Consider the following 70654-nt stretch of genomic DNA (forward strand, 5'->3'; position numbering starts at 1 on the left):
CCTATATAAAAGAGAACCTAAAAGATGGCAAGTTTTGACACTTGGCATCCATTATGAGATGTTTCAACTATTTTTCTAGGATTAAAAAAAATTAAAAAGAAATTAGTATTACTACTTTAGGAAACTTGGGAGTGGCATTTTTGTTAAATGTTTTTTATCTAAAGGTAACCATGTAATAACTCATAAAATTAATTTTATTTTTGTTTTTTTTTTTAATTTATAATATATCTATCATTAATTATCCGTTCAAATTTAAATCCCACTACCTACCACTACACCAATCACATAGCAAATTATCTATCACCTCCCTCTTTATCCAATCACGTTGCTTGCTCCATTCTATTTATCCGTTTGAATTTGCTTCGAAATATGTTATTATTTGAATCCCAAGCACACAAGGCAATGGCACATGACCCATGAAATAATTATTTCAATTTCACTTTCCAAGGATTGAAATAATTATCCTTAAATATTTTTTCAAATTTCAAAAATGAGATCCCACATTCCCACTTAACCAAAGCATCAATCCTCTCACGGTCTCAATATTTTTTCCACAAGCTTCTCAAGCCAGAAGCAATCCTTTGCCTAGCTCCACCACGCCAAGGGATTCGCGTCTTTCTTCTCTGAAGTCTGACCCCCTCTCTCTCTCCGTCGCGTTTCATCGGTGCATCTGGGTTTCCAGAACAAGAGTGAGAGAAGAACACAAAGATGAGATATTGGACCGAAGGAGATCCAGAATTATCGTGGGCTGATTTCTGGGTAAACCTCTTCTCCCTTATCTTTCTGCTTGACCTACCGTGTTCTACTTTTCACATAATTTATTTCAATTTTTTTATATTTCACCAGGCTGAAAAAATTTGATTGTATTGGTTGATGTTGAAAAGAGATAAGTCCAAAAGAGATAGATGACATGCCCAAAGCAGTAATCTTTTTCTTTCAAAAGGTATAGCAAAAACTTGAATAGATTCTTGGTATTCTTCTTCTTTCATGTGTTATCAATTAGAAATTTATGGTACCTTATTTTCTTTTTTAGTTATGAGTGGGTGTGTTGTGATTCTTTCAGTTGAGCGTTGCTATAATTTTACTCATCATTGTCTGCTTCTTTTTCTTTTTCTTTGTGTTAAGGTTACTTATTTCACCTGTTTGCAAGGATTGTTAGAAATGATTCCCAGGGTTTGTTAGACTAGCTTCCATTTTAAGGTATATTTATCCCAAATTGTGAGCAAGTGATTTTTTTCCATGAGCCCATTGTGGATGCATCTCATAAACATGAAATTCCTGTAATATTTCAGTTCTATACCCGCTATTATGTGGAGACTCACTCAAGTAAGTAATTTCACTTTTGATTTTTGAAATTGGTTGTTCCTAAAAATTGTATCTTTTAGGCAGAGGAGGTGATCTCATCCAAATGTGAGAATTTTTCATGCAACCCAGGTACCTGCGTACTTTCACCCTTTCTTTTTAATGATTCATGTTTGACAGTCACTAATTTCTAACTATAACTTTAAATATCCAATGCAGGGCTGCTTGCAACAATTTTCTTTGCAGATAAGTTTTATGACCCTTTAATGAAGTTTAAAACATTATATGGTCAAGTATTTTGTTCATCATTTGCAGACCATTGATAACAGTTTTGAGTGCCTTGATGAATTTCTTTTCCATTGGCTCTAACAATTATGAATGATTTTTTTTCATGGAATTTGATTAGCAATTTTTGGCTGACGAACTCAATTTTTGAAGCTTTTCCATATTAACTTGAGTTTATAACATAACAGTTCATGATCGTTTTGCCTCTGTTTGTGTAGGCTCTGTGCGAATCACTTTCGATCTCTTCCTCTTCTCCTCTGAGATCTTCCACTGAATGCATGTTCCTGCGCTTGCATTTTGGTGAGTTCCCTATCTACCCCTTTTATCATAGTTTTTTCTCTTTCGGAAGAATTAGAGGGTGGTTCTTTGTGTTGTGGAAGCTTCAACTCTATCTCAGTTCTCAGAAGGAAAGGTATTCTAAGTTATTTTCATCGAGAACTTCAAATTCCCCATTTTTTTGCGATTATAAATATGAATGCTGTTTCAATTTCGTATTGATGTGGAACAAGTTTGTTTCCTCAAAGCAAAAGAAAATTTAACACAAGTATATTGGATTATTTCTTTCACAAGATATTGCAATTCTCGAGAGGTATAATGAATAGTTTTTCCTAGCAATTTATTTTGCTTTTTGGATAGTGGTTCTTTTACATTTTTATGGTATTTTTCATGTTTCTCTTTAAACCGCAGAGGTCCAAAAGATAGATAATAGATATCATATTTAATTATGAATCTGTTTTAGCTTTCCAAAGATGTGAGATGCTTGCAATGTTTGCAAATTCATTGTATAAGAATTTAGACTGAGAGATATATTGTGGATGATGATGTAGGCTAACTAAGTAACAAAACTTTTGTATTCCTTCTTTTCAGGAACGGGAAATAGAGCATAAATATTACTGATGCTTGAATTCTTGCCATCTCGTGAAGCCTCCTTGCTGGTTGTGTTGTTTAAGTGGGTGTTTGCTTTCATTTTGGAGTTTAAGCCAATTCTGTTTTGGCTGCCCTTTATCTCCGTTTTGTTATTCTTAGCAGGGTTGGTCTTTTACTTTTTTTGTACCTGTTATCCTTTTTATTTTCGACAAAAGAGAATAATATATTATTAATAGGAATAAAAGTCATTACAACACAGGTAAAGACCATCTTGTGATAAGCAAAGAGCTAAACTACAAAAGAGACAGCAAAGAGCTCTATTACTAAAGTGGCAAACACTGCCAAATAGGAAAAATAACTACTACAGCTAGAAAAATATCAAGACACAAGCTATGAAAAGAGATATATGATAACTAAAAGCTAATAACTAATAAAGCCCAAGAAGCAGCAGCACTGGGAGGCATCAACAAGGGAATGCACGTCAGGTTGCAATAGAGCGATGTAAATCTGGTCTGTGTTGTGATGAATTTTTGCTTTTACTGCACTGGAACTGGTTTTGTTGTACTGCTGTGCTTGCTTATTTTCAAGGCAAAATTGTTGCTGTACTGGTTGTGAAATCATTGAGGTGATGTCTGTGAAGCCGCCGGGTTATTGTTTTTAATCATACATGGCTAAAAACTATATAATTACTGCTTACTTTGATTCCTCATTTTGTACCTGTTATCGTTATGCTATATATATCTCTATATATATATATATTACTATATTTTTTCAATACAATACAAGCTTAGTTCTTAAATGTATGCTATATTAAAGGTAACATAAATTAGAAGGTAAAACTAGAGCTTCTACGGGGTACTAAAAGATTTTTTTTCTTCATAACTTTAAAACTTAGATTCTTTTTTCACGCTAGATTGGAATAAATTTACATGTATCTACTTCTTATTTGTAAGTTTCAATTTCACTATTCCTTCAAAACCTCCAATCGTTGCTCGCCACGTGTCTGTTGCTTTAACCATTTTTTTTTCAGCTAATCAAAACGCCGTCGTTTTCCTTTTTCCCTGTTCGTTCCCAACCGTGACGAACCCTAGATGGTTTTCGCGTGTTCTCTCCCTCTTTCTACCAACCCTAAACTACAACTGACAATCTTCTGATTTGTTCATCTGTTTTCATCTCTATTTTCAAGCTTTCTTTTTCTTCACTTTAATCTTAGCTGTGATGCCGTGTTTTCGTTCAAGTATTCATCCACTTTTCACCCACCCATCAATTGCGTCCTATCCGATTGATCTGATGATGGATTTCTTTGGCCGTCGTTTGTTGTTTGCTTGAAGATTTCTTTGCTGCCGTTTATGGTCTTACTGTTGAGGCGTCATACACTTCTTGCAAAACCCATATCGGAGAGTTTGGATGTATCACCAAAGCTTGATTCACTCACGAAAAGGTCAGTGTCAGTACAGAGTTTCAGTAATTATCTCTAACTCTATATCTCTATATCAGCAAAGGTCGATTCACTGACTTATGTTAGCTGTATTGTATTGTATAGTTATATTTATTTTTAATTTTTAATCATTATCAGCTTGAAAATTTGGCCTATAAATACCCCATGTTGTGAACTTCCCTTCATCCCACTTCCATTTCTCAATCCTTGCACTTTGAAATCCCCTTATTTTCACCATTTTCACCATTTTCACTATTTCACTACTGCACTATTTCACTACTCTGCAGATATGGATTCCATTCGAACCTTACGCCCTGGCAGAGTAGCATGGAGGATCAGAGCAAGGGTCATTCGGAAATGGGAGATTGCTCCTACTTCTGAACCTTCCAAACCATATGCTTTGCAACTTGTCCTGATTGATTCTGAAGTAATATACCCATTTTCTATTTTCTATTTTCGATTAACTTACCTGTATTACCTCTATTTTTATCAAAGTCATGATGTTTAGTAGATCTCATTTGATTTTCTTGTGATTTTTCAGGGTTCTAAAATAGAGGCAATTATAAAGAAGTACATGATGAGTAAATTCATAAGGGACATTGTTGAGGGCAATGTCTATAAGATTGTATATTTCACTGTTGTGGACAACAATTGTTCATATCGTGCTGCAGAACATGAGTTCAAGATTATGTTCAATAGCAAAACAAAGATTCAAATTGAGCAGTGTGATAGCATTCCTAAAGTTGGTTTAACATTGAAGGATACATCAGAAATTCAGAGTACCATGGGGGAGTCTGACTTCTTGCTTGGTAAGTTTGTTATGTTAATGACTGTTTGTTGTTGTTGTAGTTAATTTAATCATTTGCAGTTAATGACTTATTGATGCATCTTTTTAAGTAGTTGATATCTGATGTTAATATTTATGTTTTTAGATGTGATTGGTTTGGTTACTGCTGTTTCTGATGAGCAACAGTTCTCAAAATCTGGAAATGTGACTAGAAGGATTGAGTTGGAGATCACTGATCACAAGTATGGATTGAGTTAATATTAATCATTTATTGTTTCTGCAATTATAGCTGATATTAATTAATCTAATCTTTGATTTTGGGTCTGTTTGAATTTTTCTGCAGGGGAAAGATAAAGATGGCTTTATTTGGAAACTATGTTGATGTTGTTAAAGGGTTTCTTGCTGCTGATGGAGTTGGACTTGCTGTGATTGTTGTGCAGTTTGCCAAAGTTAAGACATACCGAGGTATAATATCTTATTTCAGTTTTAGATCATTATTTAGTTCAAGCTTTTATGCTTTAATGTTATCATACTTATTTATTTTGTTTTCCAATGTGTAGGAGAAGTTGTTATTCAAAATGTTATGCATGCTACCAAGTTATTGTGGAATGCTGAGATTCCAGAAGTTGCTGCCTTTCGTGATGGGTAATGTGATTTCATTGTTGATCCTACACTTTTCTTTTACTGTATTAGTCATATAGTTGTGAACTCATTTTATTTGTTCTATTGTTGTAAAGTTTGTCCTTACATGGTCTTGATGCTGATATCCCTATTGGCCAAATTGGTGGTGGATTCCACAACATGCCTGCCAATGAGGAGTTCATTACAATGTTTCCTAGGAAGAACATTATGGAGCTTCATGACACAGCTGAGGTGGTTTCCACAAATTTTGTCTAACCATTTTGTCTTTCTTTGCTGGGCAGTTTCATTAAAATAAATTCTTTCAATATAGGAGGGTTTGTTTTTAGTCCTAGCAGAAATTAGTGGCTTAGTTGATGGTGAAAAGTGGTGGTACACTTCATGTCGCTGCCGCAGATCTGTTACTGTTGAGGATGGAATTTATTTCTGTGCTGCTTGCTCCACTCATGTTATTGATGTTACTCCTAGGTTTGTAGATCATGGAATCAAGTCTTAGGCCTTCTTTTTTCCTTTTTGTTTTTACTGATAAATAAATAGTGATGGAAATTATTTCTTTTTGTGCAGGTTTCGCATAAAGATTGAGGTTTGTGATGGGGATGAGGTTGCTTCCTTTGCAATCTTTGACACTGATTGTGAGAACATTCTAAAGAAGAGTTGCAGGGAGTTAGTTCTAGGCTCAAAGGTTAAAAGTGGTTTTTAATTGCAGCACAATTTTTCATTCATTCTCTTGCGCAGCACAACTATGTTGTAATATAATTTTGTATCTTTGTCAATTTTTTCTAAATATACTTCAGGGAAAATCTGTTGAAGAATACCCTGATGCAATAAAGGAATTGATTGGGAAGGAAGCCATTTTCAAAGTTGAAAAGTCAAGTGATCATGGTATGAAGTATGATGATTCATACAAAGTGAAAAAGATTTGTGATGATTTGTCCATCATTCAGCTTTTCAAGGACAAGACAAAGATTCAAACACCAACTATGGTACCTTATGTATTGAAGTTATTGAAGCATACTATAGTTTTCTGTTATATATTGTTACCTGCATTGATTGATTTCCTTATTTAACTATACTAAATTGAACTCATTTTTATTTATATCTCATTTTTGCAGCTCATTACTCATCCATTTTCTTCCAAAACTGCATCTGATGACCAAGAATCTCCGTTCAGTGATAAATCTATTGGTTGTTCTAGCGAATTTTCTGCAGTTCCTGACAGTACTCTCTCTCTTGATGATCTTTCACAATTTACAGAGTCATCAGTTACTTCTGCAGCTTCCAAATTTGAAGATGATGGTGCAAGCATTTCCAAACCTGGAAAGAGGAAGAGGTTGGTGCAAGTAAAGACTGAGAAGTGAAGCTGCTTAGTTATTTATTATGGACATCTTTAGACTTATTTTGTGGCTGTGCTTTGATGCATATCAGATTATATTTTGTGTTTATGACTATTATGAACTACTTAGACTATGTTTGTTGACTAATTATCATAGTCTACCAATCATTTCTGTGGTTGGGTATTATGTAATATGAGAATATGAGATGTCCCTGTATTTGAATTCTGGAGTTCATGTTGTGTAATGTCCTAGACTCAAGTTGTTCTTAAGTTATTATAATATATATTAACTATGTTGTTATAGTGCTATTGTCATTTTTTGTTTCTTGAATGCTTGAGAATTCTTGCTGTTTTTTGGACAACAAAATTTCAGTTATATATGCATTATAAAAACTATGACATTTATGTGGAGTAAAATTTGGTCGATGAAAGTGTTTTTTAATATTTCAAACTGTTACAAGTTTGGAGTGTAGTCCTTGACCAGGATTAGTGTAGGCATGTGAATGCTGATAATTTTCAATTTCCAATACTTATTGCAGTCATAAATGAGTTCCACTACCAAAGCACCACTGTTTGAACCAGAATGTGTTCCACATTTCTTGACCAAGTTATTACTAAAAACTGTATCTGCAATTGCAGTCATAAATGTGTTCCACCTTTCTTAATCTCGATAATAAAAACCCATTAAAACTCTTCAAATCAAAGAGAATTTCCGTTTGAACTCATCCCTTATCCCATGAAAACTGTTCACCCTTGAATTAACTTATAACCATTGTCTAACAAATGTGAACAAATTTATTCCCTTGATTTAAGCTTATTTTTCCGCTTTTATATCAAATTTAAATGACTAATTATGTCTGCAATTGGTTGTCATGTCTATCTGCATAAATTTTGTTTCATTAGTGGCTGCATTAAAAGTGTTTTTCAAAGAACACGTTCCAATGACTTATCAGTTTCATAATTCAATGTCTTTAATGGTGCATTCAACTATTTTGCAGAGAACATATTCCAAAGTTTGACTATTAACAATCAGCAATCAATTTGTACAGCTATAAATCAGTTTCATTTATACACTATTTAGTTTGGTATTTTATTTTATAATAGAAATGGCCCAATTCTTACTCTATAAATAATTCTTCCACACCAAACGTGTTTTTCACTCTCCATAAGCTAGAATTTTGCAAACAAGCCTTGACTCTTTTTGCTCTGATCCTTTAACACCTAATGGAGCAAAATCCATTTTCAGGCCCTGAGGACAACAACAACTTCCTCAAACCCCTTTATCTGGATAGGGTACGAGTACTTTTTTTACAAATTAGTTGTCTAGACATATTGTTTTTTTTTGAATTAGTGTTTAATAACTTTTGAATCATTGCAGGAACATGTTGTTATTCCAAGGAGGTTTTTACGAGCCCATCCATATGTGCTTGAGGAGCAAACTGCTAATCTCACAGATCCTGTTGGTAATGTTTTCCAGACAAGAGTCATGGGTCATGGGAATGAGATTTGGTTTGAGGGTGGGTTTAATTTGATGCGTGAAACCCACCTCATCGAGGGGACTGTATACATCCACTTCACACACGTTCAGGAATCCTCATTCAATGTGCGTATATTTGATGTTAGTCAAGTGGAGGTTGATTATGCAAACCCCATACAACAACATCAGCAAGTGGAAGACCCACTTGCCTGGATTTCTGACCTTACAAGGCCTCTTTGTACTGGGAAGCAACCTTTGGTAATTTAAGTATTAAATTTTTTTTTCATGTTGGGAACCAATCTTTGGAAATTTAAGTATTATTTTCTTCCACTTTAAATTTATTATTACCCTTTGAAATTAATTTTTAGACTTTATTTTTTGTGTAGCCTATTCCTGCAGCAGTTCTGGATGAATATTTTCCCCATCATCCTGCGACAATCAACATTATCTTACCAAGTGGTATTATGGACGTATGGCATCTGATTTGGGATGGGAAGAGGACGCGACAATGCTGCATTGGACATGGATGGTATCAGTATTGTAGAGCTAAACGTCTTAGTTCAACAGCTCATTTGCAATTCTATAAGCGTCCTCAAGCGGATACATTTAAAATGGTTGTTAGTTGAACCTAAGATAGTTCGTTTAGTTTGTGTGTGAAATTTTATAATGGTTGTTTCAAGTGTGATTTTTTGTATCCTATGAACTGTGCCCTTTCTTGACCAGGTTTATGTATTCTTTTTTTTTTTTTTTAGGTTGAACTGATTATCCTCATGTATCAATCACAAGTATGTCATTCCAGTCTATCTGATCTATTGTCTATTTTAATTTTAATATTATTGGTCAAATCTTTATTGTGTTTCATATATTTCTTAATTGTTAACCAATGAAAAAAACTTATGAATTCATTTGTAAATATGAATCTACTATAAATTTAAATTCAAAATAAATTATGCAAAATTGTTGAACCTTATAATACAACAAGGAGAAGTTTCTAATTATTATAAATTTAATGAAAACAAATTATGTTATTTTGAATTAAATCTTTTATATCATGATTGAGAATCTTAAACATTCAATATCTGTTGTTGTGTTCCAATTTTAATACTCTCTCCGTTCCTAATTATAAGACCTAATACCAAAAATTGCGCTTATTAAGAAAACATTAGATGTGTCTAATTAGTGTGTTGGGTTTTTAAAAATGCTTACATTCTTACATATTTACCCTTTGTTATTTTCTCTGACTAATAAATGGTAGGTGGTAATTAAAACTTTGGAATTGAAAACACACCATTAATGTAAGGGTTATATATGGAAGAGTATAATACTTTTTGCTAGACTATTGTTAAAGGTCTTATATTTAGGAACTAGAAAATTTTAAAACTAGGTCTTATAATTATGAACGGAGGGAGTATTTTTGTAGTGTCTAAAAACTCATGTCTATTTGGATTTGATCCAATGTCTTACTAAACAGAATTGGCCCAATATAATTACATTTTTGGCCCAACGTAAATTCGTTGTGTTCAATTTTTTTAGCATGATTTCGTTGGTGATGTTTCATTTCACCTGCTTCTTATTGGTTTCAAACCTACACATGTCTATCACCCAATTGAGCATTATCCTATCTATTAGTATCAATGTTCTCTTACTTTCCATAAAGTTGAACTCTTCAAATTGAATCAAACCAAATCTCACTTTGTAACTATCATTTGTTCAGTGTTTGTACATTATTTTTAAAATCAAGTTTAGTGTTGCCGTGGTTTTCTTTCCTACTACTCTCCCTTAATGGTGTTTTGCAAGTGGATGTTGTCATCAAGATACCAATTGTTTCTTTTACTTGGGCATTTTATAGAGATGTTGGTTTGTCAGTGATTCTTCTCTTAGATATGCCATTCATAAGGTACATTTTTTTGCTTTTGATGAAGCTTATCATAGTTGTTAGCACACACTATTCATTTACTTAGTAATTCAAATATATTTCATTTTAGTGTTCCAGTATATTTTTGCCCAAGGCCACTGCAAAAAAAAATTCCAACAATCCCCAATCTTTCTTATCAAAATTCTTTAATTGCAAAATTGACATAATATTTTTTTAAGTTTATTTTAAAGAAAAGCATATTAATGTAAAATACTGACTATTTTACTCATTTTTTTATAAATTCATTTTTTAGCATTAGTTTATAAATAATGAAAAAAAAAATTCAGTGTCACAAAGTTTTTAAATTATTAGTTATTTGAATCTATACCTAATTTGAATCCAAATATATGATCTATGATTTTTTATACCATTTGACTTAACAAAACCTTTTCCCATAATATATTTGTTTTTGTTATTTTTAGAGAAAAAACATATAGTTTGTTTACACTCACTTCATCCATTACACGTATATAAAATATAATTTTGTAAATCTCTATTTTTTTTTGTGAATCTTTTTGTTCTCTATTTTATTTTGATATTTTTGTTGCCTGTTATTTTGAAACTTCTTTCTGCCAGTCCAGGGAACTTGACTTCATTTGAAATCAAATTGTTAATTGATTTTTTTATAAAAAAAAAAACAGAAGTAGTTGTTGAGATTACTTGTCCAACCTTTCACGTGTAATCATTTTTTCTACTCTTTACTTAACCGATCACTCAAATCTTTTTCTGATTTTAAACCTTTGTTGATAATGGTTTGTCACTTCCATCACCAATTTCATCTACTTTTCTGCACTTAAGGCATGGTCACATTGTACTGTAAAGTAATTCATAGTTAAAATATTATATTTACCACTCTATAAAAGCAAGTTTCAAGTTTTCAAAATACCTTCACCACAGATTGCTTTTGACTCTACTTCAGTGGCTTTTTCTAAGTGTTTTCACTCCCTTTTAATCACCATGAATCAATCTGCTCTGTTAACTTATGATAATCTCCCCCAAATTTCAAAGACTGATCGTCCATGGAAGCTGAAAGCTCGCGTGATTGCACTGTGGCATGTTCCTGAACACATGCTACCTTTGTCTCCTTCATCAATGGATATGGTTCTTATTGACAATGAGGTAAACTGCATGTTCATGTTTATCACGTGTGACACATAATGGTTTTCAAAAATGTTATCCTCAAGTGGTCATGTATGTTAAGAAATAACAAACTAGATCTTAAACTATGATTAAGTTGTTAACTGTTTGTTTCAAAAATAAGTTTGTAACTGATTTTTTTTTCTTCTGATTTTTAAATAATGATAGGGTGTCAAATTTGAAGCCTCTGTTAGCAAGTCACACCCTTTTCGCCCCAAGATCATTGAAGGTAGGGTGTATCAAATAGCTTTCTTTCGGATCATTGACAACATTGGCACAAAACGCTACACAAGCAATGAATACAGGCTCCTTTTCCATTCATGTACCAGAATGTATCCTGCTGTGGACGATAATATTCCTCAGAATGGATGGGATTTTTTCCACATGGATCATATCAATTACTATGGAAATACATTTGGGTATTTAGTGGGTAATACTTCTACTAAACTCAGAAATTTTCACTTCTCTATATTACAGTTGAATGTATGATTATGTGCTCACAGTTCTAATTTTTTTTTCTTTGCAATTTCCTATGTTTAGATGTAATTGGACTTTTAAATGCTGCTTCTTCTGAGAAATTTCTTATTAAGGACAAAAGGATATATAAGACTATGGATATTGAACTACTGGACCAAAGGTTAATTGTTTGTACAATCTACCACTTTTCCATTTTAATTTCTTATTTCTTGATATCATACTTCACTTTTATAACTGATGTTGTTATTAATTTTTTTTTGTAGTGGCATGACTAGATGTGTTTTGGTGGGTGATATTGTTGATATGATTTCTGAGTACCTATGTTCTGACTGGATTGTGAGACCTGTGGTTGGCTTGTGTTTTGTTGAAGTTAGACAGAATAATGGTAAACCTATTTTTAAATTCTATCAACTTTGCAAAAGTCATACTCATTATTTTTCCTTTCTCACAATGAATATGGTATTTGTAGAAAACATTTCTATACATGCTGTACCTCATGTGACTAAGATTCTTATCAATCACAAATTTGAAGAGGATTGGGTTCTTGCTGATAGGTACTGTTTTTATTTACTCTACATAGATATTAGTCAAATATTTGGACTTTTTATTCTTTGCTATAGTATTAGTCATTTCATTTATTTGATTTATTCCATTCTTCCATATTCTAACTTGATCTATATAGATTTGATGGTATTAACTCCAAAGTCCATGTTGAGTATATCCCCCAACTTGACGTGAAGGTTGATGTACATGCGGATATGCTTGACTTGCACCCCAAGAAAACAATCCCTCAACTTCTTGAAAGCAAAGAGGTGAATAAATGCTGCTGGAATACATTTTTGTTTTCTCTGTTTTTAGGTACTAACTTATTGATATGTTTTTTAGAAGGGTGTCTTTGTTGTTCATGCTTGGATTGTGGGTTTGCTAAAAGATTCTAAATGGTTCTATCCCTCATGTCGGTGTTATACCGAACTTGAACATGGAGATGATATTTATAGATGTAATCGTTGCTTTCGAACTATTGCGAAGTTTATGCATAGGTATCTTTATGTTAATGCCTTTTCTGTCATTTTTTTCATTTGTTAATTTCCAATGTCAACAACTATAATCCATATTGTTTTTAATAGGTACTCTTTCAAACTAGAAGTTTATGATGGTCTGGATAGTACGGTGTTTGTGCTAAATGATCGCGAGGCGATGGAGCTTATCAACATTCCATGTGAAGAACTAATGAATCCAAAAGAGGTTAACTAAATTTCAGTTTATTAAATAATCTAATAATGTAATAGAGATGTTTCATTATCTTATATCTATTCAGTTCTAACATCAACTGATCATTTTTTAAGGCTACACACTCTACTGATTATCCTCCTCAAGTTGAGGACAAATTAGTAGGCAAAGAGCTTTTATTTAAGATTCGATCTGGTATTGGAAGGACTTACAATCGTCAAGAAATTTATGAGGTTGTGAGGATATGTGATGATGCTGAAACAATTAATATGTTTATGGGTGACAAATTGTTTGCCACTCCCTTGAAGGTGAAATATACTCCTTCCTAATTCGCACTTATCTTTTTGTGCACTAATTTTTTTCTGTTTACTTATGAATTTCCTTGCACACATCAGGCCAAGTTTGTTCCTCCTTTCACTCAATTAGATGATGTTCATGACAATTCAAAGTTTGAGGAGAAGCATGTTGGGAAATTGAAGTATAAGAATGCTGTTGCTGTCAAGTGTAATGTGGGAAAAAAATCATCTGCAGTTGTTGGTCAGAGTTCCAACACTACTGTTTTCAATCACTCTTTGAAGAGGAAGTTACAGGCTGAATTTGATACATTTGTGTCTGAAATATCTGATGATCTTGAAGCAATTGAGGCTGTTTTAGAAAAGAGTGTCAATGAAAGGTATGGTGGCAAAACTAAAACTGAAAGTTCTGGTATGAAAATTGTTGATTCCTTTCTAAAGAAGTCTGAAGTTGCTGTTGTGATCAATAATAGTGCACATGTCAATAAGGCTACAACCAATCTGGCTGAAGATAAAAAAGCTGATATTGACCAAAAGCTGAAGTCCACTGAAATCATAGATCTTACACATGATGATGAAGAATTTGAGATTTCACCCACTCAAATTGGTACTATGACCCAGTCACTTGAGGTTTCTGATTTTACTAAGATGGAGAAGAATGGTGAAGTTACATCTAAAGAAGTAATTGACTTAACCAATGGTTTGGATGAAGTTCAGGTCACATCTAATGAGAATGCTGAAGACATGGAGGTGTGGGAAGTTGTTGACCTCTCTGCTTAAGATCATTCCCTTGATCAACTTTTTTTGTATCTTAATATTATCTCATGTTATTTAATTTGCTAGGACTCTTCTTAGTGTATTTATGTTTAGTCCCAAAACTCTAATCTTACACTGCACCATGTTATTTTTGTTGTATAACATGTGTATCAAAGTAGACTAGGAAGAGTCCCTGTATTGTTGTTAGTTGTTGTTGTATTATTGAGTTCTGCTAAATCTATGTAATGAAGATAATATTATGTTGTGCTCATCCTGTTATCCTCTCTTTACTGTCTACAGATTATATTTTTTTTTACCTATTTCAAATGACAAAGTTATGTATTAGATAGAGGTTTCTTCAGTGTGACTGGAATAGATGCAATCAGCAGCAGAAGAAGAAGGAAATAAGAATATATTGTTCACACAGTTATGGTACTATAACTTCAATTACAGGTTTTATTCTACTTACATTACTATACCTTAATTTTGCCTCTGAAAATATGAAATATGCGTTGAACTAGAATCTAAGAGTTTTAAAGCAGAAGAAAATTAAAATCTTGAAGAAATATGTGCAGACAAGTTTATTAAAACGGGGATGGATCCACAAACCAATCCATTAAGTTAGGCTGAAAATTAAAGTCAATATCTTCTGCTAAGTATAAGTTTATGAGGAAGGTGTTTTTTCCAAAACTGTTAAGCTATTTATAAGTAGAAGATCTTTTATAAAATTGTTTTTTATTTTATTCAACACACTTACAGATCAGTAGTTTGGCTTTCTTTCCCTATTATGTTTTTTTTTGTTCTTGAGCATCCAAATAAAATATTCAATGACATTAAAAGTCCAAGTAATGACAAGCTTCTCTCTATGGGGTTTACTGAGAAGTTATTTATTTTTTATGTTTGGACCGTTAATTTTTTTATTTATGTGAAACATATGTCAAAAGGACTAATTATGAGTTAAATTTTGCTAAACTATGTACATAAATAATTTTGCACATTAGTACTTTATTGTTGTGTTTTTTAATTTATAAATAAGATTAAGTATATTTGAAAGCACTTCGTATAAATTGGCATAATATCATTATACACCATTTTAGGATTTTTTTTTTTTGGTTACACCATTTTAGGATTTTGTTAGACCAAATACAATGGTTTGTTGAGAGGGGGGTTGAATTTTGTTGAGGGTTGAATATGAGGTGGAGGAGAGGGTGACCTCTTGCCTATTGTCTCATTTGAGACAGTTTCAAAACAGTCCCAAATGTAACCAATTAAAGCATGACACGTGTTAATTATATTTTTTTATTTTTTATTTTTAATAGTAGCTAGATATCAATCTTTTAACACCAACATTTTACTAAACTAAATTTTAGTCCCAATTAATCTACATTATTATACTTTCTTCTCAAGATATTATAAATTATGATTTAACCCATAACATCTATCAAATTATATTTTAAATCTTCAGCAATCAATATTTTATGTGGTATTTCAAAAACTATCACAAATCTTGACTTTGTAACCGTTAGTTCAAAAAAAAAAACTTAACAACCGTAAAAAACAATTCAACCACGTTAAAAAAAAGCAACTTTGTCCTTAACATCATCTCCGTTAGTTTACCGCCGCCTCTCGCCACCGCCGCTCGCTGCAGACCGCCGCCAGTGACGCTAGCCTTTCGCCTACAAATCCTCTTTTCACGGTCGAAATTATAATTTATTACATCTTGAGAAAAAAAGTATAATAATTAAAATTAGTTGGGACTAAAATTTAGTTTAGTAAAATGTTGGGGTTCAAAGATTGAATATCTTTTGACTATTAAAAATAAAAAATAAAAAATAGAAATAACACGTGTCATGCCTTTATTTGTTGATTTGGGACTGTTTTGAAACTGTCTCATGTGAGACAATACCAAAAAATTACCCGGAGGAGAGAAGTGTTGAGAGTTCTCAACAATGTTGAAAGGGGGTAACTGGTGCCACGTGGCGCGTGTTGGTTCGTTTTCTTGATTTTTATCATCTTAATGATTTTTGTAAATGAACTTACACTAATGCTTTATGTCCATAATTTTTGTTAAAAAGATTGTCAATGTTTCTATCCATATAAGAAATCTCTTTAGGTCCCAATAAATAAGAAATCTTGTTTTTTTTAAATTTGAATCCAATTTGATTCGTGCACCTTTATCAAGTTAGCATTCATCTTTTCTCTTTCTTAAAAATATTTCTCTTGATTTTTTTCCTTTTAAGTTTTATCAATACATATATGAATTTTGTATAAACAATTATATTTTAGTTTTATACAATCAATAAATTAAATTATGTTAATTTAGCTCTACTTATTATCAAAAAAACAATTTTGGTTTTACTTAAGCAAGCAAATATCTTTTGGTAATCTGTTAACACAAAAATTAAAAATAAAAAGCAAGAAAATAAAAACAGATTCAGTTTGAAAAAATAAATTTAAACTGATTACTGTTGTTGATATTTTCTACTTATACATTGTTTAATAAAAAAACTTTTTCGTTTCCCGAGTTCATCAAACACGCCTTCATCAATATGCATTCAACATCCTCAACCCTCTATCTTCTAATCTTGATTTATGCTCTATTATGTATATCATCTCATTAGTGAATCCTTAAATATCCTCCTTTGTCCGACCTCTCTGATTCAGAAAACACGTTTCATCCCACATTCAGTTCAGGTACGTTTCTCATTCCCTTTTTCTGATATGTTCTTACTCCTTGGTCCAATATACTAACATGCATGCTGAATGTTATGATCTTTTCTTCTTCCTCTCTTTAATTAAATGATTTACATGTATAGATTTTGATTGATATACCATTTGATGTTGTAATCATACAAGTTGCTCACTGTTTACCTTGATGCGTTTTCTGCACTTTTTCTTTGTTTTTTTTTATCTTCATATATTATGACCTGTTTGATTATTTTCTTTTGATTGTGATATTTGGTGTTTTCTTTGTCTAGATCCAATGTAAATAGTAGATTTATGTAGTTCAGTAATAACAAATCAGGTCTCCTGACTTTTCTATAACCACAGGAATCAAATTAGTGAGTTTTCTAGGTCTGTTAGGCTTCAGAGCATTTCAGTTTTCCATTACAACCTGGATCTTAAAAAAAAAACTAACAATAGCAAGTCATAACTTAAAGAGGCATGCAATTATAATGTGTTATTTGATTTCAGTTGATTACAGAACAATCTGATATATGGCAAATAATTTTCATGTCTATTATGTGTTGCAAATGTACTCTTATTTCTGCTCTGCTTATTTTTGTGTCCAATAGAAATCTTAATTTGCAATAGTCATTTTCATGATAGTTTTTTTAAAATCTTAATTTCTTATAGTTAAGAATGTAATTTTTGGTGATCAAACAACCTATCTCTTTTATATCCATACTTATGTAACTCACTAAATATTGTTTTTATTCATTCAGTTAGCTATTAACTGAATAGAACATGTATGCTTTTCGCTTGAGATCATCTCATACCAATCCAAGGATCTTCATCAGATCTCTCTATCCTGAAATGGTAATTATGTTTTATTACATCAAATTCCTCATTTATTTACATAAGTTTATCATTTTAGCAGTGTTTAGATTTTAATCCCAATATTTTGTGAATGTACAGACATATGTTGTTGTTCCAAGACGATTTCATGAAGCTGTAGGTGCTGAAATCAATGATGTTGTTCAACTTCAAGATCCTGTAGGAAACTCATTTGAGATGCCTTACTACTACAACCAAGGGGAGTTCCGAATTGGGGCTGGTCTGTTTTTGTTGCGTTCACTTCACCAAATTCAAACACCCGTCGTCATTCACTTTATCTATCATGGTGAGGCCAGAATTTTAATCCGCATTTATGACTTAGTAGGCCAGGAGATAAATTACAACCTTCCTCCTGAAGATCTACTTCAGATGAATCCTAACATTGGTGCTGCTGAAGAAAATGAAGTGACTAATATATCCAGTGATGATGAGTCCATTGGAGAAATTCAATCAGCACCGTGGATGGAGATGATTTGGCAAACTAATATAACTGCTGCACACATACATGACAATAAGACTGTGGTTTGTCTAATATCTCTTGCTATAATATAGTCTTATTATTATTTTTCTTAACATTACATTGATGTTTCTTTTGTAGACTATTGCAAGCAATATACAACAACTATTTTTCCCTCAGCTTCCGGCGGTCATAAATGTTCGTCTTCCTAATAACTCCATCATTCAGTGGCACATTACATGGCATCATCCACGTAATTCAAATGTATCTGCATCTTCCAGTGGTGGGAGGCAAGGTGAAATTGCTGCAGGCTGGTGTGACTTTTATAGGAATGATTTTATTAGGCTTGGAAATTCTGTACAAGTTCATAATATTGAGTTGTGGGAGTCATCTGAATCTGATACCTACATGGTATATGTGTTTACCATGTAATTTGTTAAGGGTTTGATCTATTGTCCTCAGTTATGTTTTGTTGAACCTGGAACCATTAGTTGTTTTTTGTTGTTTTATTAGTCATTTTGTTGGATACTATTCTAAGTTTGGTGTTTGTTATGTATCATCAGGACTTTCATATTTGAATTCAAGTTTGGACAACTTTATGCTTTTTATCTTTTATTGGAATTGACGTTTAAATAATTTTATTATTTTTAATACTTATTCAAACAGATTATGAATAATTTCAAAATAATTTATGAGTGTTTAAGATTAAGTGTTCTCAGTAACATGCACAACTATATTAGTTGTCCAAGTTTATATCTCTTTTTTTTATAGATTAAGAAAATTTAGTTAGATTTTCTGATACTATTTATATATATGTATGAAATAGTCCTGGGAAAAAAATATTGATTATATCTTGAGAGATACAAAATTGTACATCTTATAAGTGTAAACATTAGCAAAAAGAATTAGTGTTTCTCATATGCTATTGGAAAGTTCTATCTATTTCATAAAAATTATCATAAGAAAGAACTTATAATAGAGCATGTATGGATTATTATTTTTAATAAGTTTAGTTGATTTAATTTATGCCATCCTCTTTCATTAAAAATAATAAAAATGATGAAAGATTTTTAGATATTCTTTCGAAATTATTTATAATCTGTTTTAATAAATATTAAAAATGATGAAAGATTGTTAGGTGATACTTAAAGGCTTTTCAATCAATCAAAATGCTTTTTCAATCTATATCTTATTGTCATCTAAATCTACAATTTTGTTCATCAAAAGAAAAAAAGAGAGTCTGATGATATGCAGCACTGTTCATAGTAATATGTTTGCATATCTTTACTTTCTTATTGATTCTTAATCCTTTACCAACTATTTGACTATACCATGAAATGACCAGTTTTGAATGATAAGAATGTTGTGTGATTTCATGTCTTGATGGAAATGCATTTAATGCTAAGTTCATCAAAAGGAAAAAAGATCGATAGATGATATTCATCACTGTTCATAGTAATCTGTTTGCAGATCTTTACTTCACTTATTCATTCTTAATCCTTTACCAACTATTTGACTATACCATGAAATGACCTGCTTTGAATGATAAGAAAGTTGTTTGATTTCATGTGTTGATGGAAATGCATTTAATGCTAAAGAGATGTGTGCATGTTGCTTTACCAAATTTTAGCTGATCTTTTAGTGGAAAATACATTTCCAACGTATTATACAATTAGATTGAAAGTTTATCATGTACTTTCAACCCTCATGCCTTTCACGCTACATGCACTCAAGTAGGCAGTATCAACTACTTTTCTAATCATTCCCTTTCATTTAATGCCTATGTACTATATCACTGTATTCCAACTAAACCCATTCTTTGTCTTTTTTTTTTGTATAAAATATACTTATACATTGACTGATTTATACCACCTAATTTTCATACTATTTTATTTTGTTCCTAACGGATGAAATTTCCTTATGGATTGGCAGATCATCTTCTATATATTGGCCAGTCTCCAAGTCTTCAAATCTGAAGTTCTTTATCACTCATATACTTATACTCACAAACTTCATTCCTTCAGCATTAACTAGATGTCTACTCCTCTTCAAGGTATCAATCCCTCTTTGATTTCTCAGATACTAACTTATAATTTATGTGATTCTTTTTGGTACATAAAGAAATAGTTGAATATTAATGATCTAAAGACTTATTCAAATATAACACGTCTAATTTTTTTCAGTTAGAACTTTCATTTGATTGTTGGGTGGCCATTGAGTTTGATGAATTTTCTGTTCAGGATTAGATGAATATAGTATATTGAATTTCACACGATGTTAGCAATTGTCACTAAGTATTTTGCTAAACAGTCAAAATAGTTAGAAAGGTATTTGAAAGATATATTTAGGATGTACATAATGCTAATGAGGACATGTAGTAAGTAGCTAAATTTATATGAAATCCAAATTTTCATTCTCTACAGTTCCAGTGATAGAATTATAAGTTTTTATTTTATTTCAAATATACATGTTAGAAAATAAAACAATCATCATAACCACCGTTTTTTAAAAATTAATATAAGGAAAAATATGACAGGCAAAAGTCATAAGATGGCATAAACTAATAGTTATACAATTACTGTGCTCCCTTATTGTTACATTATTAGAACAGTTTATTATTTAGTGTTTGACATTCTTTGATTAATGAATAAATTTTGTATATTTATATTTAATTTACTATATGGTTCAAATCATTACATATTGATTAGAAGTAATATATTTTGTTTTTTTTTTCCAAAATTCAGATATCACTAACCAGATTCGGTTATCATCAAGTGATAAAGCTCAAGGCACAACAGGTTTCTAATTATTTTAATTCATTTTTAATAACTTACTAAGTCATATTTTTATGATAGTTGCAAATTCCAAAAAAAAAATCTCTCATAATGATGTTCTTATAATTTTTTAATTTTTCTAAATATCTAATCGTATTAGGAAATCCTAAAAAGAAGTACAAGCGTGGATGTACCCCAAAATATTGTAATATACGTCCTCATAAAAGGAGGACGCATAATAGTAAGTGATGGACTTTTAGTACATCATTTTCTTTATTTTCATTTGAATAATTCCATTACATACTTTAGTAATACTAATTGTTTTAGACTAATTTTTTTTCCAGTGTCAAGTTGGTCTATACCAGGTGAAAGCTCTACATCCAACTCATCTCAAATCAATACAAGTGGAAATACAGGTACTTTTTTATGCTAAACACTACATTTGCATTTAGTTATATTTACTAGGCTCAAATAAGCATTTAATTTAATTTACTCTACTCAATCAATTGATTTGATTCATTTTTATATATTCAACATTTTGTATGATATATTTATTGTACCTTGAATTTTTTTTTACAGTTTCCAACACTTGCCCATCTACTTTGACCGTTGCTTCTACCCAATTTGATACCAATTTTAATTTTGCTGAAATTGAAAAGCAATGTAAGTGTTAATGCTTTAATATACAAATTTATCAAGCAACTCTATTTTAATTTTCTCTTATATAATCATATATAATGCAGTATATGTTGATATTGGAAACATGGATATGGTTTGTAAGCATTGTGGTGCAACTGTATGGCTCCTAGAACGAGCTGAAAAGAGCAAATCTCGAGTTGATCCTTATTTCTCTATTTGTTGTGCACGAGGAAAAATATCCGTACCTTATTTGAAAGATGCACCAGAATTGTTGTTGAATTTGCTTACAAACAATGATCCGAGGAGTCGAAATTTCCTTGACAACATTCGAGCGTACAATAGTATGTTTGCATTTACCTCTATTGGAGGCAAAGTTGTTAGCAACATTAATGATGGTCATGGCCCTCCTCAATTCATTATTAGTGGTCAAAATTACCATCGTATAGGAAGTCTTCTTCCAAAAGAAGGTGATGCTCCCAAGTTTGCTCAATTATACATATATGACACAAAGAATGAAGTTGAGAATAGATTGAAACATTTCAGGTATAACATCTTTTTAAACTTAGTTTTAGATTCTTTCACATATGTTGTTTGTTCATTTCCCTTATTAATTATTATTTATTACTTACCTACAATAGGAGCGGTAATGGAAATAGTAGTATTGATCCGGAATTGGTTTCCAATTTGATTAAAATGGTTGATGACTTCAACCGTTTAGCTCAATTATTTAGAAAAGTACGTGATCATGTTGAACAAGGTGATGTGGAGAATGTTGCTTTGAGGTTATTTAGAAGTTGTTCGCTTGATCCCAAAACCTACAATCTTCCAAGTGTTGATGAGGTTGCCGCCTTAATAGTGGGTGATTTTGATAGCTCTGATTGTGGGCGTGATATTATTCTTCGCACTAGAGACGGTCAAATGCAAAGGATTTATGAAAACCATTCTTCATTCCTTCCACTACAGTATCCTATTTTATTCTCTCATGGTGAAAAAGGTTTCTCAGAGGATATTGATTTTGCAAATTCATTCAATGTTAATACAGATCCTAGACGTGATCATATTTCTTTGCGTGAATGGGTTGTTTTTAGACTCTTTGAAAGACAATTTGAGTGCAAAAGAATCTTTCTTTCTCGACGATTGTTCCAGCAATTTGTTGTTGATTGTTATTCAATGGTTGAGTCTCAGAGATTGTATTACATCCGCAACAACCAATCAACAATTAGAAGGCATTTTTTGGAAGGAATTGAGGAAGCCATGGCCCGTGGTGACACAGATTCATCCAAAATTGGTTCAAGAGTATATCTCCCTGCATCTTTTAAGGGCGGCAAGCGTTACATGTTCAATAATTGTCAGGATGCTATGGCTCTGTCTAGGGTATATGGGTACCCTGATTTGTTTCTAACAATGACATGCAATCCTAAATGGCCAGAAATTGAACGACATGTTCTCGAATATGGTTTAAATTCTTCAGATCGACCAGATTTGGCTTGCCGTGTTTTCCATATGAAATTAAATCAATTCATGGTTGATTGCAAGAAGGGCTATTTCTTTGGGAAAGCTGTTGCAGGTTTGTTTTATGTTTATGTTATATAATCTAATATTTGATATCGTTATATGCTATACACTTTTATAACCAAAGCATAATTTATTGTCATTACTTATTTTATTGTTTAGGAACGTATACTATTGAGTTTCAAAAAAGGGGTTTGCCTCATGCTCACATCTTATTGTGGCTTAGCATGGAGAATAAGTTACGTTCTCCTGCTATGATTGATTCTGTTATATGTGCTGAGTTGCCAGATCCTACACAGTACCCTGAATTGTTTGAATGTGTATCAAACTATATGGTCCATGGTCCATGTGGATTGAGTAATAGAGATTCTCCTTGCATGAAGAATGGTCAGTGCTCCAAATTCTTCCCCAAAAAATTTGTTTCAAAAACAACATTTGATAGTGATGGTTATCCGATATATCGAAGGAGGGATACAAAGGTGACCACTCTTAGGAAAGGAGTTCCTCTCGATAATAGATTTGTTGTTCCTTATAATCCTAAATTGTTGATGAAATACCGTGCACATATTAACATTGAGTACTGCAACAAATCCAACTCCATTAAATATTTATTTAAATACATTAATAAGGGAGTGGACAGGGTCACAATGTCAATGTCTGTGCAACAACCAAACAAGGATAAGTATGAAGATGTAGATGAGATTAAACAATATTATGATTACAGATACCTTTCTCCATGTGAAGCGCTATGGAGAATCTTTTCATTTGAAGTCCATGTCAAGTGGCCACCTGTTAAAAACCTCATCTACCACTTGCCCAAAAAACAAGTTATCCTATTTAAGGAGCAACAAGCTGTCAAGAATGTGCTTCAGAGAAACAAGCGGAAGAATAGCATGTTTACTGCTTGGATGGAGGCAAATGGGAAATATGCTCATGGAAAGGGGCTAACATATTCAGAATTTCCAGCAGCATTTGTATTTGATGAAAAAAAGAAAGAATGGCGACCAAGGAAACAAGGATTTAGCATTGGTCGAATGAACTTTGTTGCCCCAGGAAGTGGCGAGTTATATTACTTGCGACTTCTATTGAGTTATCAACGTGGCTGCTCAAGTTTTGAAGATTTGAAAACACATAAAAACCAGACCTATGAAACTTTTAGAGATACATGTGATGCAATGGGTTTGTTAAAAGATGATCGTGAATTCATAGATGCTATACACGATGTAGCTACCCGTTCATCTGGTGCATATGTCAGGAACTTATTTGTTACATATTTAATGGGAAACATACTAAGCAATCCTTTGAATGTATGGAATAAAACATGGCATGAACTTGCAGATGGAATTCTCTACAATCTACGGAAAGCTCACAACAAACCAGGTACACATCCTTTGAACTATAGAACTATTGATATAATCTCATGTAATTTAATATAGAACTATTGATATTTATGTTCCTTAGTATTATTTTCATATATTGAACATGTTTAATTTCTAAAGCTTTTAAATTATCTTTAGATTTGGTTATTGAAGAACATCGTCTTAAGGACCTATGTTTAATGGAGATTGAGAAAATTTTGATGGTTAATGGAAAATCTCTAAAGGATTTTTCTGGAATGCCTCATGTTGAAGCTAATACATTAACTGAGTATGGCAATGTATTGCTACTCAATGAGCTGAATTTTGATGTTGTTGAGATGAGCAACTTACACGATGAATGCTTTAGCAAGTTGAATGATGGCCAGTTGAAGATTTATCAAGAAATTATAACTGCTATCAATGCAAATAATGGTGGTTTTTTCTTTGTATATGGATATGGAGGAACCGGAAAAACTTTTCTATGGAAAACTTTGACCTATAAACTAAGATCTCAGAAACAGATTATACTAAATGTTGCATCAAGTGGAATAGCATCCCTTTTACTACCAGGTGGTCGAACAGCACATTCATTATTTTCAATTCCCCTTTGTTTGAACGAGGATTCATGTTGTGGGATACCTCAAGGAAGTCCAAAAGCTGAACTGTTACAACTTGCTAGCCTAATCATTTGGGATGAGGCCCCGATGGTTAGTCGCTATGCTTTTGAGGCCTTAGATAGGACTTTGCGGGACATCATGAGGTTCAAAATCCATAATAGTTCTGATAAACCATTCGGTGGAAAGGTTGTTGTGTTGGGAGGTGATTTTAGGCAAATTCTACCAGTTATTCCCAAAGGTAGGAGAGCCGAGATTGTTATGTCAACCATTAACTCTTCAAGGCTATGGAGATTTTGCAAAGTTCTTAATTTAACCCAAAACATGAGGTTGACAACTAGCACATGTGATGGGGATAATGAGGAAGTTAAACACTTTGCAAAATGGGTTTTAGATATGGGGGATGGTAAGTTGGGTGATTATAATGATGGCGAGTCTAATGTTCAAATTCCGAAAGATTTGTTAATATATCAATCTTCCAATCCTATTGCAGACATTGTTCATTTAATGTACCCTGACATTGTTCAAAATGTGGGTTGTGTCAAATACTACTCTGACAAAGCAATTCTTGCTCCCACTTTAGATGCTGTTGATTCAATTAATCAATATGCATTGTCATTATTTCCTGGAAATGAGAAAACATATCTTAGCTCAGATTCAGTATGGAGAGTTGATGAAGATGTTGGAATTGAAGCTGATTGGTTAACTACTGAATTTTTGAATGGTCTTAAATGTTGTAGTATGCCTGATCACAAGTTGGTTCTAAAAGAAGGTGCACCCATCATGCTCATGCGAAATCTTGACATTTCCACTGGTTTATGCAATGGTACAAGACTTATTGTTGACTACCTTGGTCCAAATGTAATTGGTGCTATTGTTCTTTCTGGCACACATATTGGAAAGGTTGTATACATTTCTAGGATGAATTTGATGCCATCTGATGAAAGCATGCCTGTGAAGTTTCAAAGAAGACAATTTCCTTTGATTGCATCCTTTGCAATGACAATAAATAAAAGTCAAGGGCAATCATTATCTCAAGTTGGTGTTTATCTACCAAAGCCTGTTTTTTCCCTTGGCCAGCTCTATGTTGCTATTTCTAGAGTTAAGAGCAGAGCTGGTTTGAAGATATTAATATGCAATGAAGATACAAGCCAACTAGATGTTACAAAAAACATTGTCTTCCAGGAAGTTTTCCAAAAGATTTACAACACATAGTTTGTATGATTTCCTAAATTTTGCCTGCTATGTTCAGTATTAACTTAATTGGCAACATTTGAACAACATATGATATATACTTTATGCGTACATTTTATTATGTGTTCAATATTTATGTTTTTAACGAAATATAAAAGGATCCATTCATTCTACATTAATTGTAAAGCTCGAACCAACTTTAATATTGCACAGTTCTCGATTAATGTCTATTAAACAAAGACACATTGAAACAAAGAAAATATAGTAATGAAATATATACCCTCTGGTCACTATTATAAGCAAAAGAAAGTTTTATAAATTTATTAGATTCATTCAATAAATGATGTATATAGTCATTAAAATGATCGCATACAATATTTATTGAATGAATCTAAAAGCAAACTTTTACTTATAATAATGACTGGAGCGTATAAATGTTAAAGTAATTCAAATGATATGTCTTGATAAATATATTAAACCATTGCTGTCTAAATGAAAATGACAAATACAAACATCTGAAAAGAAAAATGAGAGGACTCAATAATTAGAATTAACAGTAAATGTCGAAAAAAATTACCCGTGCATCGCACGGGAAAACGGGCTCTAACCTAGTAGTCTATTTATTTATGAATAAATTAACTCCTATTGGGAAGATTTATTTATGTTGCTGCTCGGTACTTCCATATTCTTTGAAAATAGTTCTATTCGAATCATATATAAAAAAATAGATAATATTTTTTAATGTCACTTTTTAAATACAAAAAATTGCAATTTGAGTGTCAAATTAGGGATCCCACGGGGAAAAACACTAACACTAAAATATTTCTGAGTTAAAATAAAAAAAATGTTACCAATATTATGGATTTTTTTTAAAATTTTTTTTGAAGTAAATATATATATAAAAATATGAAATTTTGATATCAAAAATATGAAATTTTGATATCAAAAATTTGTCACACGGGGGAGTGGAATAAATTAACAAATAATATAGTCTATATTTATTTGTGTAAGCTACATAAAGCTGATACAAGGATGAACATATTACATGAAAATTGTTTCAAGTTAAAATTAATAGAAAATATGTTTTTTATTTAATTTAGTACTTTTCCCAAACTTTTTAAATAATTTAACAGTAGATTTACAAAATCATTATAATTTGATTGTGAATATAAGGCTCCCACGGGGAATTAGAGAACAATAAACATATTTAGTATAAATTTATTAATTATATAGTAAAAAACTCCTACATGAGGAACAATTGAAGAACAATTTGCATGAAAATACTTTCAAGTTGAAACTAATAGAGAATGTTTTAATATAATTTTAATAATTTTTCATTCCCTTTAAAATAATTTAAAACATTATAATTTGATTGTGAATATAGGGCTCCCACGAGGAATTAGAGTAGAATAAACATATTTAGTCTATATTTATTAATTATATAGTAAAAAATTCCTACATGAGGAACAATTTGCATGAAAATACTTTCAAGTTGAAACTAATAGAGAATGTTTTAATATAATTTTAGTCATTTTTCATTCCCTTTAAAATAATTTAAAACATTATAATTTGATTGTGAATATAGGGCTACCACGGGGAATTAGAGTAGAATAAACATATTTAGTCTATATTTATTAATTATATCGTAAAAAGCTCCTACATGAAGAACATTTTGCATGAAAATACTATGAAGTTTTTTTTTTTCAATCTAAAAATACTATCAAGTTAGAATTAATATAAAATGTTTTATATAATTTTAGTAATTTCTCATACGTTTTTAAATAATTTAAGAGCAGATATACATAAGCATTATAATTTGATTGTGATTATAGGGCTCCCACGAGGAATCAGAGAAAAATAAACATATTTACTATATATTTATTAATTATATAATAAAAGTCTCCTACATGAGAACATTTTGCATGAAAATACTTTCAAGTTGAAACTAATAGAAAATGTTTCAATATAATTTTAGTAATACTTCCAGACTTTTAATTAATTTTAAGAGTAGATATACAAAACCATTGTAATTTGATTGTAAAAATATGGATTCTACGCGGAAGAACATTTATATTAAATATTTTCAATTTTGAAAATAACAAGCAATAGACTTTAATATAATTTTAGATTTTTTTCATAAGTTTAAAGTTAAATGTATATAAAAATATGAAATTTTGACGGGAATTAAAATAAATGAACATATATACCTTTTATTTATTTGTGTTTAAGTCACATATTAAATAGCTCATACAGGTAGGAAAAATTTACATGAAAATACTTTGAAGTTGGAATTAATAGAAAATATGGTTTAATTTAATTTTGTACTTTTTCCAAACTTTTAAATTAATTTATGAGTAGATGTACATAAACACTATAATTTGATTCTGAATATAGGGCTCCCACGGGGAATTAGAGAAAAATAAACATATTTAGTCTATACTTATTAAATATATAGTAGAAAATTCCTACATGAGGAACATTTTGCATGAAAATACTTTAAATTGAAACTAATAGAAAATGTTATAGTAAAATTTTAGTACTTAATCCATATTTTTAAATAATTTTAAGAGTAGATATACAAAACCATTTTAATTTGATTGTGAAAATATAGATCTCACGGGGAAGAACATTATATTAAATTATTTTCAAGTTGAAAATAAAAAAAGTGTAATTTTATAATTTTTTTCATAATTTAAAGGTATATAATATATATATATATATATATATATATAAGAAAATTTTGACGAGAATTGGAATAAATGAAGATATATAGTTTAATTTTTTTTATGTTTTAGTTACATATTAAAAAGCTCATACGAGGAGGAACATTTTTCATGAAAATACTTTCAAGTTGAAACTAATAGAAATATTTTTTTGTTATACTTTTAGTTCTTTTTTCAGACTTTTAAAGTAATTTTAAGAGTAGATATACAGATATACAAGGCTTTGCAATTTGATTGTGAAAATGAGGATCTCACAGGGAAGAACATTTACATTAAAATGTTTCCAAGTTAAAAATAATCAATATTAAATTTTAAGAAGTAAATACATATAAATATATAGTCACACGGGGATTGAAAATATATATTCTATATTTATTGGTGTTTAGGTTAAAAAGTTGATACGATGAGGAACATTTTGCATGAAAATACCTTCAAGTTGAAACTAATAGAAAATATTTTAATATGATTTTTATAATTTTCCTAGACTTTTTTTATATTGTTAGGAGTAGATATACAGAAGCATTACAATTTGATTTTGAAAATAGAATCCGACGGGGAAGAACGTTTACATTAAAATATTTCTAATTAAAAATAACAAAAAAATAAATTTTATTGTAATTTTATGGATTGAGTGGGAGAGGGGGAGAGGGAGGTGAAGAGGGAGAGAGAGTTAGGGAGAGGGGGGAGAGAGAGAGATCTAGGGAGAGGGAGAGAGAGGGAGAGGGAGAGAGAGAAAGAGAGAATGGAAGAGGGAGAGGGAGAGGGAGAGGGAGAGAGAGGTGAGAGAGAGAGAGAGAAATTCCCAAATTACATAAAAGCTTCTCCATCTTTTTCCGCCTATCCTCATTTGAAAGCATCTGTTTCAAATGCTCCGAATGAGCTATTTATTGCATTCTTTATATATTTTTTTTAATTATTTAGGGATTATGAAATCAAAAATATATAGTGTAAAAAAATGTAATTTAATGTGATTCATTTTTTCTATCACATTTTCCATATGTTATAAATTGTGTATAATTATTTAGAGATAGGAAAAAAACAATAAAAAAACAAAAATCATGTAATTTATTATATTCTTACATCATAAACACATTAATCCTCATTTATATATAAAAAAATTAATCCTTATATTAAAAACAGTTTTTAATATGTTCGGAAATATGCCACCGTGCAACGGCACAGGTAAATTTAATATGTAATCAATATTTTCTATCATCTTATTTTGAGATATGAAAAATAAAAATAAAAGGATAAAAACAAAAATCATACAATTATTGTATTATTATATCATAAACAAATTAAAAACACAATAAATTATATTTAGATTTTTTGTTAATTCATACAAAATAAATAATTCTATATATTAAAAGAAAATTATTGTATACTTGGAAATATGTCCCCCGTGCATCGGCACGGGTATACATACTAGTTATTTAAGATATTGCATCAGTGTTGACATGATACGATTGAGATTAAAATTAAAATATTTAAAATCAAAATAACCAAACGTAGTAATAATTTGAAAAGATTTAGTGCACTATGCGTTCATATTAATAGAGAAACCCTCTCCCTCTCATTCGAGCCTTGGGTGATGGAGTCTGAGTGGTCTGAATCCGATTTCGGCTTCGCTTTCAATAAGAGCAATTTCTCCGACAGGATTCTTCGAATTGAGATTATCACCGACCCCATTGTTGATGTCCCACCACCTCATTCAGATAGTGTCACCACCATTGATGACTGGACTCGCTACTGCGAGAGGAGACGCAAAAACGGTATTTTACTCTCCGTCTCTCTCGGTTCAATCTATTGGATTTTTTATGTTATTTTTCCTGTAGAGAAATTGGGCAGAGTTCTTGTGATTTCATTCATTTGCTTAGCTTGTTAATCCACATACACGTCTGCTTTGATCCTTCATTATTAAATAACAACAATAATCTTGTTTTGTTGATCATAAAGTTGTAACCTTTGTCACAAGTACATAAATCACTAGTATTTGATAAAAGTGTGAAACCCAATTTGTAATAAGGTGCTTGCTGTGGTACCTTAAGCCAGATTAAGGTGTGTGGTACCCAAAATGAGTCGGTTCAACAATAAAGACTCATGTATCGGTTAAAATTTTGATTGTGTTCTATCGTAGTAATACAGCGTTCCATTCTTAGGGACGTGAGATTTGAAAGTTGTGTTTTATGAGCTTTGTGCATCCATCAACCATGATCATTTTACACGCATCTCCATCACCATTATTCGTTTCCACCTCATACAATTTTTCATAAAAAAATGAATTTCATGAGATAAAGTTAATTGATAAGTAAAGTAAAATTTAAAGATGTTGTTTTTCCCTTGAATGACATGATAAAAATCTATAAAATTACTTAATGGGGTACCATACCCAAAAAAATTTGAGGGTACCACAGAATTTACCTTGTAATAAACCTGTTCTGTGCATGGACGGGTGTGTTTGTGTTTTCCTAAAGTGTGCTGCTTTGTGCATGTCACGATTGGTGAGAATTGCAAATGCTCCCCCTCCCCCCATCTGGAAAATAAATTACTATTAATCCATGGTATAATTTAAACAAGAGTACAATTTATTTGAGATATCATCAGTGTGATACAAAATTAAGTGTAGCATACTCTCCCTTCCCTTGTAGTGAGGAAACTGATAAGATCATGAACTTATCTGTTCTTTCTGCTCTATGAATACTATAGGTGATGAAGCTGCAAACAGCAATGATTCAAACTGGATCATGGATTGCTCTACAGCTACATATTATAGAGTTAAAACACTGCATATCAGTTCTCCTATTCTGGCTGCTAAAAGCCCTTTCTTCTATAAGCTTTTCTCAAATGGGATGAAGGAGTCAGAGCACAGACATGTCACCCTCAGGATTAATGCATCTGGTAACATTTTACATCCTTGCCTACTTATTATATGTTTGCCTCATCATTTTTTATTTTCATCAAATAGCTAGTCACCATGTCATACTTCTCTTGTCTTTTGCATTGCAGAAGAAGCTGCTTTCATGGAGCTACTGAATTTTATGTACAGGAATACCTTGAATATCACTACACCAGCTGCTTTACTGGACCTGCTTATGGCTGCTGATAAATTTGAAGTCTCTTCATGCATGAGACACTGTAGGCGGTTACCCATGACACTTGACTTTGCATTATTTTGCGCGGAGCTTCCTATGGCTTATGCAGTCCAACCACTGACTGATGCTGCAAAGCAGTATCTTGCTAGCCGATTCAAGGATGTAACTAAGTAAGTGTTTGCATTTTATTTAATTTCTGTTGCATCCTCTTAAATTCAAGCACTACAAATTTGATGGTTTTTCTCCTCTATCAAGTGGTATTTAATGATTCCTCTCCATCCTTCTAATAAGTTATTTCCATTATATTGCTCTTGTTTGAGACAAGAGAGACTTGAGGAACGAATCATGGATTCAAAGAAGGGACTGATGTGTGTTTGTGTGTGTGTGTGTGCTGCATCTAATGTTTTAATCTTGGTCACTTTTATTTTTCGTCAATCAACTTCATGTTACTTATAAACATTTGAGAGGATTTTTCTATTATGGCATTCCATGAAGTGTCATTTGGAAAACATCACGTTATTGATTCTAATTGACCATTCTTTTGAAAAAGTGCCGTTTCTTTTGCTGCCATTCCTCATTGTTTTCATTTCAATGTTATCTTCCTTCTTTTAAAGTTAATATAATCTTTTATTTGACCAGGTTCGATGAAGAGTTCATGGCCTTGCCTCTTCATGGAATAGAGGCAATCTTGGCTAGTGATGATCTCAAGGTTCAATCAGAAGATGTGCTATGTGGCTTTGTAATAAAGTGGGCTAGAAAACATTACAATAGATTAAAAGAAAGGCGAGAAGTTCTGGGTACACAGCTTGCGCGTTTAATTCGCTTCCCTTGTATGTCATTCATTGGGCTTAAGCAGGTCTTAACCGTTGATGACGTTGGACATAAGGATGTATCTAAGCTTGTAATTGAAGCCCTATCTTTCAAGTCGGGGTTACCGAAAGCTTCATTGTACTCTCCTTTTGTGGAGAGGGTATATACGTATCACCCTATCAAGGTGATAAAACTTGATATTCCCCGCCGACAACATAGTGTGGTGTACTGGGATCTGAAGCGGGAGGTGTGTGCCACTTTGTTACCATCTGGTCCCTTGGTGTGGTCTGAGAAATTCCGTTTCGGTGGACAACGGTATTTTTTAGTAGCAGAAAGCAACAAGGACACCCATTGCTTTGAGCTGTTTTTAGGAATGAGCAAAGGATCGGTAGGCTCTGCAAAGGTGAACTGTAAATTTTCTGCAAGGTGTAGGCCAAGAGAGGAGTTTGTTGATATGAAGAAAGCCCGTGATACATTTACTGGGGGAAAGTTTATTGGTCATAGAAACTTGTTTAATATGCCATGGACTTCGTTCATGGCTGAGGATTGTAAATTCTTCATTAACGGTGTTCTCCACCTCAAAGTTAGCCTTTCCATAAGAGATTGATGATCCCCTAAAATTTCATCCAACTAGTGCTTGTTGCTTATGTGATAAAGAAGCTGTGCTCGAATGAAATGACACAAGCTTGTTTAGGAATACAGAAGGAAATAGGCAGGCTGAGCCGTTGCTTAATAGTTTTTTTCAACTGATTTTTTACACAAACTATACAAGCTATATTATTTCCCCTTAAATTTTTTAGGCTTAAAGGGTCCAAAGGCCCCTGAAATTACAAAGGGAATCAGTTTCAGGACCTAGAAATTTTTTTCATCAAATTGGGTCCCTAAAATTTTTTTTTTTTAATTCAATTAAGGCCAAATGTTGCCACATATCAATTTTGTCCCAGTCAACAATACCACGTGGCTTTTTTATTTATTTTTAATTATAAAAATTAATTAAAAATTATTTTTAAATCCAAGTCAGTTAAATAAGCATAATTTTTTTTAATAAAATCCTAATCTTAACAATATCCTAAACTAATTAAAACTAAATAAATCTAACCTAATCTGAAGAACCACGAAGAAGGAGATAAGGAAGAGAAGGAAGAAGAAGGGAGATTGAGATGGTGGGCAGGGTCCGATCGGGGTGGAGGAGAAGGGAGTGGCGACGGTTGGAGGAGATGAAGGAGGGTTAGCGTGATGGTGGATAGGGTGCGCGGTGGTGGTGCGATTGGTGGATCTGGTGCGTGGTGGTGGGTGTGGTGTTTTGGGTGGGTCTGCGGTGGGTGAGTGTTCTTGGTTCTGGGTTTCGGTGGGTGAGGGTTTATGGGTTTCGATTGGGTTGCGATGGGTGGGGTTGGATGTGGGTTGTAGCGGTGGGGGTGGGGGTTGTGAGCGGTGGGGGCAGGGGTTGCAAGCGGCGGGGGTTGGATGGGGGTTGCGGCGGTGGAAGGAAAAGGTGATGCTTGATATGCCCCTAAGCTAGGGGAGATCCAACATGACGTTTGTTCTGTAATTGACTTCATGTGCTAAAACAGAGCAAAATTCATAGGTGAAGAAGGATAAAATGGTTGAGTTGCAATGGGTGGTTTTGGTTTCTCGATCACTCCTTCTCCTTACATCGCCTGGTGGTGGATTTGGGGTTTTGGTTTCGAGTGGGGGTGGGGGTGGAGGTTTCAGTTGCAGATGGGGGTGGGGATGGGGTTTCGGTTGCAGGTGGAGTTGGGGGTTGGGTGGAGTTTTGGTTTGGCCGTTTGGGGGTGGGGGTTGGAGGTTGAGGTTTGGGGATGGTGTTGGAGGTGGATATTGAGGTTGCAGGTGGGGTGGATGTTGCTGGGTTTAGAAGATGAAGGTGTTGGATGTTGAAGATGAGAATGATGAAGATGATGGTGTTGAAGATTAGATTTTTAAATTAGGTTTATTAGATTATTAGGTTGTTTAGTTTAGGATTATCAGATTAGGTTTTTATTAAGATTTTTTTTCTGATTATTTTGATGACTTGGTATTAAAAATTAATTTTTTAATATTTTTTAATTAAAAAATAATGAAAAAAGCCAGGTGTCACTGATGACTAGGACCAAATTGGGATTTGGCCTTAATTGAATTAAAAAAATTTCTTAGGGACCCAATTTGATGTAAAATTTTTCTAGGTCCTGGATTTGATTCCCTTTGTAATCTCAGGGGCCTTTGGACCCTTTAAGCCAATTTTTTATTATTAGTTTATATTATATAGTATTATTCATACCTTTACAATAAAACCTGCCCAAGGACTTCTATTCATGCTACATTCGGCTGGTATTTTTATCATTGTGGTTAGTTTTGAAAATAAAAGCAGCTAGAGCTACTTTAGTTTGGAAATTAGTTTGTTTGTTAACTTGTTAATTAACTTGACTAACGTCAGATAACATAAACAAAATGCTGCACATGGAGAAAAATGAACAACACAACAACATGATTATCATTAAACAAACACATAAAACTTGACAAACTCTCTGAGTTTCCTTTGTGAAGAACTATATTCAAAATAACATGTGGACTCGTTAGTCTTACACAACACCTTATACACTAGATGTTAGAGGAATAAAAATGCTCTCACATATCTCTCTGTAATAGCCACATGAAAAAAAGAAACTTGTTATAGACCAAGTCAATCTCGACAAAAAAAAAATGAAAAATATACAACAAAGTCTTGCACACATAAACCACAGGTTGTGTTTCTGAAGAGATAATACTGAAAAAAAGGGATTTGATGAAATGTGTGTTGCCATGCCCATAACTAGTTTGATTTACAAAACAGGTCATATTTAAATTCCCACCCTCAAAATAAAACATCAAAACCAAAATGAGGGAAAGGGAAAGAACAATCCAAAGCAAATAGTGCTTATTCTTGAAGAGATATAAGACATAGAGAGACATGGTTAGTAAGACTAAGAAATGGAAGTGCTCCAGAGGAGTTGCCAATAGGACCGGTTAGTGTATCTAATTATCCTTTGGATAATCCAACTTGCCCTTGTATAACTTCATCAAGAAACAAATTTGGGCTCATGTGTGTAAAGAGTATTTCAGTTTTAGAGGGAAGCTAAAGAAGTAATTTTGAGAACCGTTGATGATGATGGTCGGGGGTTGACTACATGGTGGCTGCAAAATAAAGTTAGCCGCTCGTTTCTCATTTTTCTTGTATGGATTAATATGTTATGAAATAGCAGCCAAACCAAATTCAATTTTCAATTGTTCAAACACTTGTTTTTACCTTTTCTAGGATTGCATGCATCATCAATACACATTAGAAGATAATTATGCTGTCAGTTTGGTACCATAGGCATTATGGATCATGTTCCCATTTAGTAGGATCAATATAGTCAGTCAAGCTATCATACTTAGGCTTTTCAATCACAGGTTACGCTTTTGTCTAATGATAAAACTCAACAAGGGAGGTTTTTTTTTCTTTTAATAAACCAACGAATTGCATTTAAATTTAGCACAAGGGGTGCTAAGCCCAAATACAAAGAAGGGAAAGAAAAGACAAGAGAGGTAAGTGCAACAAGGGAGGTAAGTGCAATTTCCAATATGCCATGAAAAATCTCATGCCATGCCAAGTACCAACTTCCACCATTCCTCACATCCCCTGCTTGATTAGTGAATCACTTGTGACTCCAGTTACTAACCACGAGAAAGAAATACAGAATTGATGTCACACTAACTCTAATTTCAAAGAGTGCAAGCGAGGAACCGTTAGTGAAAAAAGTGAAGAGCAATAAATGGACAATTCATTCTATAGAAATATCAGACCTTGCAAATCGAAAATTGGAAAACCTAACAGATCAGAGATAACATATTTCTTTTAGATATACATTCAATTAATTTTCTTTGGAAGTTCCCCCACCAAAAACAAAAAGAAGTCCATCACAGGTATAAAACTGAAACAGGGGCCATGCTTGATTTCTATTATCAATAAACACGCAAAATTGTAATCCATAATAATTACATCAGGGATGTTAGAATTATTATTAATACTAGATATTATACCCGTGCAACGCACGGTTGCACGGATTTACTTACAATATTTTTTAACATCATATAAAATATTATTATAGTTTAACTAAATAAAAATAAAAATATTTTTTAATTATAAATATACAAAATTGTGTTAAGACATTTCAATAAATGTTATTATAGTTCTTTTTGTATAAATAATTAATATTACTTAAATTTAATTATTATCATAGAAATCATTTTAACAATTAAAAATTTAATTTATTTATTTATTAATATGAAAAATTATTAACTTAATTTAAATATTTAAATTAGGTAAAAAAGTGTTAAGTAATAAGTGTTTAATATCATGAAATAAGTTTTAATATCCCCTTTTATACTTTTTACCTGGAAAGTCATTTGCTTTGACATGCCAAGACCAAGAAGAATAAATTAATTTTAAAATTTTGAATTATAATAAGTGATAACTTAAATAGAATTTTGACCAAAAAAAAAATAGCCTAAAATATTATCTTGTGAATTTAATTTTTTTAACTTATTTGGTTTGCGAATGTTTTCTCACAGCCGATAACCATGAGACTAATCCCTTGAGGCTCTACGATCACGTTGAGTAGATAGATCAGGCCTCTCACAATAAACATTTATTCAACTTTTGCCATTATTATTTTTCTCTATTATGTTTCCTCGAGTAATTTTTACTAATATATCATAGATCAAAAAATATTTTTAAATATTTTTTTCAATAATGCACATATATGTTATAGTTAATATTAAATACCTTTTAGCGGCATTTTTCAGTTTTAAAATATTTTATCCATATTTTTTATTATTAAGTAATTTTAATTTTTAATATTTGTCAAATGCAAAACTTAAGATAGTTTCAGTGTTTTTTTTAAAATAAACTTTAAGTTGATGAATGTTTTTATTTAATGTAAGTAGTTGAATATGTTTTGAGAATACAACTTTTTTATGATTTTTTAATATATTGTTAAAAAGAGAATATATTATTTCTTAATGTCTTTTAAAACAAAGGTATGAGAGTTTTATGGGTTAATGTATTTAATGGAAAACTCAAGTATCCTTTACATATAAACTAGAAATAATACCCACGGGTTTATTTACACTTTTTCTTTAATATAGTATAAAAATTATTATACTGTAATTAAATTACCAAATATCAAAAATAATTTTTTATTATAAATATAAAAAAAAACCGTGTAGAGACATCAAAATAATAGTTTTGGTGTATTAAATTTCTCGGACTAAAGTTCTATTTGTGTAAATAATTAATATCACTTAAAATTAGTAATTGATATTTAATAATTAGCATTGAATATATTTTAAAAACTTTGGTTGTAACCTATTCTATTGACTTGGGTTCTCTGTTTTTAGGTTTATTTTTGTGATTTCAAATGCAGAGTGACTGATTTATCATATATCCGATTGTAAACATTAGTACTCATTTAGGGGGGATATTGTCTCCAGATGTTATTCTATTTTTTAATCATAACTAATCCTTAAAAACCAATTTAATAATTTATTTATTTAATAATTTAAAAAATCCATAAGTGAATTTGAAATATTTTAAATCAAGTAATAAGGTTTTAATATAACTTATAATAACATATTTTTTTATACTTTTTATCAAAAATGAAATAATTTTAACTTTAAAAAAATTATAATAAATTAAAATTTAATATCGTAAAATATTTTTTATTAAATTTAAATTTATTCAACTTTTGTTATAATTATTTGGCTTAATTCCACTTTGGGCCCCTGATGTTTCAGAAATGAGCGATCGGGGCCCCCCGTGTTTAAACGTAGCGGTCAGGCACCCGAACGTTTCAAAAACGTGCAATCCAACCCCTTCTGTTAAGCTCTGTTAGTTGACCAAACGGAGGCCCTTTCATTAATTGACATGGATTTTCTTTTTTAGTTTAACATTAAAACCACATCTCTTTGCTTCACAATCCTATTTATGAGATAGAACTTCAATCCTTCAAGTAGGTTGATTATTACTCTTACACTGCAACTACAACGTTTTACAAAATTAACAAAATTAATTTCTCCCAAATTCCCAATCAAATTAGGGTTCTTCTTCTTCTGGCATCATAGATCTGAAAATTCTGGAATAAACCAACAAGAAGCAAAACCCAGTTCCAAAAATGGAAGCACCATGCTCCTCTTATTTTTCCAACTTCTCCCCTATGCTACCTACAAAATCAGCAAACTCAAATAACCCAGAAACCAAATAACCGAATAAGTCAATAACCAAATAACCCAGAACCTCCAATCCAACAAACCCAGTAACCAACCCACCACAACAGAGCCAGTCAAAAAGACATGGCAGATTCAAAAACTCTGGTGCGACAGAGAAAGGGAAGGGAAGAAGAAAGAGGGAACCTCAAAGTAAAGATTGAAATTTTGGAAGATTCAAAGTGAGTTTGTGAGAAGAGAAAACCCCAAACCATACGATGGTCATGTCGCGAATAGGGCTTCAGGGCAGCGAATCTGGCTGTGGGGATGAGGGATCCAGATCTGGTTCGATTTTTGCTTGGGTTGGGGTGTTTGTCACGACGGCGCTGCGACGATGATGGTGGGGTTGAATCGTAGATTGGTGAATGGGGAATGGAGGGTACTGTGGCGCTTTGCAGCGATTTTTGGGGTTGTGGGCATCTTCCCCTGTTTCTCAATCCTCTCCCTTGTTTCTTCCTCCTCCCCAAATTCCCTCCTCCACCCAGCTGTAGAAGAAAAGCATCATAATCAGAGTTCAGATTAAACCCAGTTCAAATTTTTCGTGCATTTCAGCAAAAAAGCAAGTCAAAATGAAATCTTTCAACGAATAAAAGGAAGTACCCGAGTTTTTAATTGGTGGGGTGGTGAATCACAAAGCAAAAAGCCACCAAACTAAAACTGGAAAACGTTGTAGTTGCAGGGTAAGAGTAATGGTCTAATGTTAAACTAAAAAAGAAAATTCACGTCAATTAATGAAAGGGTCTCCGTTTGGTCAACTAACGGAGCTTAACAGAAGGGGCTGGATCGCACGTTTTAGAAACGTTGGGGTGCCTGACCGCTACGTTTAAACACGGGGGGCCCCGATCGCTCATTTCTGAAACATCAGGGGCCCAAAGTGGAATTAAGCCTAATTATTTTTATTTTTTATGCTTCCTCAAGTTATTTTTAATTCTATATAATAGATAAAAAATCATATTTAAAGAATATTTTTCAAATAATATATACATTCGATATAGTAATAATAAATAGCTTATAGAGGAATTTCAAAAAAAAAAGCTTATAGAGACATTTTTTTAATTTTCAACTATTTTTTGACATTATTTATTAATAAACTAGTATTTTTTACCCGTGCGATGCACGGGGATATTCATTTTTATTTATTTTATGTGTTTTTAGATTTTTACGTTATTTTCTAAAATATCTTTTTGTATTAATATATTATTTTTATATTATAATTTTTAAGTTTTTTGTGATAAATGTTTTTTTGTTTGGTCGTGACATGGTGATGGATTTAGTGAGACGAAGCACCACACACTTTTAACTTGTCTTATTTTACAACCCTTGTCGTTTGCGTGTTTCCTTGGTAATAGATATAGTGGATTGTATTACCTATATGCGGGATTTAACTGTGATTTTTTTTTTACCTTGACTAATGTTGGTAGTGCAGGTATCCTCATGTTTGTCACCGGCCTACCGCTTTATTGGGTTCTTTGTTGTGACGTGCTGCAACATTGCGTCTATCTTTAGTTACAACAAATACTTCATATACGCTGAACCTCCGGGGAGCTTCCTCTGACCAGATGTGGTGAATGACAATTTTAATGCTCTTATGTTTCAACATCTAGTTTAGCTGGTTTTGACTTTTTGTTTTGAATTAATTTTTTTCTTGAAAGAAATTGTGATACGATTTTCATGGAGGTTGAAACTTCCAGTTTCTCTTGTCATTCCATAACAACAACTTTTCCACCCAACACAACAACTTCTCCTCCAAAAGGTTGGTTGAAATTGTACTTATTAGTAAATATTATAATACCTCTGAGTGTTCAGTCTACAACTTCAAAATAATGTTTGGGAGTTATGGGTTCTTCGTCCTTTGATCTTATAGCTGATGTTAATACTCTTCAAATGAAAATTTTCTCTATTCCTCCACATCCATAGAAAAAACATTATACTCGTTTATCATAATTAATTGCTAACATGATCGTGTCATAAACACTTTTTTATTACAATGTCATATTAGATAGAAGATGTACATGATTTGTAGTTAGATCTTTTCAATCATAACATAATTCATCCATAATACGCTTATTTGAGAAGTTGGTATTGAGGACCTATCAACTTGAATTATTTGGGAGAAGCCGACTAATGATCTGTTGCTTTACAATAAAGTGGTTATTTTGGCAATATTAAATTTTTTATTTGCTCCTCAGTAAGTTTTAAATCTACAATAACATTGTAGTAGTGTAAGAAAACTATTGCGCTATAATTTTTTATTTAAATAGTGTTATTTTATATAATCTTTGTTTTAAATAAACAGATCTCTATGTTACATAAAAAGTCTTTGACTTGCAAAATAAAGCACCATTCTAAGATTTTTTTTTTAAATGACATTGTTTATTTTTTATTAGATCATTTTTATTTTTTTATTTTACACTCATCAAAATATGATTTTTTTTATTTGGTCTATGATTACTAAATGATATTAATGCATAATATGTAACCCCTGTTTTAGATAATAAATATATGTAAATGTTACACATGTTATATGAAGTTACGGATGTGAAAAGTTGTTTTCTCATGAATTTAAATTTTTTTATGATTAGACACTTTGGAGTGAGATTTAAATTCATTCTAGAAGGTTACAAAGAACGAAAAAAATGAAAACTAACGAACGGTCATGATTGATCTCTATAAAAATATTTATACAGTTACAAAGATATCCATGGTAAAAGATATATTTATGACCTGTAATTAATTGAATGACTACTATACTTTCCAAGTTGTCAGAATTAGTTTAAAATGGATAATAATTAACGTCCAATCACATTATGCGACCTAGGATGAACAATTATATTCATTTTTAATTCTAAAAAAAAAATATTTTCTAATTTGACGGAAATCAATGGGCTGAAAAATATATTTTCTAATTACATCATCTACCTTTTAACATGCATTTCTGTTCCTTATGTTTAATACCCATTTTGCAAATTTTGGCAAAAAAGTTCCCCGTGTTTCTATCTCATGTGTTTTGTATCGTAGGATTTTTGTTTACAGTGTAACATTTTAATAAAGTTCTTGTAGTTATGTTACGTTTATTAAAAAACAATTTATTATCCACTTTTGCATGTTTTCCTGAACTCCATTACAATCATTTGTTACCAAGGAGACATAATTTTGAAAAGTCGTAGCAGGTTCTTAATTCATAATAAGTAATATCAATCATTCAAATTATGACATGAATTGGCTCAAAGCCTCAGTGTATTTTATTTTACTCACCTCTTGAATTGAAATTGTGTAACTGGTAAATAACTATTCAAAACAATTTAATGAATTTATTATCCACTTGCATGAGTCTACTAATAGTCTAATAGTACATGCACTTTTCATATGGTCAGTAGTCACACACTTAAGCATACTGCTGCAACGGTTTCTCTCATTTTAACCCTCATGCTTGCAAAGAGGAGCGTTTACTTCAAGAAGATCACATGAAAAGCCCACCTAACATGTACCGTATTTCCCGAGCTAAGGTCAAAGAAGGGGTTTGATCTTAATATTCATGTTGAGGAGCCTCAGTTATGTCATCTTTCTTTTCCTGCAGAAGAACATATAGAAAGCTTAATCTACTAAAGGTAGGTTTGTAGTAAAAAGCTTAATTAGTTTGCTAGAGATTATATGCGCAAAGTTCAAACTATGTGCTATAGTTGCAGAGAAAAAGAAACGGTGAAAGAAAGTCACTAACCGGGATAGATCACATTCTACCAATTGGGATACATTAACATAGCTTATGGTTTGCGCAGTTCGTAATCTTCAAATTATGTACCAAGTTCATTATTAAACTCTCTCATGAGTTTTAGATTAATTTAAATTTACACCAGTCTATTAAGCTGATGTAAGACCTAAATGAGTGCACAAACCTAGATCCACAATCTCTAGGGTCATGTAATAACATGTGCGTTTTTCAGCCTCAGCTTTCCACCCTCATGATTAGGTAATCACCATTGCAACACCAGATGCACTTGTATTCTTCTTTTGGACCTCCTGGCAGACGAACAATTAGAAGCCTTCCAAAACATTTTAACTAATGTTAATGAAACACATTCAATTGATATGGAGCCTATCTCTAAATTAAGACCCAAAACCACCAACAACACAACCTAATGACACCAACAGGGTAAAAATAACATACACCAAAACTCATGCCTGCTAATTGTACCAACAAATAGAAGACTCCACAATCTTTTTATAACAGATTATTTGAAGCACAACCAAACCCCGCCATATTTGAACACTACAATGACAGGTTTCATGAGTATCTAAATCATAACAACTTCAATAGTATAACCTATCAATATCCTTTGATTCATAATCTAATTAAACCACTAATCTAAACATTAACATTGCTTTTATATAACTAATCCAAATCCAAGCATCAAGAATGATCACCCATGAGGAAATAAATCATGCTTTAAGTGTAAAAAATTCAGCACCTCTTAATAAAAAATGCTACTGCAACGTGAGTTTTTCTAATGCCCAACCTTATGTCCTTAAAAGCTAGAGCTGCAGTGGCTTTGTTACTTGTTAGCACTTACTTTTTCTGCTCCTTGCCTTCTTTACTCCGACTGCAACTGTTGAAAGGAGCTGACAATCTGCAATCAAAGTACAGTCTAACACAAAGAACTTGGATCAGTTCTGCTTGAGTCATTCCACATGAAACAAAATCTGTCAAAATGGATCTGAGGGTAAAAATAAAGCAAAAGGGATAAACAAATCAACAATCAACAACTTAGAGTATTTGCCCAAACTGAAATGGTTGAATTTTTATCACTATGCTAAGACAATAGTCTAAAATTTCTGCAGGTTAATAAAGCAACCAAAGCTAATCAAAGAAAAATGCATCAGAAAATTAAGATGAGAATTTTCATCAATGTTTGAGGATGTTCTCAAATATTGATTCAGACTACAGAGACAGTCAACATGTAAGATGCAAGACAGCAAAGGGCAATGAATCACAAATTCCACAAACCTATAGAGTTCTTTTTATATCATCTGGGTCTCTTACCCAAACCTCAGGGAAGACAGATAGTATTTTTTCAGAGTATTGAAACTGATTTCCATATGTATTAAATCTTAATTTTTGGAGTTGCAACATAGACAGAAAGAAATATATGCAAACCGCAGTAAAACCACTTCTTTCTAGCATCACATCCGGAAAATGATCATCATCAACCATTCAATTAATCTCTTTAGCCTTCATGTTATAGTTATTGTTTTGTACAACGTCTTATTCACAACCTGTACAAAACAGGCCAGAAGACCATTTCAGAATTTACAAAGCAAGTCAACCTCCAATATGTCAAAGCAGAAGAGCAGAAAGTGAAACAAAAAAAAACCATCAAATTACAAAAGGGATTAAGCCCGATGTTGATGTATCACACAATAGTAGTAAGCTAGGAAAATCAAGGGTCTCTCATCTTCAACACTATCTGAATGAGAATACAAAAAAGGGAAGACACTCACCTGGAAGAACTCAACACAAACAGCAATGATGGAAGCAGCCGCACATGATTTCATAAAAACCCTTTTCGTGTTTGCAGCGTTCGATGCTTAGGATTTCTTCGTTATCTCTGGCACAATGAAGAAAGGGTTGCAAATCAGAACCTTGTGCATTCAAATATAGAACCTTGTAATGATAAAGGAGATAAACCTAAAATTATAATAAAATGTGAAAGATGCCATAAAAGTGACAACTCTGGAAACCACATAGAAATTCAGAAAGTAGAGAGAAATGAAAATGGGGACGAAACCATCTTCACATGGAAATGAAGAGTGGCGTCTGAAGCTTAGCGGAAGCGAAAAAAATGAGAAGCACGCGATTGAGCATCAAAGTGAAGACAGGATTAAAAGGTCATTACTTCACCTGTAACCAACATCCACATGAAGAGTTCAAGAAGCTTCTCATTGGACCTAGTCTTACACAGCAGCGCACAATCACAATAGTAATGACCTCCTTATTGAAAATCATTAACCCGACATCCAGCAAAGGGAATAAAACTATAGTGTAATCTCAGAGAAACAAAAGCGTAAAATTTACAAAGCTCTAATTAAATGCACCATATCAACACAAAAACCATAGCAAGAATCATACATTCAAACTCACAAATACAACACCCAATCGAAATAAGAACTGCATATTCATGAAGAGTCACCCTTCAAGCTCGAAATGTTTAAAATAGAATCCTCCAATGGAAGCACTGGTCCACCACGCCTAAGCAGGCAATCAAAGAAGATGCATGAGCCTCGAAAGTCTTTAATAATAGAAGGATTGATACATGTGTGTGGAATATCCTGCAAGTATTTTTAATGCAATTTGACCTCAGATGCCTAAGACATGTACATATGTACTTATGTTAAAATTGTGTATAATCAGAATAATTATTGGTGGCACAAACCGCAAGATCACCGTGTCAAAAGTTAACAAAGAATTTAAGTAAAAATGGAAAATCTACAGTCAATTTATTACTAAGGAAAGGATTAAAGTTCATACTGATTTTCCAGGGTCAATATCTGCCATGTTGGAGACCTTTTCAAACGATTATCGATAAACTTTGTAAACAAACGACCTTGGACGCCCAATATCAGGATCAGCCCTGCAAATGTATAATTTTATGTGAGATCTACATGAGAAAACCTCACAACACTATCAAAATTAGAGTTGAACATGACTGCGAAATCAGATGCAAAGATGCATTTGAAAGAGAGTTCTTACCATTAATCCAGATGATGATGAGTAGGACTTGTCTGCGAAATAAGGAAGTCAGAACATTGCCCATATCAGACAACCGTTTTCGAATAAGAAATTCCAGAGAAAGTCGTGTTTTCCAGATTTTACTAATTCACAGTTAAAGCATCGAGTAAGAGTGCCAGGGAGTGGTTGACATTAGAGCTTGTTGTCGTGGTCGCAGAGCCTCATCAGATAAGGTTGCCGCAGTCGCTATTTTTCCTTGGTCGCTCGTCTCGACGCTGCTCGTCGCCTGAGACTGGGTTTCAAATCACGGTGGCCTAAGATCCGTTTTCGAATCGGGAATTCCAGAGAAACAATGGGGAGCCGTTTCCTTTTATCTGGTGTGCGCAACCCCCTATTTGTCTAATGAGAAACGGAAAAGTTGCAAAGGAAGCCAACGGAAATTAAATTAAAATGGAAGGCTGAACGAACGGAAAAAAGAAAGAAAGAAAAGAAACGTAAGAAAGGGTTGAAATGAAAATGTGATTAGATGTACGGCAGTGATTGATTCTTTAGGAAATAATTCATATTTTTACTAAAATGTCCATGATAAAAATTAGATGGAGTAGTGCATTGAATTGTGGAAGGACAAAGTTGCCCTCCAGGCTGCAGGAACTCTGCTTTTATATAGATTATAGATAGATAGATAGATAGATAGATAGATTATAGATAGATTATAGATAGATAGATAGATAGATTATAGATAGATAGATATAGATAGATAGATAGATAGATGTTTTTAGAAGTAAAAATAGTAATAAGTTTTATTTGTTATTTTTATTTTAATTTCTCAACTTTTGATTAATAACTAAAAGGCTAAAAATCACTTTTGGCCCCTGATGTTTCAAGTTTGTGCAAATTCGGCCCCTTTTCTATTTTTGTCGATGTTTCTACCCCTCATGTTTTCAAACAGTGCATCGTCTACCCCTCATGTTTTCAAACAGTGCATCATCTACCCCTGACGGAGGGGTAGACGGTGCACTGTTTGAAAACATAAGAGGTAGAAACATCGACAAAAATAGATAGGGGCAGAATTTGCACAAACTTGAAACATCAGGGACCAAAAATGCTTTTTAGCCTAAATAAAATTTTAATTATTTTAATTTTAATTTATAATTATCATTAAAAATTATTAAAGAATTTAAACAAATTATTATTAACAATATATTATTGTTATTAATGTAAAGGTAGTCAATTTCATTTATTATTATTTTTTAGAAATTCACCTAAAATTGTAATGAGTAATTAAAATGTAAATAATTTAATTATTTAATTTTAAATAAGAGAAATTGAAAAGCTTTAAATTTTAATATTTAATTTCAAATATGAGAAATTGAAAAGTTTAACAATTAATTTATGTGTGTAGTGCTATTTTTTCAATTTTGCATTACATATGTATATAGATAGGTATAGATAGACATATATAGATAGAATTATTTTTTATTTTAAAATTATTTTATCTAAATTATTTATTAATAAATAATATTTTATTATTAATTTTATTTTTTAATATTTTTCAAATGCAAAGCTCAAGTCAATTTTAAGTTTATGAATGTTGTTATTTAATATAAGTAGTTGAATAGTTTTTTATAATAATTTTTTTTCAGTTTTTAATTTATTTAATTTTTTTTAATGTATTTAATAATAAGGAGTGGGAGCTTTATGGTTTAATGCATTTAAAGCATGCAAAAACTCAAGTCTCCTTTACATATATACTAGATATTATACCCGTGCGTTGCACGAGTTTACTTACAATATTTTTTAACATTATATATAAACTATTTTAGTTTAAATAGATAAAATTAAGAAAATTTTCAATTGTTTTATAAAAAAGTAAATTTTAAGTTGATGAATGTTGTTATTAATTATTTGTAATATATTTTTTACAAAGAAAATTTATTATTCATTAATGTATTTTAATACAAAGGTATGAGAATTTTATGGTTTAATGAATTTAATGTAATACTCAAGTCTCTTTCACCTATAAATCGAATTTTAAAAATTTTAAAATTGTGTTATCTGAATTATTTCAATAAATATTATATTTTTTTAAAGATTTTAATATTTGTGAAATAAAAAACTTCAATAAATTTTAAGTTTATGAATGTTGTTATATAATGTAGATAGTTGAATAGTTTTAATTTTGACAATACAATTTTTTTCAGTTTTTAATTTTATTGATTAATTATATATTTGATCTATTGTTTAATATATATTTTACAAAGAAAATTTAATTATTTCGTACAATGCTCTTAAAAATCATTAAGTGAAGTTGAAATATTTTAACTCAAATAATAAGTTATAATTTTAATATCATAAAATTTTATTTAGTAAATCAACAATGGTATATTCACACCTCTTTTTATACACTTCATTTCCACATATTTTTATTTTTATATCTCTTCTCTTATCATCTATAACATCTTATATTTTCCCTCTCTTACTTTTTCTTTTCTTCCTATATATCTGTCTTATCCTCCACCTTTTTCCACCTAATTTTGAGGTGTGAACAAACAATTATTCATCAAAGAAGATCAAACGAAATATTCGATTTTTTCAAATAATACACCCGCACATGATATAATTATTAGTATATACTTTAAACATACATTTTTAAATTTTAAAACAATTTTTTTAATGATTTATTAATAAATTTTATTTTTACGGTTAATTAATCTAAATTCTTAATATTGTTTGCATATAAATATATTTCTTTGTTTTATTTTAAAACTTTTTAAATTTTTTTCTCAATTTATTATCAATAATTAAGATTCTATCTATTTTTAACGAATACTTAGCCAATTATGTTTTTATAAGAAACTCAAAACTTAATCATTAATAGTTCACACTTGAGTTTAGCATTAAATACATAAGCAAAAACTCAAGTGTGCTTTACATATATATATAGATATAGATATAAATTTTTGAATTCTAAAATTATTTTATCTAAATTATTTGGTAATAAATATTATTTTCTTATTGTGTTTAATTTTTAATATTTGTGAAATACAAAACTCAAGTAAATTTTAAGTTTATGAATGTTGTTATTTAATGTAAGTATAGTTGAATAGTTTTTTACAATATATATTTATTCAATTTTAATTTTATTATTTTATTGTTTAATATATTTATTAGAGTAAAATACAATTACCCCCCTCAAGGTTTGCTAGAAAAACACTTCACCCCATTCTTATTCAAAATATACACTCCACCCCACTCATTTTATCAGGTTAACCTCATCCAAAAAGATGCTAACGGAATATTCCATTCAAATCAAAATTATTTAATGTAAACTTATTTTTCCATTTCATTTTTTTCTGGTTATTTTTTTTTTTAGAAAAAAACGTCATTTTCTAATATTTGACCAAACAAATATTCTCAATGCTTACATACTGTTGGAGCTGGTATATAAAGTAACCATGTTATAAAAATAATTCAAGAATAAATATGTATACAATAGTTTTAAATTAAACTTATGGTAAAAGTACGTTAAACTTCCACTTCATAAAAGAAAATAAAGTTATATTATTATTTTAATTATTTAATTTGGATAATACGATCGCTTTGGTAACATGTTAAATGTTAAAGTATATATTACTTTTAGTAATTGAAAATGAGGGATGTTATTGATAGATGATAAGAGAATTTTATTAAAAAATATCTCGACAATCTCAATGAATTCATAAGCAACATTTTTTTATAAACCTAGGCAAAAGAAATTTAATTAGTATTTATTTGGTGAATTTTTAATTAGTATGAAATTAATTTCAAAATATTTTTATATACTTCACTATTTATAAAAATTCTTTATAAACTGGGTATTACTAGTAATTGTGATGTTATATTCTTTTTTGTTGAAACTAACTTTTTTTAAATGGAACTGACCTTAAACGATTTTTATTTGAACGTGATGTTTTTTTGAAAATAATAATAATAATAAATAACCAAAAAAAAAGAAATGGAAAAATAAGTTTACAGTAAGTAATTTTGATTTGAATAGAATATTCCTTAGCATCTTTTGGATGGAGTTAACATGATAAAATGAGTGGGGTGGAGTGTAGATTTTGAATAAGAATGGGGTGGAGTGTTTTTCTAGCAAACCTTGAGGGGGGTAAGTGTATTTTACTCTATTTATTACTAAGTTTTTTGTTTGTTTGAATGATTTTAATACAATGCAACACTTGAATTTTGCTTATATATTTAATGCAAAAACTCAAGTGTGCTTTATAACAATTCTGGAAAACAAATTAACAAACAAACTAATTTCTAAACTAAAGTAGCTCTAGCTAGCTGCTTTTATTTTCAACATTAACCAGAATGAAAAAAAAAACCAGCCGAATGTAGCATGAATAGAAGTCCTTGGGCAGGTTTTAATGTAATGGTATGTATAATTGTTAATCCAAAATTTTGCTTAGTAAGGTTTGTCGACGCAGAACAAGCAATGAAATTGGCATGCCAACGTATGTCGAAATTTGACAAAGGAGAGTCAGGAAAATACTAAGTCAGGCTAATCATGGAGTTCGACAAACCACAACGTTCGAAGCGATTGCCGAAGAAGTGAGCAGTTAAGAGCACGTGCATGCACCCACGATGTAAGGAAACAGTTAAAAACGTGTGTCTTCACCCACGATGCAGGTCACCCACGATGCAAGCAAGCAGTTGTGGTGCATGCCCATTCCCACGATGCAAGAAGTTTCTGGAGCAAGTATGAGATCGTGGGTTATCAAGCCCACTAACCCATTCAATAGAGGGAAAAAACCGTCAAGGACATGTGAGGCAATGGAGCACTATAAATAGGAGAAGATCATTCGAAAAAAGGGGTTTCCAACTCAACTCCAAAAGCCCACTAAAAAGCTCACATGTCCGCTTCAAAGAGACTTCGAGAGCCTAACGTGATAATGAATGAGTATGTTGCAGAACCAGCCATTTACAATTTATGCATTTAATGCTTTCAAACTTGTTGTTTTGTTCATTGTCCTGTCGATTTTTCATTTGATGTAATTTCCCTTGTTTTCGATTTACTTGCCTTGTACTTTGCGCTTTTATTAATTAAATTCAGTTTCCGGTCTTTATAAATTACTTGTTTTCTCTAAAAATAAAAATCAACCCATTCATTCTTGTTTATCGGAAAACACCTTTTCGCACACAACACTTTGGCAAGACGTTTTCTCAAAAGAACCCCTAATCTTAAACTTTTTCCAGTCGAAATTGGAGAATGTTTGTTTACCAAATATCACTGTAAACAATAATACTATATAATATAAACTAATAAAATAAATTATTGGGAAATAATAGCTTGTATAGTTGTGCAAAAAATCAGTTGAAAAAAACTATTAAGCAACAGCTCAGCCTGCCTATTTCCTTCTTTATTCCTAAACAAGCTTGTGTTATTCGAGCACAGCTTCTTTATCACATAAGCTACAAGCACTAGTTGGATGAAATTTTAGGGGATCATCAATCTCTTATGGCAAGGCTAACTTTGCGGTGGAGAACACCGTTAATGAAGAAATTACAATCCTCAGCCATGAAGGAAGTCCATGGCATATTAAACAAGTTTCTATGACCAATAAACTTCCCCCTAGTAAATGTATCATGGCCTTTCTTCATGTCAACAAACTCCTCTCTTGGCCTACACCTTGCAGAAAATTTAAGTTTACCTTTGCAGAGCCTACCGGTCCTTTGCTCATTCATAAAAACAGCTCAAAGCAATGGGTGTCCTTGTTGCTTTCTGCTCCTAGAAAATACCTTTGTCCACCGAAATGGAATTTCTCAGACCACACCAAGGGACCATATGGTAACAAAGTGGCACACACCTCCCGCTTCAAATCCCAGTACACCACACTATGCTGTCGGCGGGGAATATCAAGTTTTATCACCTTGACAGGGTATACACCCTCTCCACAAAAGGAGAGTACAATGAAGCTTTCGGTAACCCCGCCTTGAATGATAGGGCTTGAATTACAAGCTTAGATACATCCTTATGTCCAAAGTCATCAACGGTTAAGACCTGCTTAAGCCTAGTAATGGACATACAAGGGAAGCGAATATAACGCGCAAGCTGTGTACCCAGAACTTCTCGCCTTTCTTCTAATTTGTTGTAATGTTTTCTAGCCCAATTTAATACAAAGCCACATACAACAACTTCTGATTGAACCTTGAGATCATCACTAGCCAAGATTGCCTCTATTTCATGAAGAGGCAAGGCCATTAACTCTTCTCAAACCTGGTCAAATAAAAGATTATTAACATTAAAAAAAAGAAAGATAACATTGAAATGAAAACAATGAGGAATGGCAGCAAAAGAAACTGCACTTTTTCAAAAGAATGGTTAATTAGAATCAAAATAATGTGATGTTTTCCAAAAGACACTTCATGGAATGCCATAATAGAAAAATCCTCTCAAATGTTTATTAGTAACATGAAGTTGATTGACAAAAAATAAAAGTGGTCGACCAAGATTAAAACATTAAATGCAACACACACACAAACACACGTCAGCCCCTTCTTTGAATCCATGATTCGTTCCTCAAGTCTCTCTTGTCTCAAACAAGAGCAATATAATGGAAATAACTTATTAGAAGGATGGAGAGGAATCATTAAATACCACTTGATAGAGGAGAAAAACCATGAAAATTTGTAGTGCTTGAATTTAAGAGGATGCAACAGAAATTAAATAAAATGCAAGCACTTACTTAGTTACATCCTTGTATCGGCTAGCAAGATACTGCTTTGCATCATCAGTTAGTGGTTGGACTGCATAAGCCATAGAAAGCTCGGCGCAAAATAATGCAAAGTCAAGTGTACCCCTACAGTATCTCATGCATGAAGAGACTTCAAATTTATCAGCAGCCATAAGCAGGTCAAGCAAAGCAGCTGGTGTAGTAATATTCAAGGTATTCCTGTACATAAAATTCAGTAGCTCCATGAAAGCAGCTTCATCTGCAATGCAAAAGACAAGAGAAGTATGGCATTTATGACATTTAGCTATTTGATGAAAATTAAAAATGATGAAGCAAACATATAAATCGTAGGCAAGGATGTAAAACGTTGCCAGATGCATTAATCCTGAGGGTGACATGTCTCTGCTCTGACTCCTTCATCCCATTTGAGAAAAGCTTATAGAAGAAAGGGCTTTGAGCAGCCAGAATAGGAGAACTGATATGCAGTGTTCTAACTCTATAATATGTAGCTGTAGAGCAATCCATGGTCCAATTTGAATCATTGCTGTTTGCAGCCTCATCACCTATAGTACTCATAGAGCAGAAAGAACACATAAGTTCATGATTTTATCAGTTTCCTCACTACAAGGGAAGGGAGAGTATGCTACACTTTTGTATCACACTGATGTATCTCAGTTAAATTGTACTATTGTTTAAATTACACACATACATGCACAGAACAGGTTTGTTCGACATGGTTCTAAAATGGGGTTCAAATTGCGCATCATTCTGGGTTGATTCCACATTCACTATGCATAAATAGTTAGGGATAATATGCATTTTTGGTACCATACTATTCAGGGAAAACAGTTTACAAATTGGGTTTCACACTTTCATCAAATACTAGTGATTTATGTACTTGTGACACACTTTAATAAGCTATGAATGAAATCAATGAAATCACAAGAACTCAGTTCAATTTCTTCACCGGAAAAATAACATAAAAAATCCTATGAATTGAACCGAGAGAGGGAGGGAGAGTAAAAGACTGTTTATGCGTCTCCTCTTGCAATAGCGAATCCAGTCATCAATGGTGGTGACAAATGAGGTGGTGGGACATCAACAACGGGGTCAGTGATAATCTCAATTCGCAGAATCCTGTCCGAGAAATTTTTGTCATTGAAAGCGAAGCCTAAATCGGATTCAGACCCCTCAGACTCCATCACTAAAAAAGATGATATGAAGTATGAACACATGATATGAATTAGATTGATATTTTTCATGTACCAAAAAAGATTGATATCTTTTCAAATTTATTACTCCCTCCGTTCCTAAATATAAGACCTAGTTTCAAAATTTTGAAGTTCCTAAATATAAGACCTAGTTACAATAATCTAACAAAAGGTTTTGTACTCTTCCATTTTTACCCTCCACATTAATTATATGTTTTCAATTCCCAAGTTTTGATGACCACTTACCATTAATTAGTGAGAGAAAATGACAAAGGGTAAATATGGAGGAATGTATGCATTTTTAAAAAACCAATACACTAATTGAACACATTTAATGTTTTCTTAATAAGCGCAATTTTTTGTATTAGGTCTTATATTTAGGAACGGAGGGAGTATATGTGATTTAAAAATATTTTAATCTTAATCTCTTTTTTGTTTACATTTTAATCTTACTTAAAAGAAAATATTTTGGCAATACTCCTTTTTCCCCTGACAAAGAATCAGTTCCAACTTCCAAGCTAAACAGTCCTTCTTAATTACCTAGCTGCTATGGTACAATATAATTTATTTCTTTCCATTGATTTTACTTTATGTAATTTTCTTAAAAGAGTCACTTAAAAAAACTAGAAACCAAACCATAAAATTGTTAATCAGAAAACATAAAATTATTCTTCAAGCCTTATCTTTAATTGATTTTTAATTAGAAACTGTTAAATATTGGATGAAAGTTGAGGAAAAAATAAAACTGCAACAGTTAATAAATGTGAAGGACGTTGTAGGCTAATAAATTTCTTGAGGGTCCAGAATAGTCAAATCGTGATAAGTGAGGGACCAAAAATGCTATTAAGCCTTATGTTCTTAACACATTTTAAAAAAATAGCCTAATCTTTTTTTTTTACTAAAATTTCGTGTACAAAATGTTTTATGTTATCCATATTTCGATATTAATATGTTAGTATTTAATATTATTAAAATAAAATAAGAAATAATAATATTTATTATGATTCATTAATATTTTATGCAATAAACTTTAGTTTATAAGTTTGTTAGCAAACGTAAAATTATTGCTGGGAAACAAGCCTTTAAATAGGCTATCAGGCCAAGTCATGCTTTCGGGAAGGTCAGGTTAGACTCTGAAAATAGTCTTTGACAGACCACAGGCCAGCCTCAGGCCTTAAGATTTTTAAGCAGGCTAGATATGTTTATGCAAAGCCTACATAGACTCAACCTATTTCCACCCCTACTAACGAGGATCTAAGATAAGGAAACGAGCATTAGTTTTGACACCCCCCAATTAATCCCACACCCTACTTTATGCACCTAAATGTCTTAAATACCCTTAAAAATTAATTTCATTCCAAACATATCCATTTTCTTACCATATGAATTTTGAAAATGTTTCACACTCTTGAGTGTGAAATGAAACTATAAAAAAACGAAAAAAATAGATTTTAAAATAAAATAATTAACAGTTCAATTGTTCACACTCTTGAGTATGAATTTTGAAAATGTTTCACACTCTTGAGTGTGAAATGAAACTATAAAAAAACGAAAAAAATAGTTTTTAAAATAAAATTATTAACAGTTCAATTTTTCACACTCTTGAGTATGAATTTTGAAAATGTTTCACACTCTTGAGTGTGAAATGAAACTATAAAAAAACGAAAAAAATAGATTTTAAAATAAAATTATTAACAGTTCAATTTTTCACACTCTTGAGTATGAATTTTGAAAATATTTCACACTCTTGAGTGTGAAATGAAACTATAAAAAAACGAAAAATTAGTTTTTAAAATAAAATTATTAACAGTTCAATTTTTCACACTCTTGAGTATGAATTTTGAAAATGTTTCACACTCTTGAGTGTGAAATGAAACTATAAAAAACGAAAAAAATAGATTTTAAAATAAAATAATTAACAGTTCAATTGTTCACACTCTTGAGTATGAATTTTGAAAATGTTTCACACTCTTGAGTGTGAAATGAAACTATAAAAAAACGAAAAAATAGTTTTTAAAATAAAATTATTAACAGTTCAATTTTTCACACTCTTGAGTATGAATTTTGAAAATGTTTCACACTCTTGAGTGTGAAATGAAACTATAAAAAAAACGAAAAATTAGTTTTTAAAATAAAATTATTAACAGTTCAATTTTTTACACTCTTGAGTATGAATTTTGAAAATGTTTCACACTCTTGAGTGTGAAATGAAACTATAAAAAAACGAAAAATTAGTTTTTAAAATAAAATTATTAACAGTTCAATTTTTCACACTCTTGAGTGTGAAATGAAACTATAAACATATTTCACACTCTTGAGTGTGAAATTTGAAAACGTTTCACAGTGTTGTACACAAGTAACTGGGCAACATAATAAGCAATACATAACCAACTGATCAATATCTGGTTACAAACTAACATAATATCCATTTGCAACATCCAACGGAAGAGCATAACATACTTAAAACATATCCAAACTAACAAAATGGGCGCCCTAACAAAATACATAATATCTATCCAAACATAACATGACAATCACGACTATGACATTGAGCTAGACTGCATATCTATCCACCCCTCCTTGTTGATCTCCGGTAAACGAGATCATCATGCAAGCTCTGCTCCACTATAGACAGCATATATTGGAGTTCTTTGTAGACCTCAGATTCCATAGGGGGTGCCCCACTCACAGCAGTATTCATTGCACGTTCCAGCGACCCCTTAAGTAAACGAAACTTCCCCTGAACATGAGAAAACAGGTTGCATTCAGCCACAAAATGAGCTCCTACAAAATTTAAATCATGCTATTCTAATCAACAAATATCACAAACATAAACAAGGGCAATAAACAATTGCAATGAGCATCCCATTGCAGCAAAATCCAAATTTCCCTCTCACCCACCATAATAAACAATTGTACAATTTTTTGGCCCACCCAATACAAAGCTATAAATACAATGAAAGGTAAAGAAGAAAAACAGCAAAGGAAACATATATTGAGGTATAAAAACTGCACAGGAAATGCCCAAGGAAACAGGGAAACACATACACAGAGAAACACAAAACCAGCAAAGAAAAACAGCACATGAAAACAGATCTGCGTGGTGGTGTACCTTAGCGTGGAATCGAGTGGTTGAGTGGGTTTCTGGCGGCGTGGTGGGTCGGCGGTGTGGTGGGTGGCAGCGTGTTGCCTCAACTCGTGGCTGTGGGAGAAAGAACGTGGTTGCTCGAGTGGGTTCGTCGGTGGCGGCGTCGTGGGTGGCGGCGTCGTCGGTGGCAGCGTTGTGGGTGGCGGCGTCGTGGGTTGTGGGTGAGAGCGTGAGAGAATTCAGAGGTTGTGGGTGAGAGCTTGAGAGACTTCAGAGAAGAGTGAGTGAGAGAGAGGTTGTTAGGGTTAGGATTTTAGGTTATATAAGAGGGTATTAAAGAAATTTTTTAAAAAAATAGAGGGCGAGGGAGGGTGTGGGATTAACTGAGGGGGTGTTAAAATTAATGCCCTAAGGAAACTCTCTCCCTCTCCAAACTCCATATATGTTTGTGATGTGCATGGAGAGGTTTAGCCTTGATATACGACTATATCTCATTGAAGTGTGGAAAGTGGGCTTATATTTTTTTTATTATAAAAGTAGGTTTTTCTAGTCCTAGACCCTTCCAAGTTATAAAATTGCTTCTTTTTTTTTGGTTTTGGACAATACACAAACATGGGTTGGTCCAACTTGATTTTAGGCCCAAAAAGAAAACCGTGTGGGGGCACATCTATCATTGACTCACCGCACGTTTGAGGGGGAGGTGCTGTATCGGGACACGTGTCTCGATAGGAAAGAAAAAAGTGAATGGACGGTGGTGATGCGTTACAGGTATGTGTGTGGTGGAATGGGAAAAAGTGGAAGTTTTAAAAACGGAAATGCAGAGAATGCGTTACTTTCGTTCATCAATCAGTTTGTTTTTTTTTTTTGAACCCAAAGAGCGGGCGTAGCTGAGATCGGAGAAAATCATTCTCTTCTCTCATCTCTCTCCTTCTTTGATACCACCGCCACCGCCACCGCCACCTCCTTCTTCTTCAGGTCCGCCACTCTCTCCGCTGCTGTTTATTCTTCATTTCTGATATATTTATATATGTGTGAAATTCATGAAATCTGTTTTGCATTGTTTCGTATGATGCGGAATTCGGCAGGATCCGAATCTGAAAATGTGATATATCTGATTGTGTTTAGATTAATTGTGTTAAAATCAGATCGGAGAATGAGCTGGTGAAACTTCTGGTTCATTTCAATTAATTCAATATGAGAAATGTAGTTTTGAATTGTGATTACGGTGGTGGTGATTGCGGTTATGGCATGGTTATTAGAATTGTGGATTGTGGTTTCGGAATGTAATTTTGAATCATGATGCTTACATTGTAAGAATAATTTTGTATGTTAGGGATTGTGGCAGTAAAAGTGCATTATAATAATTCCATGGAATAATACATTCATAATGTTAGGGGACGGGAATTAGAATTATGAAATCACCATGCTTAGGTTTTGCTTTACAACCATTTCTGTGGATTTATTTGGCACAGATGTTTTTTAGAAAGAAACAATTGGTTTGAGTTTTGACTTGTCTATGATGAATTGGTGATTTGATTTATGAGACTGAATCGATTAGGCGTTAGTTTTATATTCATGGTTAGACTTTGCTTGTGATATAGTCTTTGTTGTAAATTTTCTAAGCGGTTTTTTTTTGACTGATAAATTTTTTCAGCTGTTGAAAGAAAATGGCAGACGGTGAGGACATTCAGCCACTCGTCTGCGACAATGGGACAGGAATGGTTAAGGTAAGATACTGGGATGGTTTTGATTACAATGTTTTTTCGCACACGTGTGAAATTGTGAATATTACCTTTCAATTTCTATTAATTTATTGTGGCTTTACTGTATTTTGCAATTTGCAACAATTAGGCTGGATTTGCTGGAGATGATGCTCCCAGGGCTGTGTTTCCCAGCATTGTGGGTCGTCCACGTCACACGGGTGTGATGGTTGGCATGGGCCAAAAGGATGCATACGTTGGGGATGAAGCTCAATCCAAGAGAGGTATATTGACTCTCAAGTATCCCATCGAGCACGGTATTGTGAGTAACTGGGATGACATGGAGAAGATCTGGCATCACACCTTCTACAATGAACTCCGTGTGGCTCCAGAGGAGCACCCAGTTCTGCTCACAGAAGCACCTCTCAACCCAAAGGCTAATCGTGAGAAAATGACCCAGATTATGTTTGAGACCTTCAACACCCCTGCCATGTATGTCGCCATCCAGGCTGTTCTATCCCTGTACGCCAGTGGCCGTACAACTGGTTAGTCATTACTTCCTTACAAGAATTGTTCTGTTTCCTCTACAATACATTCTAAGATTGTTAAGCAGATTAATAAATGTAGATATAGCCGTGCAATGCTATGTGGAGGGGTCCCCCCCCCCCCCCATGATAACTTCATGCTTAAGTTGTGACTGAAAACACTATCTTTCTAATTTGACTAGAAGTAGTAGAGCTTAGTTCATTTCTCTGAAGTCTGAAGTCATTGGATTTGGCTGATTCCTTTACCCTTGTTGTATTGATTTGTGCAGGTATAGTTCTTGACTCTGGAGATGGTGTCAGCCATACTGTCCCCATTTATGAGGGGTATGCACTCCCCCATGCCATCCTCCGTCTTGACTTAGCAGGGCGTGACCTCACTGATGCATTGATGAAAATCCTAACCGAACGTGGTTATTCATTCACTACCACAGCTGAGCGGGAAATTGTAAGGGATGTAAAGGAAAAGCTAGCTTATATTGCCCTTGATTATGAGCAAGAGATGGAAACATCAAAAACTAGCTCTGCTGTTGAGAAGAGCTATGAGCTGCCTGATGGACAGGTCATCACCATTGGTGCTGAGCGTTTCCGTTGCCCTGAAGTCCTCTTCCAACCATCCATGATCGGAATGGAAGCTCCAGGCATTCACGAGACCACATACAATTCCATCATGAAGTGTGATGTCGATATTAGGAAGGACTTGTATGGAAACATCGTTCTCAGTGGTGGTTCTACCATGTTCCCTGGTATTGCAGACAGAATGAGCAAGGAAATCTCAGCTTTGGCCCCAAGCAGCATGAAGATTAAGGTGGTTGCTCCACCCGAGAGAAAATACAGTGTCTGGATCGGTGGTTCTATCTTGGCTTCTCTCAGCACTTTCCAACAGGTAAATTTTCTGCTATGATTCTAATGCATCATGCCCTGGTCATATCATTGCATGACTGAGAAATCACTCATGTGCCTGTCTTTTGGTTCTAATTTCGGTTCCCTGATCAAAATCTAACAGTGAGTATATTGTTGATTTCATCATTTATATGGGGATACTAATGGTATGACATCATGTTTGAAATGCAGATGTGGATTGCAAAGGCAGAGTACGATGAAGCTGGTCCTTCAATTGTACACAGGAAATGCTTCTAAGTGCTGCGAGGTAGCATGATGAATGAAAATACAGCATCCTCGTTTTCTGTTGATAAAAAGGGCTGTTAAATCAGTTAAAAACTTAACTGAGAGGAAGTGGAGTTTGATGGCAGAGTTAATTCTTTCATTTGTTTTTGTTTTATTATTGGCATTGTTGAACAGTTGATCTTTTAACTATAAAACAACGCCCTTCAAAATTTTAATACGTATTGCTTTCCCCGTTTTCATCTAAATAATACAAATTGGATCTCTGTATACAATCAATAATTTCATACCATTTCTTTAAAGGACCTTGGAATTTGTGTATTTTTTTGGTGCTGTTGCATAAAAAAGGAAAAGAAGATGAAAAAAAAACAAGATTGGCGCCTAACATCTGCATATCTATTTTTGTCTAATTGCATTGCCTTTCCTAGTTTTTTAGCTCAAATTAGTGATAGTTAAGCGTTAAATGATATAAAGTTACTTGGTTTGATGTAGTTTAGACTTTCCTGAATCAGTCAGATACGTACAGACTGACTTCTTGTATTGTCAATTGCAACTGCAGAGTTTATAGAGTTTTGTAAGGAGATGAATTGCTTTAGTCTATATTGTCTGTCCACATATTTGGTTAAGCATTGCTGAGTCCATGATCGGGTATACAATTGGAAAAGCTACTCTTTTAAGAGCTTACAAAATACAAGATTCTTATAAAACACACAATTCTCAAAGATCTTTCAAACATGCACTGTAGCTTAAGAAGGTTATGTGATTGCCATTACAGTGGCTTGTGAAGGCTGCACTCCAAGATCCACGTTCAGGGAAGAAAAAAAAACTGTGATTGTTTATGGTAGGCTGATGTACTCGCAGGAACATAATGGTAAACCCACACACATGACTAGATGTACCATAAGACATTCACTAGAAAGCTTTTCTGAATGGAAAATGGGATTTTTCCAATTTCCAAAACAACTTGTTTACTTCATTCAAACCTTCAAATTGCTTCGACACCCTTGTAGTATTCCTTGATCTCTAGCAAGAAACCAAGGAGGCAGTGACATGCATTTCTGTTGTTGAATTAAAAGGGTGATTATCTTCTGTTCCGGAGATGCCAAGCCCGGAATCATCTTCTCCACAATCCAGAAGTGACCTGGATTCCCCTTTCAAATTCCACAGATGGAATTCCTCCCTGCTAGGTTTCAAGTTTTCTTTAGAACTTATTACAGTTTCGCCAAGATCATCCTGGTATCTCTTGGTTTCCACACTATCCAGAGACTTCAAAAGTCCTCCTTCATGGCTATCAGTTTTGACAGAAGCTGTGTCCATTCCATTGTTTGAGCTAGTGGACTTGTTTTCATTATCTTCATTGTTTTCTAAGTCTGAGTTGCATCTGCCAAGTGTGATTGGCAATGATTTCTCGCGTAGAATGCCTTGTGCTGGAGCTGAACGTTGGGGGAAGCTTCCAAAACCTTGAATTCCTCTAGATAACCTTCTAGCATGGTTTCTCTCTTCCTTGAGAAGAGTTCCTTTTTCCAGCAGTTTCAACACCCTCTCTGATTTCTTTCTGACAGTTAAGCCCCAATTGAACCTGCAAATTCAGAAAATGTCCTCATGATCTTGGAGCACAAATTAGAATGCAGAAACATGGAAAAGAAAAAAAGAATAACATACCCACTGTCATCAATATACTGAAAGCCTTTCAGTTGGGTGATGACATCTTTGTCACCTTGAAATTCCTCTGCAACACTTTCTGGTCCATGAGTCAACAGGTGCTCAAGCACAATCAGGGAATTGTAAGAGGCCCTCCAATTCTTCTTTTCAAATTTAAGCAGTCTGTTTCAGAATTACCACTTGTTCATTCGTCCATGATTGGTTTGATTACCATAAAAATGTCAAGCATGTTAAGGAAAACAAAAGGGCCTAGGAAAAAACAAACCTTTTATGCAGAATCTCTACAATCCTCCAATAATCATCAAGCTCAAAAGCAGCCCTTGAGATTGATCTGAGAGTTGGTGAATCTGGAACCAATAGATTTTCACTGGTTGCCTCTTCTGTCATCCTGCAAAGAGTAAAATACTAAATCACACAATGCATAGAAAAAATAGTTTCCATAAGAAATCCTAGAGCTGGTTTTGATTGTGAATCAGATTGAAGGGAAAGAATCAAAACCTTATAATGATGTCAAAAAAGTGGTAAACTTACAGTTCTGCAGGGGTGACATCTGTGAGAGCTAATCTAGCAGTCTTGAGTTTCTCCTTGAGGAAGAAAGAAGCTTGCTTTTTGAAATCATAGAAGCTCATTTTGATGCTATTATCTCTGTTCAGCTGTGTGGATGTATCTAAACACACTTGAAACAGTACAGAACAGAAGGAACATAGGTAAGAGATGATGGTTTTGATTTGGGTTAGAATGAGAAAATTTTAAATAATCTGAGGTCACAAATCTCAACCAATCCTCAGATAGAAGAACCAAAATCAACACCTTGGGATGGTATATAGAATGATTTAACATAGAAGCAGGTGAGTTATGAAAACAAAGTGTGTGTGTGAGTCAGTGAGTGTGACATTTATTCTTGGACTTTGGTATATATAGTTTTATTTTATGATTGACATTTTCTCACATGGCCTTTTGTTTTTGGTTCTTTCTTTCTTGAAATTGGAAACGCGTATGTGAAAATATTACTTGGGACGGCGAGTGGTTCGGTTTGAATTTTGAATTTGATACTAGTATTTGCTATTCAAGGGCTATTCAGGACACAGGACCATTAACCATGTTGGTGAGAGTGAACCAAAACAAGAATCTCAAAAGCTAGAACATTATGGACCACCAATACCATGTTTCTGTCTTTACTAGTATCTTTGTTAACTTGAGCTTAACCCCATGATCAAATAACCATTGCTTTATGGCTAATGGATTTTTGTTTTGGTCGACATGGTTAATGGATTGAAGTTATGTTGGTTAATGGATTGAAGTTATGTCCAAAGAAACATGCTTCATGGGACTTGACTATTTTGGTCTTTCGACTAAGCATTCCAAGTGTGACATTGTTTGGTTGGGTGGAAAGAAAATGAAAGGAAGGAAAACACGGAAATCAATGAATGAATTTGGATTAAGAGTTAGTCCAAATTCATTCATTGATTTCCGTGTTTTCCTTCCTTCCATTTTCTTTCCACCCAACCAAACAAAGCCTAAAAGTCACAATCAATGAAGTATACTTTATGATAATCCTTCAAACCATAGGAAATTTCGCGGAAGCTGAAAATTTATCATTGTATGACACGTCCATCTTAACTTCAACAATCAAATCTCTGGAATTTTTAAGTCGTTGAATTGACTAGCATTAGTGAATCATTTACTTTTGAAAAAAAAAACAATAGATAGAGATAGAGGAATTCCTTCTGAAACCAAAAATAGTACAATGCTAGAAGAGAATGTGCATTCATGCACTAACATGCAATGGGTTGTCATGGGGCATGTATGGCCTAGGGTTGTGGAACTCAAATCAGCCCAAATTTCTTTACCATTAGAATGTTTTGGGCTGAGGAATGATGCGCCACTAGCTCAGAGGAGAAAAGCCATTCACAAATGAAGCCTACTTTGACCAAAAAAAAAAATGAAGCCTACATTTGCTTGTTCCCCATTTGCTTTGAGCCCTCATGGACTACCAGCATTATTCTTTTAGGGGCAAATCATTTTTCGCCACCATTTTTTCCGTACACCATCAATTATAGCTTCTTGAAATTAATTTCTAGAAAATTTTGATTTTGGAAATTAATTTTCGGAAGTTAAGATAGTGTAGTTAGATCGGCGGAGGATCCGCACCATATTACCTATCATCGTACACAATTAGTTTTATTTCACAACTAACCACACTTCATCCGAAATTAACGGATTTATGCTCGAGGAATGAACACAACACTCAAAGACTTGGTGCTGTACGCTAGCTCTCTTCCACTTGTCTGATTAGATGATGTGTCAGACAATTTAACGACTGCCTTAATCATTGTACCTCATACCCATCATGACAATCCATCCAACCTGAGACTCTCCTACCTCATCAGAAATCTCAAACCCAACACTATAAAAGGCAGGGTCCATGAACCCCAATGTGCGTACTCAAATCTTCTACGCATCTCACTCACATTCTAACATCAGAGTATTTTTACAGGTACCACCACTCAAGTATTCACATGACAAAGGCAAGGTCTAAAGCACGAAAATCCATTGCATTCACCACCATTTCATGCTAAATTAAAACACTCTTCTCCTAGTGATTGTATGTCTTATAATCTAATACTCCCTCTGTTCCTATATATAAGTCACAAATAACTAATTCTCTTAGATTAAGAAAAGTAGTTGCTAATAATAAATTTGTAAAGGAAATGGTTAGCTTTCCTAGATTACCCTTATTTACTTTCCTATGGATTTCTCTCTCCAAGTTAATATTCAAAAAATTCATCATCTCTTTCATATTAAATATGAGGGTGAATTTGGAAAAAATTATTTAATACTTCCTAGATACTAGAAAGTGACTTATATTTAGGAATAAATTTTTTTTCAAAAAAAGTGACTTATAATAAGGAAAGGAGGGAGTACTGTATTTACAGTATTTAAGAGTGTAAGTGAGATATTGCTCACTAGTACCTTATTGAATTGTTAGCGACACTTAAAGCATTTAAGTCCAAACTACCTCGAAAAGAAATAAAGTCAAAAAAGAAAAGAAAAAAAAAACTTTAGTGTTTTGATATGATGGCTTTCTACTATGCTAGTTAAGTGTGAGTGTAGCTGCAACATTAAATGGAAATGGATTGCCTCCCCAACTGTGATAGAATTGGTTGATAGGTTGGATCAATAGAGCACCAAGAGAATAGCATGACTGAATATGAATGAATCGCTGACTTCGAATTTAATGATAATAAAGTGGTGACATTTGATGCATCTGAAACCCACTTCTGTTTGCTGCTACTGCGAATTTAATTCTCAGAGAAACAGTAGGTAGCAGTTACAAATTGTAATCATTTTTCTTTTTTGAGTAATTGTAGTTGTAGCAAAAAGAGTTACGTGTTTTAGTTGCAATCTTTCATTAGGTTTGAAATTTCTGTGATTATGAATCGTGTATTTTACAGATATTTTTATGAAACGCTATAAAAAAATAATCAAGTTTTGAAATGTTAGCCTCTTTAAATTATGATTGAACAGCTGTGCTTATCACATAAATTATACATAAACAAACGCAGACTTTTATTTACCTTTGTTCTAGAAAATCTTCTAGAGAATTTTTTTGCTAATTGTTTATGTGGTGATGCATGAAATGGACTTGAATATGTTCATGTAGCTCATTTTGAGTTCATTATTCATTGAACCATTTCATTGGTTCAATAATCAGCATCACTATTTGTTATTTGTATGCATTGTCAACCCTCAAACGCTGAAAAAACAACTAAGGTCAAAATCCAAAATTCAAGTTGATTTTGATGCACAACGTGCCTGATACGAAATTCCACCAATATGTTTGTATTTTAATCAGAAATTAGAAATGAGAGAATAAAGCATCTTGTTTAAATTGAACACACGTAAGAGGAGGAAGAAAAAAAAAAGACCATGTTGCTGAAGGAATACAATGCAAGTCAAAAAATAATGCTTTGGGAGCCAAATTGCAAATAGTGCTTGATCCAAATAAAATTGAAAAGGCAAACATAACCTTCATGAGCTCAGAGCATTACTGTAGGCATTTTGATTTGGAATATGTCACTGAGTGCATTTTAATTTTGAAAATTGAAAAGATGCTGATGCATCAGATGACTTAGGTTTGCAATTTGCCAATCAGGGTTGCAGAAAGTGATGGAGGTTGCTAGTGCTTTGTGCACCATGAAAGAGATTTTTTAAGGAATGGCTTTTTATTACAAAAATTACATTTTATGTGGGAGAAAAGTTATAATCAACAAAATCCACCTTTTACATCTTTACAATCCTTGCCACCCGCCTGAAAACTAAATAGCATAGCATGTTTGGTTCTGCGGTGGAAACTCGTTGTGTAGCTTCAGGAGTTACCCTAATTTGAACTCTGCCACCAACAATCAAAACATGCTATAATTTAGGTGCTATTTCAAGGAAGGTGAGCAAGGAGGATCCTGAAGGAGTGTACATCCTCTTTTTTTCTTTTTTCTTTTGATTATGGTTCTCAAAATGGTTATACACATGATCTCCATATCCTTCCTTCCAAAGAAATAACAATGATGGAAACATCATCATGGTAACGACGCCTATCGCCTTGTGGAATTTCTAGCAACTCATGAAAGTCCAAACCTGAAAATTAAGAAGGCAGAAAAAATTAAAGATCAGTAAAAATCCCTCATCATATCAGTTTGTAAAATGCACTTATGAGATGTTTTAAATGAAGTTTTTGTTGTTATTGTTACCACTTACCAGCTTTCTTTGCAGCGCGGAACAGCACCTCTTCAATCAAATGCTGAGCCGGGTCTCCCTCGGGTTGCAACGTGATAAAAAGCTCAACTTCGGCTACCGCTTCTTCGTTCGACAAGTACTGGTAGAGCCCGTCGGAGCACAAGATCAAAAATTTGTCCTTTGGGCCTAATCTGTGGTGTTTTAGATATGGTAGGCAGGTGATGTAAGGAGAGTTTCCTACATAGTCTATTCTAAACATCTCCAGAAGTGCATTGTTCCACTTGGGCTGCAAAACATTCACAAGATGACCAACAATAAGAAAATGCAGAACAACAGTTTGAAGTTGATCTCAGTTGAAAGAAATGGATACAAAACCTAGCCAAATTTGACATTCCAAAGCACCAAACCAAAAAACTAATGATATCCAAGTTAGCATGTTTGGACCAGCTTCTATTTTCTCATAATCAATTCTGGCACAGATCTTACCAGAATTGATTCTGGCTTTATAATTAATTGGAGAAGGATTATTTCCAAACAGACACTGCTAAGCTTTAAGTTACAAGTTTCTCAAGATCCACTGTTAATCCATAATCTAAAGAGAGTAATATGTCAATGTTCAAATTTATGGGAAAAGGAAAGTGGTTACTGGATTTAAGAAACTTCCTGTGATAACAGAAGAAATGTGAAAAAGAGTATAATCCTGATATAGAATGTGTAGATCAATCAATTATCTCTTTCCTTTTGGAAAATCCTTGACATTCATGCTAAAGATAAACTATGAAGTAGAATACATTTAGAAATATCTACAAAAATAGACACCAACCTGTTTGAGAAATCCAGCACCAAATGCTCGAGTAACCTTGAGAGAGCCTTTAACACGATCATTTACCACAGCACAAGGATCATCCCGGTGCTCTCTTTTTATTCTATAAACTTCCTGAAATTGAAATCAGAGATTGTTAAATCAAGAACTGATAATCAATACTAGTCTGGTCAAAAACAGTAATAGAAGACAAACAAATTTACCTCATCAACATTGGTACTATGATCCTTTGTAAGCTGAAGTGCACTTAGAGTGGGAACAAGATTAGATGTGTCTGCATCCCATGACTCAAGATCATTCATGGTCTCTTCATTGATTCTCTCCAAGTCCTGTCTGATCTTCCCAATCCAGTAATCAGGCTCAGCCTTTTGAGCCAACACAGCTCTACTATCCCCCACATTCATCACATAAACATCTTCCCCTTTCATCAACATCACAAGAACACAAGAACCCATCAAAGCAAGCTCCGGATTTTCGCCTAGCATCTTATCCGCGACATCAAGGTAAGACTCCTCTGTCTTCCTCAGAGCTCGAGATAGAGCTTCCAACACATCAGCATGGTTAATAGAACCACCATTACAAGACCCGGATCGAGTTCCATTTAGTTGCTCCTTTAATCTTCGATCAAGCTCTAATCTCTCACGATCCCACTCACACTTCCACCTTCTCTGATTCTCCTCTCGTTTCTTGGATGCAGCTTTCTTAGAATTCTTCCCTATTTTTCCCTTCGGAACCGCATCACCACTTGCACAAGCACAAGCATCTGCAAACCTGTGATCATCATTTTTCCCAACAACACCATCATCAACATCAATATCACCGATCACCATCGAATCTTCTTGCGTTTCTTCCAAATTCGAATTCTCTGGAGCAACCCCATCATCCCAGAGCAACCCTTTCAGTTCCTTGTGCACGTAGTTGTAAAGATTTGAGAGAAGATAATCAGGTGCATCAGGACCGTTGAAACCGTCGTAGATTCCGACGAAGACCCAACCGTGTTCCTCCGATACCACCACGTGAACGCGGTCCTCCCCTGCTTTCCCCTGTGCCCACTGAAGATTCTGACTCTCCATCGAATCATCGTCTTCCAAACTACCTTCGCTGCTCAAATTCACACTCAAATTCTCGTTATGCTGCTGCTGCTTCTCCGCCGCCGCCGCCGCAGCAGCGATCCACTCCGGCTCCTTCGCCGCCACTCCTTTAATCGGAGTAACAATCGAGTTCTGCCCACGAGGCAGAGTCTTCGATATCGCCCTCCTCAGCGCCTTAATCCACCGACTCTTCCTCGTCCTGGGCCTCACCGTAAAACCACCGCCATGGGAGAAGCTCCTCTGAAACTGCTCTCCGCCGCCGTCCTTCTCCATCGGACCCGAAAACAACCCGCTCCGATCAATCGGACCCGACATGAACCCACGCTCAATCGGACCCGAGAGAAACCCTCTCTCCAAAGTACCCGAACTCGGAAACCCACCTCCAGCTCCGAGATTCCCAGAAAACGTACCGGAATTCATGAAGCTCCTCGGAATCGGTTGCAGAGGAAGCGAGGCGAAGGAGGTTGAGCTCTCAAACGCCGCAGCTCTATCAATACAACCGTACGAGTACAAATCCATGAACGCCGTCGACAACGGTGTTGACGTGTTGGCGCTGACAGAAGCGCCGGAGATCGTTCTGAACGTCGTCGTTTCCTCTGAGTGAACCTTCGACGACGACATCCGGGTCGGGTCGGGTCTCACGTAGCAGAACGAGTGACCCAATCCTTCATCCAGTGGCTCCGTGAATAAAATCGATATATCGTGCTTCCGGCCACCGCCGTTGCCGGTGAAACACACCGTCAACTTCCCTATCCCGTTACCCATCTCAACGAAACACAAATCAAGAGAATCAATATAGCAAGCTCCTTGAAGATTGTTACAACGCGTTACTCATTCTGCAAATTGAAGAGAGATAGAAAGAGAGAGTGTCAGAGAGAGAGAGAAAACCAGTTTGGTGAAGAAAGATAAGTTGAAGGGTTGAAGTTGATAAGAGAAGAAGAAGAAGAGGGAGAGGATGAGAGAGAAAGCGTTGACTTCAGAATAAGGGTTTTTTATTATTTTTTCTAAGGTATTTCACCGCCGGCCCAACGAAACTAATTTCTCGAGACTTTAAGATCACGTTAAGTGGATAGGTCGAGACTCCGAGATCACGTTAAGTGGATAGGCCTACCTGAACAAATGATTCTTCATACGCTACTAAGGAATCGAACGCTGGATTAAATACTTAAAAAAGTCAAACTATCTGTCAGACCATAAGACTAATTCTTCAAGACTTTGATATCATGTTAAATGGGTAGCCTATGTGAACAAAGAATTCTTCATACGTGCTGCTAAAAAATCAAACATTGGACCAAATGCTTAAAAAGTCAAAATTATCTTTCAATTATAATACACCTTGTTGGTTTTTATTTATTTATGGAAATAAGAAAGCGCACTCTTTATTTTTCTTAATTAAAAAAAGGGGTTGGGTTTTTCGAGTGGGGCGTTGACTATAAGGAAGATAAAGTAGTAGTAAAACTCCCAAAGGTTTATGTCCGGTTTTTAATATCTGGTTCAACCACGCTTTTGAGGGAGCGTGAGATGCACGCGCGGAATCAAGTGGATAGGGATCTGTTTGGGAAAGCGATGAGTGAGTGTGATTTGAGAAAGAGCGTTGTCGTATTTGCTTGTTTTGTTGCGTTTTGGTGAAATTTTTAATGTTAGGTCGTACATGAATTCTGGTTAAGAAACAGAAAGTCAACACCGAGGACAAAATCGGAAATTCGGATTTTAAAAATAGATCTTGAAAAGCGTGCCACTCTCGCCGTTGAATCAAGTGGAGGGTGCAAACCTTGACATACACGTGGCACTCCTTCATTGCTTGCTTATGTTAATTTGTCAACTAGAGGTTTCTCGATCTATAATTTTTTTTCATTATTTCTTCATACAACTTTTAAAAAATATTAATTTTTTTCATATAATTTTAGAAAAATATATTTGATCAGTGCGAATGACTATTTTTTATCAATCATGCTTTTTAAAGATATTTATTAGTGGGATTTAAAAATATAATAAATATATTTGGTCAAGAATTTGGACTTTTTGATTTAATTGAAATGAAAGAAAAGAAAAGGTTGGGCAAACTTAATTGAATGTGTGTTGGTGATGGTGGGGTGGTTCGATGTTAGTAATGCTGTCATCACTGCACAGCCTGAATATTTAGGTAATTTGACTAATGAAGATGTAAATGTGCTACTATTACATCATTGACTTTTTTTGAGGTCATTATATTTTTTTGTGTGTGGAAGAGGTCATAATATAATTATATTAGATTGAATTGAATGTTGACATTTCTAATTATCAGAT

The 70654-nt window shown here is 33.2% G+C and overlaps 7 protein-coding genes, 1 long non-coding RNA gene and 1 pseudogene across 16 annotated transcripts; 5 read left to right on the top strand and 4 right to left on the bottom strand.

Moving 5' to 3' along the window:
* The first annotated feature begins 371 nt into the window (after positions 1-371).
* LOC130740536 (uncharacterized) lies at positions 372-6924 on the top strand. Of its 2 annotated transcripts, XM_057593186.1 has the most exons (18): positions 372-759; positions 847-943; positions 1126-1200; positions 1293-1326; positions 1386-1434; positions 1522-1887; positions 2455-2617; positions 3786-3895; positions 4180-4319; positions 4434-4701; positions 4825-4921; positions 5023-5144; positions 5240-5324; positions 5417-5552; positions 5632-5786; positions 5883-6000; positions 6113-6301; positions 6431-6924. In XM_057593186.1, the coding sequence occupies exons 8-18, from the start codon at positions 3862-3864 to the stop codon at positions 6674-6676; spliced, it is 1590 nt and encodes a 529-aa protein (XP_057449169.1). In that variant the 5' UTR covers positions 372-759; positions 847-943; positions 1126-1200; positions 1293-1326; positions 1386-1434; positions 1522-1887; positions 2455-2617; positions 3786-3861; the 3' UTR covers positions 6677-6924. The 2 variants fall into 2 exon arrangements, 1 of the variants encoding a protein (XP_057449169.1); XR_009020179.1 differs by lacking the exons at positions 3786-3895; positions 4180-4319; positions 4434-4701; ... (6 more) ...; positions 6113-6301; positions 6431-6924 and adding an exon at positions 2714-3156 and having other exon boundaries at positions 395-759; positions 1293-1434.
* An 896-nt stretch (positions 6925-7820) lies between these two features.
* Positions 7821-8974, top strand: LOC130735808 (uncharacterized). The gene is made up of 3 exons (XM_057587701.1): positions 7821-7944; positions 8030-8386; positions 8515-8974. Exons 1-3 carry the CDS (start codon positions 7876-7878, stop codon positions 8752-8754), a joined length of 666 nt encoding a protein of 221 aa, XP_057443684.1. The 5' UTR covers positions 7821-7875; the 3' UTR covers positions 8755-8974.
* An 11011-nt stretch (positions 8975-19985) lies between these two features.
* Positions 19986-26148, top strand: LOC130737179 (uncharacterized). Its single transcript, XM_057588941.1, has 7 exons — positions 19986-20004; positions 21070-21141; positions 21305-21388; positions 21469-21907; positions 22003-22931; positions 23039-24256; positions 24394-26148. The coding sequence occupies exons 1-7, from the start codon at positions 19986-19988 to the stop codon at positions 26061-26063; spliced, it is 4431 nt and encodes a 1476-aa protein (XP_057444924.1). The 3' UTR covers positions 26064-26148.
* A 4189-nt stretch (positions 26149-30337) lies between these two features.
* LOC130735809 (BTB/POZ domain-containing protein POB1-like) lies at positions 30338-33415 on the top strand. Its single transcript, XM_057587702.1, has 4 exons — positions 30338-30537; positions 31472-31663; positions 31772-32027; positions 32497-33415. Exons 1-4 carry the CDS (start codon positions 30357-30359, stop codon positions 33272-33274), a joined length of 1407 nt encoding a protein of 468 aa, XP_057443685.1. The 5' UTR covers positions 30338-30356; the 3' UTR covers positions 33275-33415.
* Positions 33416-42123: 8708 nt separating this feature from the next.
* LOC130740537 (uncharacterized) lies at positions 42124-46134 on the bottom strand. 8 transcript variants are annotated; one of them, XR_009020186.1, is made up of 7 exons: positions 45698-46130; positions 45476-45578; positions 44849-45276; positions 44449-44555; positions 43521-44223; positions 42846-42969; positions 42124-42523 (listed from the first exon to the last, which is right to left on the bottom strand). It is a non-coding gene; the product is annotated as an uncharacterized LOC130740537 (long non-coding RNA). The 8 variants fall into 8 exon arrangements; XR_009020185.1 differs by having other exon boundaries at positions 43467-44223; XR_009020183.1 differs by having other exon boundaries at positions 43419-44223.
* A 4339-nt stretch (positions 46135-50473) lies between these two features.
* LOC130737180 (BTB/POZ domain-containing protein POB1-like) lies at positions 50474-52968 on the bottom strand (annotated as a pseudogene).
* A 4537-nt stretch (positions 52969-57505) lies between these two features.
* LOC130740538 (actin-97) lies at positions 57506-60278 on the top strand. Its single transcript, XM_057593187.1, has 5 exons — positions 57506-57666; positions 58346-58418; positions 58543-58936; positions 59206-59819; positions 60008-60278. The coding sequence occupies exons 2-5, from the start codon at positions 58359-58361 to the stop codon at positions 60071-60073; spliced, it is 1134 nt and encodes a 377-aa protein (XP_057449170.1). The 5' UTR covers positions 57506-57666; positions 58346-58358; the 3' UTR covers positions 60074-60278.
* A 382-nt stretch (positions 60279-60660) lies between these two features.
* On the bottom strand, positions 60661-62605 carry LOC130740539 (uncharacterized). The gene is given in 5 exon segments (XM_057593188.1): positions 60661-61089; positions 61091-61637; positions 61721-61882; positions 61986-62108; positions 62252-62605. Coding segments are annotated over 5 exon segments (984 nt in total). The 5' UTR covers positions 62350-62605; the 3' UTR covers positions 60661-61035.
* Positions 62606-65891: 3286 nt separating this feature from the next.
* On the bottom strand, positions 65892-69286 carry LOC130740541 (probable protein phosphatase 2C 4). Its single transcript, XM_057593189.1, has 4 exons — positions 67481-69286; positions 67278-67391; positions 66476-66740; positions 65892-66355 (listed from the first exon to the last, which is right to left on the bottom strand). The coding sequence occupies exons 1-4, from the start codon at positions 69131-69133 to the stop codon at positions 66240-66242; spliced, it is 2148 nt and encodes a 715-aa protein (XP_057449172.1). The 5' UTR covers positions 69134-69286; the 3' UTR covers positions 65892-66239.
* Positions 69287-70654: the final 1368 nt, after the last annotated feature.

Source organism: Lotus japonicus, chromosome 2 (assembly GCF_012489685.1).
Source record: "Lotus japonicus ecotype B-129 chromosome 2, LjGifu_v1.2".
NCBI classification, from domain to species: Eukaryota; Viridiplantae; Streptophyta; class Magnoliopsida; order Fabales; family Fabaceae; genus Lotus; species Lotus japonicus.

Excerpts from the sequence above, each read along its gene's own strand:
- LOC130740536 (XM_057593186.1), top strand. The coding sequence starts at position 3,862 with ATGTATCACCAAAGCTTGATTCACTCACGAAAAG. Across the intron at positions 3,896-4,179 it reads CTTGATTCACTCACGAAAAG|ATATGGATTCCATTCGAACC; the intron begins GTCAGTGTCAGT and ends ACTACTCTGCAG. Across the intron at positions 5,787-5,882 it reads GTTATTGATGTTACTCCTAG|GTTTCGCATAAAGATTGAGG; the intron begins GTTTGTAGATCA and ends CTTTTTGTGCAG.
- LOC130735808 (XM_057587701.1), top strand. The coding sequence starts at position 7,876 with ATGGAGCAAAATCCATTTTCAGGCCCTGAGGACAACAACAACTTCCTC. Across the intron at positions 7,945-8,029 it reads AACCCCTTTATCTGGATAGG|GAACATGTTGTTATTCCAAG; the intron begins GTACGAGTACTT and ends GAATCATTGCAG. Across the intron at positions 8,387-8,514 it reads GTACTGGGAAGCAACCTTTG|CCTATTCCTGCAGCAGTTCT; the intron begins GTAATTTAAGTA and ends TTTTTTGTGTAG.
- LOC130737179 (XM_057588941.1), top strand. Across the intron at positions 22,932-23,038 it reads CTTTGGGAAAGCTGTTGCAG|GAACGTATACTATTGAGTTT; the intron begins GTTTGTTTTATG and ends TTTATTGTTTAG. Across the intron at positions 24,257-24,393 it reads GAAAGCTCACAACAAACCAG|ATTTGGTTATTGAAGAACAT; the intron begins GTACACATCCTT and ends AATTATCTTTAG.
- LOC130735809 (XM_057587702.1), top strand. The coding sequence starts at position 30,357 with ATGGAGTCTGAGTGGTCTGAATCCGATTTCGGCTTCGCTTTCAATAAG. Across the intron at positions 30,538-31,471 it reads CGAGAGGAGACGCAAAAACG|GTGATGAAGCTGCAAACAGC; the intron begins GTATTTTACTCT and ends TGAATACTATAG. Across the intron at positions 32,028-32,496 it reads CGATTCAAGGATGTAACTAA|GTTCGATGAAGAGTTCATGG; the intron begins GTAAGTGTTTGC and ends TTATTTGACCAG.
- LOC130740538 (XM_057593187.1), top strand. The coding sequence starts at position 58,359 with ATGGCAGACGGTGAGGACATTCAGCCACTCGTCTGCGACAATGGGACA. Across the intron at positions 58,937-59,205 it reads CGCCAGTGGCCGTACAACTG|GTATAGTTCTTGACTCTGGA; the intron begins GTTAGTCATTAC and ends TGATTTGTGCAG. Across the intron at positions 59,820-60,007 it reads CTCTCAGCACTTTCCAACAG|ATGTGGATTGCAAAGGCAGA; the intron begins GTAAATTTTCTG and ends TTTGAAATGCAG.
- LOC130740541 (XM_057593189.1), bottom strand. The coding sequence starts at position 69,133 with ATGGGTAACGGGATAGGGAAGTTGACGGTGTGTTTCACCGGCAACGGC. Across the intron at positions 67,392-67,480 it reads ATAGTACCAATGTTGATGAG|GAAGTTTATAGAATAAAAAG; the intron begins GTAAATTTGTTT and ends TTTCAATTTCAG. Across the intron at positions 66,741-67,277 it reads GTGCTGGATTTCTCAAACAG|CCCAAGTGGAACAATGCACT; the intron begins GTTGGTGTCTAT and ends AATGTTTTGCAG.